This window comes from Lepus europaeus, chromosome 22 (assembly GCF_033115175.1).
Source record: "Lepus europaeus isolate LE1 chromosome 22, mLepTim1.pri, whole genome shotgun sequence".
Lineage (NCBI taxonomy): Eukaryota > Metazoa > Chordata > Mammalia > Lagomorpha > Leporidae > Lepus > Lepus europaeus.
The window spans coordinates 18,559,436-18,631,524 of record NC_084848.1 but is presented as its reverse complement, the minus strand read 5'-3'; the positions used below and the strand labels follow the sequence as shown (position 1 = coordinate 18,631,524).

Genomic DNA, 72,089 nt, shown 5'->3' with positions numbered 1-72,089 from the left:
CTGCTTAAAGTCTGCTTTCGCTTTCATCCAGGACCACATTATTTGTATAATAGTAATACTGCTCCTTTGTATAAGAAGAATGTAATTGAACACTCTAAGACCTCCAAAATATTTTTCATAATATATGTGTAGTCTATAAAATTGCATGGAGTCCCTCCTATATTTTTCTCAGTACACTGATTCTTAATAAGCAGTGTTAAAACAAAGGTCAGACAAGCTTCTATATAATTATTTTAAAGGTCTGAGTATGAAAGTCCAGCTAACAATATTTATTACAGTTAAGGAAGCAAATTAGAAGGATTAAAAAGTCTACATTTTAGGTTTCAAAGAGATTCACAGCTAATCACAAAATAACATTGTTACTAATGAGATGGTTTCCACCCGAAGTAAAATAGGTAAGCATTACCTTTCTGGGAAAGAATAATTTGTCAAGTTTTAGTAAAAAGTAACAAGTCTATGGTTCTTTTGTCTCAGTGAAATAGACTGAGATTTTAGAAACTAAGACACACATTCATGTCAAAATCACTGCCCCTTAGTTTACAACAAAAATAGGAATTCTGATTATATAGGTACAGATAATTTGCATAATATTTATATTTATGAAAAATTAAATGTATTCCATTATATACAATCCAAGAATCAATTACCAAGTTAAAAAAATCTGCCGTGACTTTATCATAATTCTAGTCAATTGAGGAGAAAAGTAAAGTGTAATTCCTGACTGTCAATAAACACTTACAAATTTAGAAACTGTTTTGGAGAACAAGGTATGCTGGCTGAACTACAGGTTAGAATTAAGGTAGAATGATCCAGTTAAGAATACAAGAGTTGGGGAGGAAACAGAAGATGGCGGATAGTGAGGACGTGTGCCTTAGTTTGGGAAAATAAACTTTCATAAAAGTGGAATTACTGCAGCCTCAGGAAAAGACTCAAGAAAAAAACTGCAGAGGAAACGCTTCCGGATCTCGTGGATGAGACACAGAGGACTTACAGGGAACCCACCGCGTGGAAAACCAACCGAGACGAGCCGAGTGGCAGCGGCGGGAGAGGAGCCAGAGCCTCAGAATCTCGCCAGCGCGGGAACGGAGGAGGAGGGTAAGACAAAGACCTGAGAAGTCCGAGACATTGGGGGGAGGGGGAACAGAGGCCTCTCCCTTCACTCACCAAGCAAAACAAAGAGCACCGCGATTTTACATATGTAAAGCTCAGCCAAACTCAGTATCTTTAGCGAAACTGGAGAACATATTGAGCGCTGCATAATCTCTGTGTATGGTCCCAGGGGTAGATCAAACGAATACTCACAAAGGCCAGATTTCAACTACACTCAACTCCACTCCCAACTGAGTCAAAAAAAAAAAAAAAAAAGAGAGAGAGAGAGAGAGCGAGCGAGCCAGCAAGGAGCAAGTGAGTGAGAAATCTGGGAGAGTTGCTCTTTACACAGCCTTAAACCTGAAGAAACAAGCATAGCTCTCTGGCCACACCCATCACAGCCCCTAAGGCTCCAACAAAGCAGACAGCTCACTTAGAGGCATAGTATAACGAGAGAAAAAAACAAAAACAAAAACACCACAAATTATCTCTAACATGCCAAGAAAGAAACATAGAAGCGGAGGTTCCAAGAACAGGGAAGGCACTATGACGCCCCCAAGTGAACAAGACACGCCAATGCAAGATTATGAAGATTATGAGATAGAAGAAATGAAAGATACAGATTTCAAAAAATTTATGATAAGAACATTAAGAAGTTCTCAAAAACAAATTCTTGAACTACAGAAATCCTTAATGGACAAGATAGAAAATCTCTCCCGTGAAAATGAAATATTAAGGAGGAATCAAAATGAAATGAAAAAACTAGTGGAACATAAATCTGAGATAGTGACAAAAAACCTCAATGAAATGAAGAACTCAATAGATCAAATGGCAAACACATTAGAGAGCCTTAAAAACAGAATGGGTGAAGCAGAAGAGAGAATATCAGAATTAGAAGACAGAGAACAGGAAAGGAAACAGTCAAATCAAAGAAAAGAAGAAGAAATCAGAAATCTAAAAAATACTGTCAGGAACCTACAGGATACTATTAAAAAACCTAACATTCGGGTTCTAGGAGTTCCTGAAGGCATGGAAAGGGAGAAAGGATTAGAAGGCCTTTTTAGTGAGATACTAGCAGAAAATTTCCCAAGTTTGGAGAAGGACAGAGACATCCTAGTACAGGAAGCTCAGAGAACCCCTAATAAACACGATCAAAAGAGATCCTCACCACGACACGTCGTAATCAAACTCACCACAGTGAAACACAAAGAAAGGATCCTAAAATGTGCAAGAGAGAAACGCCAGATTACTCTCAGAGGATCTCCAATTAGACTCACAGCAGACTTCTCATCAGAAACCCTACAAGCCAGGAGAGAATGGCGAGATATAGCCCAGGTACTAAGAGAGAAAAACTGCCAGCCCAGAATATTATATCCTGCAAAGCTCTCATTTGTGAATGAAGGTGAAATTAAGACCTTTCACAGCAAACAGAAATTGAAAGAATTTGTCGCCACTCGTCCAGCCCTGCAAAAGATGCTTAAAGATGTGTTACATACAGAAACACAGAAACACGGTCACCAATATGAAAGAAGTTAAAGGAAGGAAACCTCACAGCAAAAGATCACAGGAATCTCAAACCAGATATTAGAAAACATCTTTGGCAAATGGCAGGGCAAAGTCACTCCTTCTCAATAGTCACATTGAATGTTAATGGCTTGAACTGTCCAGTTAAAAGACACCGATTGGCTGACTGGGTTAAGGAACAAAACCCATCCTTTTGCTGCTTACAAGAAACCCATCTATCCAACAATGATCCATACAAGCTGAGAGTGAAAGGCTGGAAAAAGATATACCACGCCAACAGAAATGAAAAGAGAGCGGGCGTAGCCATCTTAATATCGGACAACATAAACTTTACCACAAAAACTGTTAGGAGAGACAAAGAGGGGCACTATATAATGATTAAGGGATCCATTCAACAGGAAGATATAACGATTATCAACATATATGCACCTAATCATAGGGCACCAGCTTATTTAAAAGACTTGTTAAGGGACTTAAAGGGAGACTTAGACCCCAATACAATAGTACTGGGGGACTTCAATACTCCACTCTCAGAGATAGACAGATCAACAGGACAGAAGATCAACAAGGAGACAGTAGATTTAAATGACACTATAGCCCAAATGGATCTAACAGATATCTACAGAACATTTCATCCGACATCTAAGGACTTTACATTCTTCTCAGCAGTACATGGAACCCTCTCTAGGATTGACCACATACTAGGCCATAAAGCAAGTCTAAGCAAATTCAAAAGAATTAGAATCATACCATGCAGCTTCTCAGACCACAAAGGAATGAAATTGGAAATTGGCAACTCAGGAATCCCTAGAGCACGTGCAAACACATGGAGATTGAACAACATGCTCCTGAATGAACAATGGGTCATAGAAGAAATTAAAAGAGAAATCAAAAATTTTCTGGAAGTAAATGAGGATAACAGCACAACATACCAAAACCTATGGGATACAACAAAAGCAGTGTTAAGAGGAAAGTTTATATCAATAGGTGCCTACATCAAGAAATTGGAAAGGCACCAAATAGATGAGCTTTCAAGTCATCTCAAGGATCTAGAAAATCTGCAGCAAGCCAAACCCAAACCCAGTAGGAGAAGAGAAATAATTAAAATCAGAGAAGAAATCAACAGGATTGAATCCAAAAAAACATTACAAAAAATCAGCCAAACGAGGAGCTGGTTTTTTGAAAAAATAAACAAAATTGACACCCCATTGGCCCAACTAACTAAAAAAAAAAGAGAAAAGACCCAAATCAATAGGATCAGAGATGAAATGGGAAACGTAACAACAGACGCCACAGAAATAAAAAGAATCATCAGAAATTACTACAAGGACTTGTATGCCAGCAAACAGGGAAATCTATCAGAAATGGACAGATTCTTGGACACATACAACCTCCCTAAATTGAGCCAGGAAGACATAGAAAACCTAAACAGACCAATAACTGACACAGAAATTGAAACAGTAATAAAGGCCCTCCCAACAAAGAAAAGCCCAGGGCCAGATGGATTCACTGCTGAGTTCTACCAGATATTTAGAGAAGAACTAACTCCAATTCTTCTCAAACTATTCAGAGCAATCGAAAAAGAGGGAATCCTCCCAAATTCTTTCTATGAAGCCACCATCACCTTAATTCCTAAGCCAGAAAGAGACGCAACATTGAAAGAGAATTACAGACCAATATCCCTGATGAACATAGATGCAAAGATCCTCAATAAAATTCTGGCCAATAGAATGCAACAACACATCAGAAAGATCATCCACCCAGACCAAGTGGGATTCATCCCCGGTATGCAGGGATGGTTCAACATTCGCAAAACAATCAACGTAATACACTACATTAACAGACTGCAGAAGAAAAACCATATGATTCTCTCAATAGATGCAGAGAAAGCATTTGATAAAATACAACACCCTTTCATGATGAAAACTCTAAGCAAACTGGGTATGGAAGGAACATTCCTTAATACAATCAAAGCAATATATGAAAAACCCACGGCCAACATCCTATTGAATGGGGAAAAGTTGGAAGCATTTCCACTGAAATCTGGTACCAGACAGGGATGCCCTCTCTCACCACTGCTATTCAATATAGTTCTGGAAGTTTTGGCCAGAGCTATTAGGCAAGAAAAAGAAATTAAAGGGATACAAATCGGGAAGGACGAACTCAAACTATCCCTCTTTGCAGATGATATGATTCTTTATTTAGGGGACCCAAAGAACTCTACTAAGAGACTGCTGGAACTCATCGAAGAGTTTGGCAAAGTAGCAGGATATAAAATCAATGCACAAAAATCAACAGCCTTTGTATACACAGGCAATGCTTCGGCTGAGGAAGAACTTCTAAAATCAATCCCATTCACAATAGCTACAAAAACAATCAAATACCTTGGAATAAACTTAACCAAAGACGTTAAGGATCTCTACGATGAAAACTACAAAAACTTAAAGAAAGAAATAGAAGAGGATACCAAAAAATGGAGAAATCTTCCATGCTCATGGATTGGAAGAATCAATATCATCAAAATGTCTATCCTCCCAAAAGCAATTTATACATTCAATGCAATACCCATTAAGATCCCGAAGACCTTCTTCTCAGATCTAGAAAAAACGATGCTGAAATTCATATGGAGACACAGAAGACCTCGAATAGCCAAAGCAATCCTGTACAACAAAAACAAAGCCGGAGGCATCACAATACCTGATTTTAGGACATACTACAGGGCAGTTGTTATCAAAACAGCATGGTACTGGTACAGAAACAGATGGATAGACCAATGGAACAGAATAGAAACACCAGAAATCAATCCAAACATCTACAGCCAACTTATATTTGACCAAAGATCCAAATCTAATCCCTGGAATAAGGACAGTCTATTCAATAAATGGTGCTGGGAAAATTGGATTTCCACGTGCAGAACCTTGAAGCAAGACCCATACCTATCACCTTACACAAAAATCCACTCAACATGGATTAAAGACTTAAATCTACGACCCGAAACCATCAAATTATTAGAGAGCATTGGAGAAACCCTGCAAGATATAGGCACAGGCAAAGACTTCCTGGAAAATACTCCAACAGCACAGGCAGTCAAAACCAAAATTAACATTTGGGATTGCATCAAATTGAGAAGTTTCTGTACTTCAAAAGAAACAGTCAGGAAAGTGAAGAGGCAACCAACAGAATGGGAAAAAATATTTGCAAACTATACTACAGATAAAGGATTGATAACCAGAATCTACAAAGAAATCAAGAAAATCCACAACAACAAAACAAACAACCCACTAAAGAGATGGGCCAAAGACCTCAATAGACATTTTTCGAAAGAGGAAATACAAATGGCCAACAGACACATGAAAAAATGTTCAAGATCACTAGCAATCAGAGAAATGCAAATCAAAACCACAATGAGGTTCCATCTCACCCCGGTGAGAATGGCTCACATTCAGAAATCTACCAACAACAGATGCTGGAGAGGATGTGGGGAAAAAGGGACACTAACCCACTGTTGGTGGGAATGCAAACTGGTTAAGCCACTATGGAAGTCTGTCTGGAGATTCCTCAGAAACCTGAACATAACCCTACCATACAACCCAGCCATCCCACTCCTTGGAATTTACCCAAAGGAAATTAATTTGGCTAATAAAAAAGCCATCTGCACGTTAATGTTTATTGCAGCTCAATTCACAATAGCTAAGACCTGGAACCAACCCAAATGCCCATCAACAGTAGACTGGATAAAGAAATTATGGGACATGTACTCCATAGAATACTATACAGCAGTAAGAAACAACGAAACCCAGTCATTTGCAACAAGATGGAGCAATCTGGAAAACATCATGCTGAGTGAATTAAGCCAGACCCAAAGAGAAAAATATCATTTGTTTTCCCTGATCGGTGACAACTGAGCACCAAAGGGGAAACCTGTTAAGTGAAACGGACACTATAAGCAACAATGAACTGATCAGCTCCTGTCCTGACTTTAGATGTACAATGTAATACTTTATCCATTTTAGTATTTGTTGTTATTGTTGTTGTTCTAGTACTATTGGTTGAACTCAGTAATTAACACACAATTATTCTTAGGTGTTTAAATTTTAACTGAAAAGTGATCCCTGTTAAATCTAAGAGTGGAAAAAGAGAGGGAGGAGATGAACAATTTGGAACATGCTCAATCGGTCTGGCCGCAAATGGTGGAGTTAGAAACGTGCCAGGGGATTCCAACACAATTCCATCAAGATGGCATGTACCAATGCCATCGCACTGGTCCAGGTGACCAATTTCAGCTCACAATTGATAGCTCTGACAGGTCTAAGACTCAAAGAGATCACACAAACAAGACAAGTATCTGCTGATACTGACTGATAGAATCAAACAGGGAGAGAAAGATCCAACATGGGAAGTGGGATACACAGCAGACTCATAGGATGGCAGATGTCCTAAACAACACTCTGGCCTCAGAATCAGCCCTCAGGGCATTCGGATCTGGCTGAAGAGCCCATGGGAGTATAGCAGGCATGGAAAGCCAAGATATCATGGGAAAAAAAAAAAAAAAAGACCTAAATGAATGATCTCTGTGAGTGAGATCCCAGTGGAAAGAACGGGGCCATCAAAGAAGGAGGTACCCTTCTCCGAAGGGAGGAGAGAACCTCCACTTTGACTATGACCCTATCGGAATAAGATCAAAGTCAGCGAACTCTAAAGGCTTCCATAGCCCTGGCAACTCATGACTAGAGCCTAGGGAGATTACTGACGCCATGAACAGGAGTGTCAAATTGTTAAGTCAGCAACAGGAGTCACTGTGTACTTACACCCCATGTGGGATCTGTCCCTAATGTGTCGTCTAAAGCCAAGTGATGCTACGACTGGTACTGAAACGGTATTTTTATACTTTGCGTTTCTGTGTGGGCGCAGACTGATGAGGTCTTTGCTAATTAAATACTGAAGTGATCTTCTGTATATAAAGAGAATTGGAAATGAAAAAAAAAATAACCTGGTGTTAAAATGGAAATGGCATAGAAAATTAATTAATTTGAAAAAAAAAATTCTGTAGGATCTCTGTCTTTAATGTGCTGTACATTGCTATTTAATGCTATAATTAGTAATCCAATGGTAGTTTTTTCACTTGATGTTGCTATATGGGCAAAAAGTTGAAATCTTTACCTAATATATACTAAACTGATCTTCTGTATACAAAGAGAATTGAAAATGAATCTTTACATGAATGGAAGGGGAAAGGGGAGGGTGGCGGGCGGGAGGGAAGTTATGGGAGGGGGGAAGCCATTGTAACCCATAAGCTATACTTTGGAAATCTATATTCATTAAATAAAAGTTTAATAAAAAAAAAAAAAAAAAAAAAGAAAAAAAAAAAAAAAAAAAAAAAAGAATACAAGAGTTTAAGGGCATAAAATGATTTAATAATAAAGAACTGATATCTAGAGCACTTAGCAAGAGAACACATTACATACAATATCTATAGAAACCCCAGAACTCTATGGGAAGCACCTGAGGAGAAGCAGGTAGGAATCTCACAAAACTTTCATCTCCACGGAGTTTCAAGCCTCGTTCCCTCTAGCCTCCTCTTTCTGCTTGCCCGCTGGTGTCTCAGGCTATTGAGGCTCGGCTCACCTCACGTTCCAGCGCTGGTGCGTTGAGTCTGCCGCTGGTGTCCCGAACCTGGGCTCCCACGCTCTCCACGCAGGTACACTGTGAATCACTAGTTCCGGAAGAGTTTCCTCTGCTGTTTCTTCCCCTACTCTTCCTTGACCCTGCAGTATCTCCACTCATATTACACTCTCTCCCCCACCCCCTGGACTAATAGTGTGCTCCCTGCCTATTCCGCCATCTTGCCGGCTAACTAGAAGAGAGAGAGGAAAAAAATTTAAAAAAGTGACCGACACAGACACAAGTTTCTCTCTCTCCGCTCACCTCTCAAAGGCGAGCAAGACAGAGCAGGCGCCATTTTGGACATACGTCATAAGCAGGGCGACCTCAGGTATGCACCGGCCCTGAGCCTAGCAGAAACACCTGACTCTGGGGGGAGGGGTGAAATAACAGGAGATTAGGATCTAAATTGGCAACCCAGTGGGAGACTGCAGGAGAATTGGAGCCCACACTGAGGGCAGCAGAGATTCCCTGTGTGGTCCTTGGGAAAGAGCTTCGGATCTCTGGCTCCTGTGGGTATATCATTTGCCTGCTAACTACCTCCAATTACGTTCAGCTGTGCGGAATTACTTCCCTTTTGAATCAAAAAAAAGAAAGAGAGATTTACCACACCTAACCTGGGAGTGTCATCTTTGACACACTCTCAACCCTGAGGAACCAAACACAGCTATCAGTCCACACTCATCTCAAGCCTCTAAGGCTCCACTGAAAGCAGACAGTCCACTTAATATAGAGCCATAGTGTAACAAGAAAAAACACCACAGTGAAGAAACCAAATATCTCCAACATGCCAAACAACAAACGCAAAAACCAAGCTAACAAGAACAAGGAATACACTATGATGCCCCCAAATGAAAAAGACACCCCAATTCAAGATTATGAAGATGATGAGATTGAAGAAATGCAAGAAGCGGATCTCAAAAAATTGATAAGAACATTAAGAAGTTCTCAAAAACAAATTCTTGAACTACAGAAATCCTTCATGGACAAGATAGAAAATCTCTCTCATGAAAATGAAATATTAAGGAGGAATCAAACTGTCAAGATGTGATGTGGTACCAAACTTTAAGTTTCTATAATGGAAAATGCTATTAATACAAATGTTTGAGAATTAAAAAGTCTAATGATCTTGTGTTACTAGACATGATAGTTATCTTAATGAGAAAGCCCCAGAGGCCTAAAGGGTTAAATACTTGTAAAATCCTACAGGTGCCTTCAAAAATACTGTGAAGTAAGCAAATGCCTCTTGTTGGTTGATGAGTTTTTAATTTTAAACATGGCGACTTAGTCTTTTGTCATCCATAGTTATATATGATGTGCTGCTCATAAAACTAAAGAGTTGTTGGTTCTGTGTTTAGCTGTCCTCCTATAGATTCCTATGGACTTTTTCCAGCCACTTCTATTGTATTCAGTACTTCGGGATGGCTCTGTAAACAGATGAAGCCAATAATGTATTAACAGTACCAACTGAGAGAAAGTATGGTTAACTGAGGTTACTAAAAACAAAAAGCAATTCAAATCAATTGGCAATCTACAAAAAAGTGTTAAAGATTTTAAAAGCTATTATTAAAATTGCTATATTGGTCTATTATGCTATGTTATATGTGTGTACATATTGTATGTCCACATGGGGAAATTTTATTAAGAGTTTTATTTTAAATGGCTTATAGATAAGATTGTCCATAAATTTAAGCTGCTAAAATCAATCAAAGATACATTTTAATTTGTGTGACCTGAATCTGTGTATCATATGTTTTAAACGTGTTGGTAGAAAGAAACTAAAAACATTTTAGATGGTTGTCCTTAAGTTTACTGGTTAAACAAACTACACCATGTTAGATATTTAAGAGGTGTCTTCAAATACATGATTCTTAAAATTTATAGAAGGCATTGGACCTTCTGGTAAATGTTTTCTTAAGTTGTTATCTAATGGTTGAAACGGTTTGCTAAGTATTCATGTAATATTGCTATTGTCAGCAAGCGATCTAGGACTTGCTCCCATATTCCTCTATTCTAAGCCCAACTTGTTCTTTTATTTCTCTATTCTCTTCAAGGTAGGAAACTAATTCTATTATGAAGGAATCTGTAGGACGCACAATTTAATCTTTAGACCTTATAAAAGAGATGGCTAACATTTTTCTGTAATAGCATAGCCAAAATAAGAACTTAAATAATAATCTCATAGCTAGAGTCACTTCGCCATCAGCGAAGTATACAGTAAGTAGAAAAAACCTCCCTTTCAGACCAAAGGGAAAGAAAGTTTTAAAGTGAGAATATAATTTTCCTCATGGGCATTGTCTACCTTAGAAAAACTACTACAGAACATGCCTGTGACTATAGACTTGTAGTTCAGGCCACCGAAGATTAGAGATGGGACTTGAGCACCCCCTTGACTTGCATCCTCTGGTCTGCTTTAACACAAACCAGGAGGAAAAGAAAGCTCAGCATCAGAAGCAATGGGTGGCAGGCCTATTAATGGCTGATCTGTACAGTGATCTGCCCTCAAGGAGACCCAACAGGCCAGTCCACTGCAGTGGCTTTCAATGTGGTAAGCCTGGGCTTCAGCAGAAATCAGCTTGTGAAGAGCCCTGGCAGCTCTGCCAAGAGTTGGATCACTGGAAATGGACCTGCCCTGGAGTCGAAGGATGCCCAGGTCAGAGCCACAGATCTTATTGGCTCTAAGCTGAAAAGCCCTTCACTCAGCCCAGCTTCCAAAGTGACCACTGCAGCTGAGAGGATGGTCAAGTAGGGTCAGCAACATTGCAGGCAGAACTGTAAATTTCTTGTTAGAGATGCCCCCTGCCTTTACCTGGCCAGCTCTCCTTCCAGGCCAGCCAAGTAATGAAAGTCAACAGAGTGCCTTCCCCTAGGAGGTTCACACCTCCCTTAGGTATATCCTAGGATATACCCCATGTGAAGAGATAGATAAGCCTGGGCCTCTGAATTTACAAGGCCTAAAGCCCACCAGATTATTATCAAGCCCCTTCTATCAGGTTCTATTTGCCTCTCAATCAGAAAAATTACTTGTAGCTTAGACAGCACCTTTCTTAGCTCCTCTAATAATGACTCTGTCCTTTGTTCTAGACCCTGTCTAGTGCACTTGGGCCTCATTCCTTTGTAATCATAACCTCTACTCTACCACCAATGGCTCTACTCCCAACCTGTGTGTACTGATGGTCCTCTTCCCCACTTAATGCTGTATAATTGTTCAAACCTGGTAAATGCCACTCTTAGGATCATTGGTTACTATCCTCACTCTGTCTTTTATGACCTTGTCTAAATATGATCAGAGTCGGCAAACTTGGAAGGCTTCCATCGCCTTGGCAACTCATGACGACAGCCTAGGGTGGTTACTGGCACCATAAACTAGAGTGTCAATTTGTTGGGTCAACAACAGGAGCCACTGTGCACTTGCTCCTCATGTGGGATCTCTGTCCTTAATGTGCTGTCCATTTTGATTTAATGCTATAACTAGTACTCAAACAGTATGTTTCACTTTGTGTTTCTATGTGGGTGCAAACTGTTGAAATCTTTATACTAAATTGATCTTCTGTATATAAAGAGAATTGAAAATGAATCTTGATGCAAATGGAAGGGGAGAGGGAGCGGGAGAGGGGAGGGTTGTGGGTGGGAGGGAAGTTATGGGAGGGGGAAGCCATTGTAATCTATAAGCTGTACACTGGAAATTTATATTCATTAAATAAAAGTTAAAAAAAAAAGAAAAAAAAAACTTTCATCTCAGGAATGCAGGCTTGGTGTCAGAGATTGTAAATGTAGGAAAATGACTCAGTAAATATTTCTGAGTCTAGCAGAAAACACAGAGTAAAAAGATGCAACAATACATTCACATCGGAGGTTTGGAGTTCATGGTGTTTTCGCAATAGTTACAGACCATCAAACCCATTCAGTTATGTTCAGAAAGTTGCTGTAGGAGAGTTTAAAGCTGCACAAAATTTTAAAGGACAAATAATCACTTGCCTAAAGAGTTGGGATGTGGAGGCTGTTCTATGCAGAAGGAATGGAACGTGCAAAACTTTAGGCAAACCATGGTTTGTTGTAAATAATTCCTTATTGAAACAGTGTGCATCTTTATGTAGATATGGTGGTATGTTCTAAATACTACAGGGACAACATTAAGATAGTCCATCATCACTCTATGCCATTCAGGAATCCTGTAGTCTGTCCTTTCCAACTGCTTTTTTTCATGGTAACTCCTAGGAAAATGTTTGCAGAGAGCAAACACCTTTCTCATAATGCCAATTTTCCTTTAAATTTTTGAAGTACATACATATAGGAAGAAAGAAAAAAACATCAGAGACAAAATATGACATTTCATTTTGTTTAATCTCCATCTTGCAAAAGCAAGAACATATCTCCTAAAGGATGTAAAACCAGTGAGGTATTTGGTGATGCCACAGCAGTACATCTTTAAAAGGAGAGAAATGGAGGACCAGGAGGGAAGATGTAGAAGACATAAAAGATATACTGGGATGATCACATCCCATATCAGAAATTCAATTTGAGTCCAGGTTATTCCATTTCCCATCCAGCTGGATATATTCCACAAGACGGACCTGAAGTGTATTTGGTTATACAGTACTTGCTTTTGTCTTTAGAATCTCCATCTATAAAATCTCAACCAAACATACTGTGTATGTGTGCACACAAACACACATACACACACAAGGGTACTTCAAAAAGTTGGTGGAAAGTGGAATAAAAGATGTTAGTGTAAAAAGTTTTGAAATTCATAGCTATTTGCGCAGTAATAATTCCCAAGAACATTTTGAAAGACTCCCATTTAAAAAAAAGATTTTATTTATTTATTTGAGAGGTAGAGTTACAGACAGTCAGAGGGAGAGACAGAGAGAAAGGTCTTCCTTCCATTGATTCACTCTCCAAATGGCTGAAACAGCCAGAGCTGTGCTGATCCAAAGCAAGGAGCCAGGTGCTTCCTCCTGGTCTCCCATGCGGATGCAGGGGCCCAAGCACTTGGGCCATCTTCTACTGCTTTCCCAGGCCACAACAAAGCGCCGGATTGGAAGAGGAGCAGCCAGGACCCGAACCAGCCCCCATATGGGATGCCGGTGCTGCAGGCCGAGGATTAACCTACTGTGCCACGGCACCGACCCACCTCTCATCTATAATTCCAATAATTTTCTGCCATGAAACCTTACCTTTTAATTCCACTTTCCGTGAACTTTTTGAAGCACCTCAATGTATATGTACATAGTATATATATATATGTGTGTGTGTGTGTGCATATAAATTTTCTAGTATATGGATTTAAGTTGAAAACATTTTCTCCACATCTGCCTTGACAGATACTATAATCCTATATATCATTGTCTTATTCTTTGAGTAGGGAGAATGCTTTCTCATAAGAGTTCCACGTGAACATTTGTCAAGCAGAAGATATTGGCGCATTTAAGATATAGAATTTCAATGAAAAGTTTAAAATACTCCTCAAATATTTTACATATTGGCAGTAATACATTTAGTTAAGAAATTAAACAAAAACCTTTTAAAAATTACAAATTCTCCATTCCAAACCATGCAGGTTGAAGTGGAAGTACTAAATTAAATTATATGAGCACGGCGACCACTGATCCAAAGTACTTAACAATTAGGCTCACCAGCAATTATGGTGAGATTAGCCTTAAGGATTGATTACACATTTATCTAACCTGTAAATAGCTTTAGTTTCCTTATTTTATGAGGTCATATCATTTATTTCTCACAAAATCAAACACATAAACAAGAGATGACTTAAGTAAAAGATAAATTACTAAATGAAAATTGAGGGATTCAGAACTGAAGCCATGGAGATATAGGTTACTTCATCAGTTCTGCCTTTTTCTGCTGTGTTCTCTGGGTCTATGTGGTGCCCTGACCACCACATCTTGTCTGTTTATGCAATAGATATATTGTAATATGTTTGCAACAGCATTAGCCTCAGATGCTCTCGCCTTCATTACCGTAAGCAAAAATCACACCAACTTTCAAGGTTCCTATGAATAATAGGAGATTACTCTATGTCTACCCTGCTTGTCCTAAAACTGGCCCAGGAGCAATAGCAGGAGAGGCCTGGTAAATGTGACTAAATCAGAGGAAGACTTCTTAGGAACTTGTGAGGAAAACTCCCCTTCTAGAGAATACCAGCAAATAAGTTGCTTTGGGTATATTTGCTTAATCAAACTATTAATTCCCCCAATTTAGGAATAATAGACCAAACTTTTGGAATTATTGGAAAATATTCTCAATTACAAAGAAGAAAACAGCAGAAAAATCTCCCAGATGAGAGAAAAACTGGTTAATAATTGAAATGTGTTTCCATCCAGGCTTTTCTTTACATACACACTGACACTGTAACAAATGTATAAATCAGTGTTCAACTTTATTACTTGGAAGTATTGTCTATGTATTTCCCTATCATTAAACAATGAGTGTATATCATTTTAAAAGATGCATTTTGTTATGTCTTGTCAAAATTAACCATCCTGTTGCTGTTGCATATATATTGTTGCATATATTTATGGTTCAAAATAATATATACATGATTCATTTTGAAAATCTGTTTAGAATATCTTTGAATTTGTAATAAAAATGTGAAATGAAGAAGTAAATAAATTCAATTTTGTTGAGCCTGTACTCTAGGAATTGTTCTAATTCTTTGTGATTGTCATAGGACTCCCAACTTATACCCAATTTGTGTCTATCACTGAGATTCAGATGAATCTGTGTATCAGTGTTCTGGCAGCCAGGCTTCACCTGTGAGCCAGTTTGCAAGGATTGAGAAAGCTGAAGCAGAAAATTCATTCTTAGGAACCTCTGGAGAGCAGGAATTATTCTGAATAAAACTTGGTGTTTATTACTGAAATGGGAATCTTGGCCCAGCCACAGAGACTGTGAAAAGGAGAAGAAAGTAAATAAAAGCGAAGTACTATGTATCTAAAACTGTCCAAGTATATGGGAAACAGTTTTAACATAGAAGAGAAAAATTTGCTGAGCTTTTGGGTAATTCCCAGCACTGGCTCTTCATCTCTTCAGCACAGAAGTGTGGAGCAAGAGATAGCAGAAGCAACAGAGGGCAATTTCCCAATGGAAGTCTCAGCATTTCCCTATTGGAACAGAGCCTTACAGTCCAATGTTTATGAGTGTAGCTGCCATTTCCAAAGCAGATATAGAAACCATACCTGTTAAATGGGTGTTTTCCAGTGAGTGCAAGTGATACCCTGTACATGTGGTAGTATTCCCTGAGTCTAACTGAACGGTGGAATTAGTAGCCAGACATTTAAAGCACCTGAGAGACACCTGACTACTTACAGGAATTCTTAGAAGGGAAGAGGGACAGGAATTTGTGAGAGGTTGTTGGGTTTCTGTACTAGCAGTGGTGAGAGGGTAAAACATAAAGGGGAAGTATGTTACATATGAATGCATTGAAGCTTATTGGATACATTGGCAGGTAACCAGAAAAAGGTAAAGAATTGTTTAAAATAAACAGAGAGGGCTGTGGGAATTCATAGCAACTGGGATGCACATAGATTATCTGGGGAGCTGCCCTTGGAAAGAATTAGGATAGGTCTCCCATGCCCCCTGAGCCTTTGCAAGAAGGAGTTAAGGAGCTGACCCAGTCTCTGAATCACTCTCTGGCTTCTTGTTTGGTAATGTGATCTCTCAGTCCCACATACACTCCTGTCACCATACTGTTTCGATTTTTCAGTTTCCCAAACTGTAAAATAAATAAAACCCTGTACTCTATAAATTACCCTGCTTCAGGTATTTCATTACAGTAACCAGAAAAAATGGAGTAATACTGACACCTTCACTGATGGATTTTGATAGGTCTCCCAGATACCACAGTGTCTCTGAGCTGGTGAATTGTTCATGGAGGCAGGGAATGAAAGAGGAAGCTCTTAAATCAGTACTCTGCCACAATGAGCTATAGTCATAAATCAATATTTTGTTAATTTTCACAACAATTCTTCTAGTGCCTTCTCAGATTCCCTAATATATTTTATTGATTATCTACATATTTAATCTTTCATAAAACTATTACTTAAAAGTTTACATACAGATTGTAACGTAATTTTGAAGTACGGATCATTCATGTCAGAATTATGTTCTGTATTCTAAATAAGAAAAAAGAACAACTGGGCCATTTATGCAGAATTTCTTATGCAATCAGTATGCTAAGATCACATAGACATTGTTAACAATAATAAATGTGATTCCAATGTGCAGCCAGCATTCAGAAGTACTATTTTACTTATATAAATTCTAGAAGAGAGAGAAGAAAAAGACCTAACATCACAAGTTATATTATTAGTAAGAAGTCTCTAAGTCATCATATGTCTCCAACATTTTATTTTTCTGTTTGCCAAAGCAGTTTGAAAATATAGATTAAGTAATCATTTCCAAGAATCACTTGGAAATGGGATTAACCCAGTATATGTATTGAGATAACTAAAAATTACTTCTTCAAGCTTCCAAGATTATTTTAAAATATATCAGAAATCCTATTTCCTAAAGTTTCAAAGGAAGGGCTAGGAAATAAAGTAACATAGCATGAATCTCAAGAAGCGGATGTACTTTTATTGAACTATAGTGTTAAGTTTACAGGAAGCAAAGTTTTCAAATAACTAAGGGTAGATAAGAAAATGAAGATTCTAGATCTTTCTACATATCCACAATTTAGGAAGTATTGAGGCAAATTTTTGGCTGCTGCTCCTTAAATTCCTTGGGGAGAAGACTGAAATATAGACTAACCCATGCTCCTGAAGCAACTTGATTTTTACTAAAGTGAATTTTTCTAAATGTGAATTAACATGAATGAAACAGTAATATGTATTTTTCAGTGAATATACTAATTATTCTTACTGGGAAAAGTTAAAAATATCAAAAGGAAGGTAGGTACTTTACAAAATAGTCTACCTCCTTTAGAAAGAAAATCAGTTTGGAGGTAAAAGGCTTAAGGGATACTGAAGGTCAAGTGTCAATTACATAGAAAAATATGCAAAAGAATAAAAACTCTAGCACTATATCCCTTTCTTTTTGTGTTATAGTGTTGGTGTGTGTGTTTGCCATTGTTCCAAATTAGTTTAGTCTACGTAACAAGTGTTTAGATTTAGAAAATTCCCTAAAATATAGAATAGTGATTATGACCTATGAATTCGATCAAAATAAGTGTCTCAGAGAGGAGGACAAAATGAAAATGGAGTTAGTATTTTTCTAAATTAACCTGACATGGATTAGAAACACCAGAAAATTAAAATATTATATTTTGTGTATAAATGCTATTCTATTTTGAGGTAAAAATTTTAAAACGGCTGTTTTGAGTTTAGGAAACATTAAAACTATTAAGTTTTATTCCAATTATTTGCCCTATAACCCAGATAAAATATGAGATGTTTACATCATAAATGGTTTAACTGGACTTCTACACTTTGTTTTCAATCAAGCAGCACTGAATTATGTTCCATTCAGATACTCCTTAAGAAATATATTAAATACAGCCGGTGCCGTGGCGCCAGCACACCGGGTTCTAGTCCCGGTCGGGGCACTAGATTCTGTCCCGGTTGCCCCTCTTCCAGGCCAGCTCTCTGCTATGGCCTGGGAGTGCAGTGGAGGATGGCCCAAGTGCTTGGGCCCTGCACCCCATGGGAGACCAGGATAAGCACCTGGCTCCTGCCTTCGGATGAGCGTGGTGCGCCGGCCGCAGCACACCGGCCGCAGCGGCCATTGGAGGGTAAACCAACGGCAAAAGGAAGACCTTTCTCTCTGTCTCTCTCTCTCTCTCACTGTCGACTCTGCCTGTCAAAAAAAAAAAAAAAAAGAAAGAAAAGAAATATATTAAATAAATATGTACTTAGTTCTGTAAACATATCTATCAAACTCCATTGATGTCTTCTCACACTGATTGATTTAAACCAGTTAAGTATCGACAAACTGGAAGAACCAATCAAAAATGTTTTTAGCCTGCCTTAAAATGCATTTTCAAGCATCAATAATAGTATGACAAATGGCTTTAAAACCTTGCTCAATTTCAGAAAGCCACAGAATTATAATTTTGAATTATATGAAAAAAGTTTTACAAAAACAAAACACCAAAATGATCCATTCCACCAGAATATTAAAAATTCAAAATTTTGTCCAAACTTGTGCTTTTAATGTATTTGGGCAAAATGTAACTCAGATTCCTACTATATATTTCTTTAGCATTGGCAAATGGCCATAAATATCACATCCACTTTGATTTTTTGTTCAATAGACATTGACTGGGTATTGTACTAGATGATGGGATATATAAAAATTAAATATGATGCCTGTATTTCATTAACTTGTATGATAGAGAAATATAAGATTTTCAAGATTGTACACTGAATGTAGTCCCGTCCATTTGAATGTAGACTTGACCTGTAAATCAAACAGGGTGTCACTCCCACAGCTACATCATGTTAACTAAGAAAGATCTTGAAGATATAATGAAGGTCTTTAATCAGCTGGCTTTAAGTTAATCAAAAAGTGTTAAGTTGATATAAGATGGACCCTATCTATTTCATTGAGCCCTTAAAAGAGACAAGATGCAGCAGCTAGCACTTACCCGAGGGCCTTGAAAGAGTACGTTGCCATGTTGTGAGAAGTGGGTACTTTGTTAGAAGAACCTGGGAGTAAATCTGCAGATGGGAAGGTTAGAGTAGGCAGACAACCAGGTATCAGCAGAGCCCAGGTGTCCCAGAAAGTCCCAAAGACTTTCCATATCAGAACAACTCAAAATCTACAGGACAAATGTCTCAGAAAAGGTAGCTACATTGTCAGGCATGTATTTACCTTAATTAAACCTAGGCTTATTATAATATCACTTACTTCACTAATGTGAAAGGACTTTATCAGGAAAAAAAATAGGGGGCACCTCTATTCCAGGAATGTCTCATTTTATTCCTAGAACTCTTATCTATGGATATTCTTGCCCCATCATTACAAAATAAAAGATAAACTTCTTAAGACTTGGTGGGGATGGCGGAGTAGGAAGGAAGCTTGCTGTTTGAGTCTAGGAAAAGATAATTTTAAAAAAGTGGGAAGAGTGCACTCTCACGGAAGAGTTAGAGAGAAAACAGCAGAGGAAACTCTATGCAAATTGGAGGAGCCCAGTGGACCTACATGGAGGTTGAAGATGGGCACAACTTAGGTACCCACGAGCTGAGAGCCTCCACAACAGCATTGGAGGGCAAAGTGAGACCAGACAGCAGCAGCCAAAGCCACTGGTGAAACAGCTGCAAGAAAAGCCACAATGCAATCCAGTTTGGAACTTGCTGGGAGATAGGGTGCCTGCCAAACTAGAGAAGAAACAAAGCAGGGGCATGTTTTCTCTCTCCACAATCATCCTGAAAAGGTAGCCTGTAACAAGCTGACAGAGATCAGGCGCCATTTTGGACATATGTAACCACTGCATCAGCTTGTGTCTGCACCCAACAACCAGCCAAAGACTCCTGAGTCTGGTGGGGAGAATAGACTGGGGGCTGGGGGCTTGTGACTGTGAGAAGCTTGTGTGCCAGGGCTGTGAAAGCACTGAGGCTGCATGGGAGGACTCAGGGTGTGGTTGGGACACAGGGTTCCCTGGTGAGAGACATTGCTCAGGAATCTGATCTTATGCTGAGAACTGCACAGATCCTTTGTGTGGTTCTTGTGGCAGAGAGAACAAATAATATATTCATTGGGGCTAGCACCCAGGCACTGGTTTCCTTCAACAGAAACAAAAAACTACAAATCCAGTTTCTGAGTAGCTAAAACATGATGCTGTGTCACTCTGGGCATGCATGCAGCAGAGGTTCCCAGAACAAATGGAGCCTAATAGTAGCAAAGACATATTAAGAGATTATTCTATAACAATCACTATTCACAGTGTTTCACATGTATTAACTTATTTATCCCTGAAAATAGCATAATGACATAATCACTATATCTATTTTAGAAATAAAAAAAACTGTGATATAAGATATGTTTTCTAATGTCATCCAGCCATGAATTGGCATAGTTGGGATTGACCACAGCTGGTACCACTGATCATAACAGTAATAAGAATATAGAATGACAAAATGTAGCATATCATATTTTGCAAAATAACCTTTCTTTGGATTGTTTGTTGTCAAATAGAGTATTGACTATTTCTACTCCCCCCTGGTTAATGTAATGTTGACCTATTTGCCTTAAACAACCAAGTGATTATAAAAAATATGTGGGACCAACAAATGCAAGTGAAAAATGTAAAAGGAGTTATTGAATGAGAAGGAACTGTGGAGTGAAAAAGGTTGCCAAGGAAGTTTAATTCAAGGCCAAGTATTTTGAAAATATTTCAGATGATAAATCTAAATATATTGTAAACAAGTATAACTTAATCTAAGGCTGAAATCTAGAGTTCCAAACTTCTCATTGTAAAAGTAATTTGGACTTTCAAAGATGGTCTTCAATGGAACAGAGCAATACAGGCTTAAAATGCAATTTCATTCATCTCATTCTGAGTTGTAAAGCTGATTTTATCTGAAAAATATTATTCAAAGGAAGTTGCACTCTTAAGTTGTGACCCTATCATTGGCATTCAACCTTAGATGTGTATTTGTCTTGAGTGTGGAGTTGCACTCCAATGGGAGATAGGGAAAAGCTCATCATGTTCAAAGGTCAGTGGGAATTAGTGCTGGTGTGTGCATATATATATTTTTTGAAATTATTTAATACACTCTCAGCCCAAATGCATCTTCTTAATAAAGAAAAAAACAACTGCATCAGATATTTAAGATCCTTTTTTTCTCATTTCTTTGGTAGTCTCTATGAGCATTCTCCTAATAAGTTGATGGAAAATTTCCTTCTGATTCACAGATTCAACTTATGTTCTTCATGCTTGTTTATCAAGATATATTTTATAGTATTTGTAGTTCTTTTCCATTTAGTTCAAAATTATAGTGCTAGTATTTGTCATTTTGTTTTATTTCATGAAGAAAAAGAAATTTTGCTTCTACACTAGAACTTAAACAGATAATTTAATTGCCCTCTTCTGGGGTTTTTCTCAAAGTTCAGTTTCTATTTGTAATCTCTCAGTTGTAATTAAGTTCTTCTGGAAACTTTTTTTATGTTTTGCAATATTATAAAGAAGAGAATAACAAATCTGTAAGCAGTGAATGTATAGTCTTGATTTAAAGAAGAAAAAAGCTGCTGTATTAAAAACCTTAGGTTTTATTATTGGTGAATTACAGTACATATTTTTGAAGGAGTAAAATATTTTCTTAGGATTTAATACGCATTTGTGCACATAAACATAATATTGATCAAAATATCCCTTCAGATTTTAGCCACATATAATTTATTCATTTAGAAATACTTACACAATTATTTCTAGGAAATAATCTGAATATAATTTATTTCTACATTTTATGCTACCATAAGACACTGATAACAGACATAGACATACAAAGTGCTCCATTTCCTTTGCTTATTTCCCTCCTTTAGGACTATAAACTGTGATTATATTTTTTGAAACTATGAAAATATCAGTATTTCATTTCATAGCGCTACATATTTCTTGATAGAAAAATGAATATAGCTTAATTTTATGTGGCAGAGTCAACAGAATGAATTATAACTGCCTGATATTATTGAAATATGATCACTATAAGAATCTGAATTATGTATTCATCCAACATTTAACTTATTCAGTCACACACTTTGTAACAACAAGTATATGTTCTGGGAATCGTATTGGTAAGAAATTCCCTGGTTGTGTGGACATCAAACTCAACCTGAGTGGATTTACACAAACCAGATGTATAAGTCAATCATTCAGTGATCCTGTGGGGGAAGCAGGACACACAGCAGACTCATAGAATGACAAACGCCCCAAACAGCACTCCAGCCTCAGAATCAACCCTTGGGGCATTCAGATCTGGTTAAAGGCCCATGAGAGTCTCACGGGCATGGAAAGCCATGACACGGTGGTAAAAACAACCTAAATGAAAGATCCTGGTGAACAAGACCCCAGCAGAAGGAACAGGCCATCAAGGAGGGAGGCACCTTTCTCCAGAGGAAGGACCCTCCACTGTGATACGGCCTTGACTAAACAAGTTCAGAGTTGGTGAATTCAAGGGGCTTCCATAGCCTAGACAGCTCAAGACAAGAGCCTCGGGTGATTGCTGACGTCATAAAAAAGAGTGCCAGTTGTTAAATCAACAACGGGAGTCACTGGGCACATGCTCCCCATGTAGGATCTCTGCCCTTAATGTGTTTTAGTATGAAACTTAAAGACAACACTACTAGTCGAACAATACCCTATACCTTGTGCGGTTGTGTGAGTGCAGCCTGTTGAAAAATCCTTGCTTAGTATATACTAAGTTGATCTTCTGTATATGAAGGTAATTGAAAATGAAACCCAATGAAGGGTGGGATGGGAGAGGGAGTGGGAGAGGGGAGGGTCGCGGGAGGGAGGGAGGTTGGGGGGGGAGCCACAACAATACAAAAGTTGCACTTTGTGAATTCACATTTATTAAATAAAAATAATAAGTCAATCATTCAACATAACCTGTTGATGCAATCAAGAAATTATGGAAAACACAGGATGTATGAGGCTGTTGCAGTCATAATGTGTCATCCCACTTTATAGTAACATTCTGTAGTACAGTAGGTTAATCTGCGGCTTGCCACGGCTACCATTGTTTATAGCTCCCGGCTGAATCTCCACTGCTGTACTTCCAACACAGCTCCCTACTCATGCACCTTGCAAAGCAGCAGATGATCACCCAAGTAACTAGGCCCTTGCCACCTATATAGGAAAACAGGATGGAGTTCCTGATAATTAGCTTCAGCCTAGTGTAGTCCCAATCACTGCAGCCAATTTGAGAGTGAACCAGAAAATCTCCACCTCTCTTTCACACTTTCAAATAAATAAATAAATGTCTTTAAAAATATAGTAAGCTTTTTTATGAATAGAAATGTGCACTCTAAAGTATGCAAATGTACTTAATAACAAATTTATTGTCATCAAGTGTTATGTATTCTACATAATTCTATGTGCTAAATTTTCACCTGCATCAGCACAAACATGGGAGTAATACATTATGTTACAATGTTGAAAAGGCTACAGCATGACCATGTTATAAAAATTTTCAGTTCGATTATACTAATATAGAACCAACTTTGTATATACAGTCTGTTGTTGACTGAAATACAAATACTTTGGACATATTTGTATTCATATCTTATTGACTAGGTGTCACAAAGAAAAATATAGTATAGAACATGCTGGCAAAGAACATAGTCCAAGAAATGAGTTTCAGAAACACTGAAAATAAATGCTGATTTCAAAATATATATTTTATGATAACTTAAATATATGACACAGTAAGATGATATTGAATAAATGAAAACCAACAAGTCTTTTAAATAAGGGAAATACTGTTCTTATCAATGAATGGTAATGTGATGTTTCGGTGAAGGCTCTTAGAATTCTGGAGATGAGAAGATGGGTTGAAATTTATTTTAAACAATACATCTATGTGTACCAACAAAGGTTATAGCAGAAGTAAATTATAATCTATAGGATAATTACTTTTATTTTTTAGGATAATTTTTGTCTTAGAAGCCAGAAAAATTTTTGTCTTAGAAGCCAGAAAGTCTGGCGTATGAAAGTATTCAAGCATATTTCAAAAATGGATTAAAAAATAAACCAGTATTTTAGTAGAAATGGACATGGTGATTTAACTTAGACAATTTTACTAACCCACAAATGTATTTTTTGATGAATTCCTCAGCTATATATGTGCTTTAGAAAGTGAAAGAAAAGAAAGAAAAAGAGTAAAGTAATTATGTACAACTAGACCTTTTTGTAGACCTAATTAGCAAAGAAAATAGATTGCCTTTGTTAAATGGGATCCAAAGCAAAATTATAAGAATACACAACACGTTTTGGCAGCTTGGGAAGAGGAAAGTTTAAGTGGCATGTTTGAATTACTAGGATGATTATGAAATCCTTGAAGCTCAATAACTGAACTTTTTCGAGCACCTGTGTGTGTTAGAAATTGTGTTGGATAAATATCCTTTCCAGTGTTCTGTTTCTCTCTCTCCCTCTCTAGCTATCCCTCTTTCTCTCCCTCCTTACCACCTTCCCCTAATTAGATTTGTTTTTGTTTTAAAAGCAAGCATCATGAAGAGAGTTCAATGTACAACCGTTTGAACAAAGTCCAAATTAAGTAAAATAAAATGAATTTAATGCATAACATTCTGCTGCCTTGAAAATAAGGCACAGTCAAGTTGCCAACACCAATTAATTTAAAATCTTCTATTTTTAACTAGGATGGCGTAAGATGGAGGAAGATTACCCTCTCACTTATATCCTAAAGACTACCATACAAATATTCAAAACACTGAACATCAGGCAACAAATAATGAGAGTTCCTAAAAGATAGGAAACAAATAATCTGAGTCCCAACATGCTCCAGTTCACTGCCTTGTGTTTTCAAGCTGAGGGGCAGGACATCTCAGACAGAGATCTATGAAACTGAGAAAACTCCAAACAGTTTATGGAAAGCATAAACTTAAAAAGTATGTATACACCGGGCCGGTGCCATGGCTCACTTGGCTAATCCTCTGCCTGCAGTGCCAGCACCCTGGGTTCTAGTCCTAGTTGGGGCACAGGACTCCTCTTCCAGTCTAGTTCTCTGCTGTGGCCCGGGAAGGCAGTGGAGGATGGCCCAAGTGCTTGGGTCCCTGTACCTGCATGGAAGACCAGGAGGAAGTACCCGGCTCCTGGCTTTGGATAGGCGCAGCGCCTGCCATGGCAGCCATTAGGGGAGTGAACCAATGGAAGGAAGACCTTTCTCTCTGTCTTTCTCTCACTGTCTATAACTCTCTGTCTCTCTCACTGTCTAACTACCTGGCAAAAAATAAATAAAATAAAATAAGTATACATCTGTGCCAAATATTTGAAATCTATGCAAAGTTTTTTTTTATTTGCAATATTTGTGATTTAAACAAAGATAACAAGGAATGCAAAGAGAAAAACTAAATTGATACTGAGAATAAATCAATTTAAAATGACACAGAATTAACATGTCTGTTAGAATTAGAAAATACAAAATTAATATAGTCTTTGTGATACAATTAAGTTATTATAGAATGGAAATAGATAAACTGGTAGTATAATAAAGATACAAATAAAATCCTAGAGAAATGAATGAGGAAATATGAAATAAGACTACAAGAATGAGAATACGGATTAGTCACTAAATAGTAGTGGACTTATAAATCACAAAAATAACTACTCAAAAGTAATATAAGATAAATATTCAATACAATTAGAAGACAATCAAATGTTTAACCAGTGGGAGTTTCAATTTATTTAATACTCATGTAATTACAGTCAACAAAGTAGAGGAGATAGAATAGGGTCACAACAGAAATACTTGAAAAAAAATTGAACCATTGAGAGAGAGAAAGAGAGAGAGAGGATATTTACAAGGGAATCTATCAATAAAGACACTCACCTGTAACTTATGGAGTTTATTTGCATCTGAATGAAATAAAAAGTGAATATTTGCTATTTCTAAGAAAATTTTGTCAAAATGGTGTTTTGCTTAAAATAACTTATTATAACATGAAATAGTATAAGTCATATTTCAATATTCTCAGATGAAATGATTTGTTATTTTACTAAAAATAAGTTAAAAACAGAGAAGCGGTTTGACTATAGATTACATTAGACTGACCATGAGCTGATGTTTTAAGTTTGTGATAGATACATGGAAATTTGTTTTACACTAGTTTTACATCAATTTTAAATTTTAAAATAAAAAGTTGAAACAAAGCTGCTAAGCTACTGGGACTTTTGCAGAAAGGTGCTTAAGAGGCGATCCACAACAGAAGGAGCAAGCCTGTATTCTGTGACAGCAAATGGTATGGGCTCGAGTCTCCTTCACGTCTCTATTTCCAATTTTAATAATATTAAAGGATGGCAGTAATTTTAGTGCCAACTTCCAAAGGACTGTGGAGTAAGTGATATTTTTAATAAATATTTTAATTTCTGGTTTACAATAATTTCCCAATAAATTATCCCTTAGATGCAGAATAACCTAATTATAAAAATTAAAGAAAAGCTTTAGAGAAAGGAAAGTGGAATGCTTTCTTATGAATTCTAAGGTTTGTACTATGATAGCTCCTCCTGGTTTTGGTTAAACTATTCTGAAATCCAAACTGATAGAATTTGGAAATAAACCAGTGTTGATGGATGATATAAAGTAGGAATCAGAGACAACTCCAAGACTTTAACTGGGAAAAGCACATAATTGAGAGAACATGCTGTGCTTCATTACATTGGTGTTAAGTTAAACTATATTTAAGTGACATTCTTAGACTCCTGGTGCAGAAAATTGTGATATTTATAGAGACTGTGTTAATATTGCTTTTAAAATTAATAGGTTAAATACTTGATCCTTGCCAAACACTGGATGAGTGTAAAGCTTGGATAGCAATGTACTTTTAATTTCTCCTTGGGATTCAGTTCTCATGAATGTGCTTTTTTTTAATGTTTTCAAACAATTGTCTTGGAAATATTTGATTTTTGTCCCTTAACTATAAATCATTAGAGAATTTATGTAATTGCTAATTTTATATGTTAATAGAGATATAAAATTTATATGCTTCGAAAGTAATTCCTGTAAAATCAGAGCATCAGATATGATTATATATTATTGCTACCTCTACCACCTGTGTTTGACATGTTAATTTATGTAGTAGTTGAATATTTAGCTTTTATTGGTGAGAAACTGTGCAAACATAAGCTTGTTGCTTACAATCGGTTATTAAGATAGCGCTTCACTTGATAGAAAGTCAGTAGTGTGATTAATCTGCCAATGGCAGGTTTGTATTCTTTGCCAACAGCAGGTGTGGGTGAGAGTAAATGGAGGGCTTTATGAAAGCCCCTTATACTTGGGTACTTCTTGATTTACTACCTTGCCTATCAGTGTCTTTCCCTATTTTTAAACATATGTGTGGGAAGTCAGAGCCTCTTTATTCATGAATAAATCAGTGGTCATTTTTGTTCCTTTCTCCCTTTAACTGCATGTAAAAAGTAGATGGCAGGGTTCTGAGACACCTGTTCCAGATGTAGACATGCCAGAGTAACTGAGAAGGGGCACATGCTATTCAAAATTGTGTGACATTATCTTGTGAAAAGTGAAACTATTTACTTGATAGATTCTTTCCTTTCAACTGTGTAAGCTTAGTCTCATTTTTGTAAGATCAGTATACTCTTTTCCTGGAACAAAAAAACTTGATGCAAACCCTTGACAGTGCATCTAGGATCTGCAAGTAGAAAACAAGCTATCAGGCAAAACAGTAAGACAGCCAAACAAACAAATAAATGAGCGAATGAATAAGGAAGGAGAAAGGGATGGAGGAGGAGAAGGAAGGAGGAAGGGATGGAGGAGGAGACATGCTGATCTTGTAGGTCTGGTGTTCTATGTATACAGCTGTTCTGATAGGAATCAAGAAATTTGTGAAGCCAATCCTCCTGGTTTTGGTTAAATTAGTCTAGTGTGCCTGAATGTGCAATGTGGACAAAAGACATTTTTGTCACTCATCCCCAACAAATAATGATTTGATCACCGTTGGAGCCTTTCAAGCTCTCTGGGATTGGGATTAGAGGTGAGTCTGTTCTTACCTTTCCACTCAGTTACGGCAGGCATGAGTGCTAAATCAAGGAAAAAGGCAATCACACAACTGAGTCCATAAATGATACACTTTCTAGTCATTTTTCTACATAGCTATTTCTTAGCTGCTGACCTTCAAAGTGTGGTATATATTTTTCTCTATATGCTTCAAGTATCGGTGTCTCCATACAGACATGCTTCTTACAGTTTAAATGGTATTTACACCCTCATTTTGAATGAAGACTTCAAAACAGAGAGGCCTAGAGATACAGAATGCTTAATATGTTTTCTTCCCTCTTATTTGAAGTACAATACATAAATAAAAATGCACGAATAATAAATTTAAGGATCACATAATCAATATGTCTACTTGTTATGGCTTAGATATAGATTGTGTCTCCCAGATGTTCCTTTGTGAAAGTATATCCCATCTTCGCTCTTTGTCACCAAGAATATATGAAACCTTAGCCACTTCCACATAATTTTAAAAAATCTTCTCAATTCTCACCAAAGAGAAAGGAGAAAGATCATGGGGGTTTTAAAATTCAGACTGCAAAAAATTCACAAGATGATTTGGAGAGGAGCATGTCTATCAATATTGACTTTCTAATGTGAGAACATGGTATATATGTCAATTTATTTAGGTCTTATAACTTTTGTTTTCAATAATAGCTTATCTATATGGGAGTATTTATTAAAAATATTTCAATAATAGCCGGCGCCGCGGCTCACTAGGCTAATCCTCCGCCTTGTGGCGCCGGCACACCAGGTTCTAGTCCCGGTCGGGGCACCGATCCTGTCCCGGTTGCCCCTCTTCCAGGCCAGCTCTCTGCTGTGGCCAGGGAGTGCAGTGGAGGATGGCCCAAGTACTTGGGCCCTGCACCCCATAGGAGACCAGGAGAAGCACCTGGCTCCTGCCATCGGATCAGCGCGGTGCGCCGGCCACAGTGCGCTACCGCGGCGGCCATTGGAGGGTGAACCAATGGCAAAAAGGAAGACCTTTCTCTCTGTCTCTCTCTCTCACTGTCCACTCTGCCTGTCAAAATATATATATATATATATATATATATATATATATATATTTCAATAAAAAATTCTCCTACATCATCCTGTTATTTTGGTGAATCTTAAAATAAATTACTTGAGAGATATTGATTTTTGACTCAATTTTGCATTCTTTTTCAGAACATATGTATGTGCCCTATTGATCCCTCAATTTGGTTTGCTACAATTATGTGTAGGCTTGCTTTGCTTCTATATTCATAGAAGCAGTTGATCTGTAATTGTATTTTGTTGCTTTTTGAAAGGTTATTTTCATTTTGTTAAATCAAAGATACACAGTTCTCATAAAATATTGAGTTGTATTATGTCTTAACGAGAAAATTGTGAGAAAAATGAAATTACTTTGTCATTAAATGTTCAGTTCAGTGAGGAAATCATCAAGATGTTGAAATTTATGCAAATAATTTAGTTTGTTATAATTTCTTTACCAGAAATATTCAGAATTTGTTTTATTTTAGTTTTTATTAAGTGTATCTCTGCTAGGACATGGTCCATGTTATCTAAACCTTCAAACAAAAATACTGTAAAGTATGTTCTTTACTGCATTATACATTTCCTTGTTAAAGAGAAACACAAAAGAAATGTACAGCTTAATGAATTACTAATTTTTTTTAAAAAAACTCAACTACCACTATATCAAGATATAGGACTTTGCCAGTTATCAGACACCCCTACAAAGCACTGCTAAGCACAAACCATCCTTGTTATCCAGAGAAATCACTACCCTGACCTGTACAACAATCATTCTCACAACATTCTCTATCCCTTGTCACTCAAGTATATCTCAACCTTACAGCTCAGTATTACTTTCTTCCAGTTTTATGTGAACAAATCTTTTCATACATTAGTATCACCCTCTTTCTCTTACCTCTTGAAGAAACCAGGACATGGGTCCCATTGGATTTCCCAATATCTGTTCTGCTGACCACACCTTGTGGAAGCCTGGGGACAAAAACCAAAGATTACAGATCTACCAGGACCGCTTATTCATCTCTCATTTCCATTTCTTTTTCTACTTATCTTTCTAATCTTACAATTCCAGACTTGTTTTCTGAGATTCATTTGGAGAATCCATGAAAAAAAAGCCATAAAACTTCTCTTTACTTTCCATTTTCATTTTAGTTTTTAATAGATTCAAGGTGATTTGTAGATACAATCCCAATAACATAATGATATTCCCTCCCTCCCACCCTCTTTCCTTCTTTTTCAGTTTTTCAGATAACATATTTTAAAATTACATTACAGTAAAAAAAGGCTTAATACTGTACATAATAAGAAGTTCAACAACTAAAAAGCAAAAAGACCCTAGTTTAGTGGGAATATAGGCAAAGACTATAAACAATAATTGAATGGAAAAATAACCATTTCACCCATACACAGTAAATTTTAAAGTGCTCACAGATCGTTAAAACTATAGTAGTATAACGTTCTTAACCATTGGTTTGACAAAGGTATAAAACAAAGCTTTACAAAGCTATATTTGCAGCAATGCTGTTATAGACATTCCTTTCTTCTTTGCTTGTGGTTTTTTATTAATTTTAGCTCCCACATGTAAGAGAGAACATGCAGTATTTGTCTTTGAGTCAACTTTATTTCACTCAACATGATGTCCTCCAGTTGCATTCATTTTGCTGAAAATGGTGGAATTTCATTTTTATAGCTGTATAATACATAATGCATACCGCATTAATTTACTCTGTAACTACATGGAGAATCCAATATGTATTGTCTCCTAGACCTAATTCTTGGACTATGTGTAAGAGTGACACTGTGTGAGTCAGCGATTCACACCTGAAACAAGTAAGGCAAGGACCAGTGTTGACAGAAAGAAAATACGTTTGCCTGTGCTCCATTCCCATGGACAGAGATGGGATAAGACGGGGATGAAGCCAAGATTAGATTGAAGAAAAAGGACTTAGCAAATTTGTGAACATAGCCCTAAACATGCTTACTTCAGTCTACAGTGATTATAAACTCAAGAGAAAAAGAGCAGTGTTTTACCTTGTGGCACAGCATGCATTAATTTTGTCCTTTTTAAAGTCTTCTCATTTGTTTAGTACGAAAGATACTTTTAAAGTTTTATTTAATCTAATTAAGAGAAAATTTACAAAGCAACCCCTCCCCTTCTCTGAGTCTTACTGGAAAGAGATTAAGAGAGTCAAATAATAGATTTATCAAACTACTTTTCATCACTTCACAATCTTCAGAACACTTTAACAGTATAACATTTCCCCAGAATTCTGTTATGAAAGCTATTTTAAATCATTTAAAAATTCTCAAGTGGAAATTTTATGAATCATAAATAACGTGTGCAGTTGGTTGAGAAAAAGATAAGGGCATATTAGCAAGGCAGAGATGATAATCAAAATCTCCATAGTGATAAATCTTGAAGTGAGATGGGTAGGAAGAAACTAAGAAAGCCCTTTATGATTCCACTTTGATTAGAAATTGGGCCTCCACTATTTTCACTATTTCCACAGCACTTGAGTTATGGATATGGTATTTGATTGGGTTTTTCTTTATTACCTACATTAAAAAAAGTATTCCATACCACTTAAAGGTATTCACTTACAAACAATCCAAAAGCATTTTAAAGTGTCTACTGGAGAGGCTTTGGAAAATACATAAAAATCTGAGAGCAAGCCCTTTACTGATTTGTAAGAATAAATAGTAACATAAGGCATGGGCCAGTACCGTGGTGTAGTGGGTAAACACTGCCTGCAGTACCGGCATCCAAAATGGGTGCCCGTTTGAGATTCGGCTGCTCTACTTCTGATCTAGCTCGCTTTCATGGCCTAGGAAAGCAGTAAAGAGTGACCCTAGTCTTTGGCCCTTGCATCCATGTGGGAGACTTGAAAGAAGCTCCTGGCTTCAAATTGGCCCAGTTCTGGCCGTTGTGGCCATTTGGGGAGTGAACCAGTGGATGGAAGAATTCTGTCTGCCTCTGCCTCTCTGCAACTCTGCCTTTCAGTTAATAAATAAATCTTAAAAAAAGAAGAAGAAGAAATAAAAGGCATGTGAAAACGAAAGGGAAAAATCCTCAAGAAAGTAAATATAACACTTCAACAAAATGGTAAATGACTTCAGAATGCTATCAAATTGGAATGTGTACTATAAAGTCCAACATAAGTAGTGACTATATCAAATGTGAATAAAATTCTGCCAAATGAGCTTATAAACCTTATATTCTACTACAATTGAGTGATCATGTGAACATCTCACAATTCACCAAATGTACTATCTAGTGATTCTGGGGATCTTAGATATGTGTAATTTGTGCATTTCAACTCCAAATTGGTTGAATCAGTCTTTAATGCCAATCGTCATTTATACAACAAAGCAAAAAATAGTTTGCACTATAGTTTTCTAAAGTTTCCACTGCAACTTTTACTATAACTTTTTAAAGCTTTATTACAAACAATACAGAAAAACAGCCCTGATACACATGCGCAGCATGTTTTACAATCTTATTGGATATAATGATATTTCATTGCAGTTTCAAACTGCATTCCTGTAAGTATTAAGGGAAATGAAATAGTTGTATTTTTGTGTATAAATTTGCTTCCTTCTGTTTGGATTTTCATTTACATATAATTCCTGCTATTTTTACTCTGTATTTTTAATTGTTTTTCTTTTTCTAATTAACTCATAGAAGCTTATGCAAGTAGACCATAAAAGTAATGTTCTTTTTCTATACAAATTCACAATTACTCTTACCACCTTGCAATATCTCCCTTCCCTCTTATTTATGTTACCATTTCTCACAACAGTATTTAAAACAAGTTTCCATTTTTCCTTTATTCACTTTGTGTAAAAATCCCTAACTACCATAAGACTGCTAACATAATTTCTTGTTTCCACTCAAAGTACCAAGTTTTCATTTCAGATTTTTATGCCTTCATTTCATCTGGAAATAACTTATTTCTGCTGACTTGAGAATATTTTTTGGTTGTTTCTTTGTATATTTGTCATATTGAAAAATAGTTTTCTCCTCACCATGTTTTCTTTTCCTATCAATTTAAATTTCCCATTTATCACATATCAAGGTTTTTTTTTTTCTTTTGTCTAGCTTTATTCTAAAACAGAATGCATGAGCCAGAACCACTATAGCTCAATAGGCTAATCCTTCGCCTGCGGCGCCGGCACACCGGGTTCTAGTCCCGGTCGGGGTGCCGGATTCTGTCCCGGTTGCTCCTCTTCCAGTCCAGCTCTCTGCTATGACCCGGCAGTGCAGTGGAGGATGGCCCAAGTCCTTGGGCCCTGCACCCACATGGGAGACCAGGAGAAGCACCTGGCTCCTGGCTTCAGAGCAGCACGGTGTGCCAGCCACAGCAGTCATTGGGGGGTGAACCAACGGAAAAAAAAGAAGACCTTTGTCTCTGTCTCTCTCTTTCACTGTCCACTCTACCAGTCAAAAGTAAAAATAAATAAATTAATTAAAAAAACCAGAATGCATAATATAAGACTTTAAGATATGTCTTAATATATTATCACTTTAAAGTATGTATATGTTACACATATTTGTATATACATATATGCAATCTTTGATAATTCTTGCATTATTATTAATTTCATACTGGGTTGAATTTGTTGCAGAGAATATATATAATCTTTTTTATACCTATTGATATTTTCAGTATGCTATGATACTGATTTTTTTTTAAGTACTTACTTGAAAACCAGTGTTACAGAGAGGGAGAGCCAGAAAGAGAGACCTTCTATCAGCCGGTTCACTCTCCAAAGGGCTGCAATGGCCAGCTCCTGGCTTCATCCAAGTCTCCCATGTTTATTCAGGGAACCAAGGACTTGGACCACCTTCCTCTTTTCCCAGGTACAGCAGCATGGAGCTGGATTGGAAGTGGAGCAGTTGAGACTCAAACTAGTGCCTATATGGCATCTCTGTATTGCAAGCAGCAGCTTTACCCACTGCACCACAATGCACTACACCGCCCTTGTTCAATTTTTGGAAAGATATCAAAGTTTAGCTTAATAAAACATAACCCATATTTCTCAAGGCTAAAGTCTACAATTGTTAAAATTCTTAATTATTTTGTTCAAATATTCTGTAGCTTTATTAAATTTTTTCTATTAGTTCTATGAGTAACAAAGTTGATAAAATTGCTAATATTTGAAAATGTTAATTTTCCTTGGTAACTGAAAAATGTTTAAGCTTTTTATTTGAGATTATTTACATGCATAATATACATTGGAGATTTTATATCTACCTAATGGATTGAACGTTTTACAATCTTATCATAATCATCTTTTGACAAATAAGACTTCTGATTTAAAGTCAATTTATTTCTTATATCATCACTATTTGCCCAGCTTTATATTGCTTAATGTGTACTTATTCTATCTCTTCCATCATTTCTTCTCTGGCCTTTGGTTCTAGTTGCAACAATAAAAACAGATTGCCCATTTCATGACACATTATTGTTCTTTAAAGATTTATTTATTTGGAAGTCAGGGTTACACAGAGACAGAATGAAAGGGGGGGAGGGTCTTAAATCCACTGGTTCACTCCCCAGGTGGCCACAATGGCCGGAGCTGCACTGATCTGAAGCCAGGAACTTCTTCCCAGTCTCCCACGGGGGTGCAGGGGCCCAAGGTGTTGGGGCCATCTTCTACTGCTTTCCCAGGCCATAGCAGAGAGCAGGATTGGAAGTGAAGCAGCCCGTACCTGAACTGGTGCCCATATGGGATGCCAGCAGTGTAGGAGGCAACTTTACCCACTATGCCACTGCTAGAGCCCTAGACACATTTTTTTCAATCTGTAGTTTTAGTCAATTCGCATTGATTAGCATAATTACATATTAATATTTGTTTCCTCAATCTTATGTATTTTCTAACCACAATAATTAAGTATGGTTTTGTTTATGTTGCCTTCGTTTTCAATAAACAGGAATACTACTTCTTTTTACTTCTACCAGAAATAGGGAACCTGTTTACATCAAGGGCCATTTGGATATTTATATCATGTTTGCAGGCCATAAAAAATATTATCAACTTAAAAATTAGCCTGGAGCTGGTGCTGTGGCGTAGTGATTTAAGCCTCCAGGCCTGTGGCGCCTGCATCCCAGTGGGCAGAGTTTCCAGTCCTTGCTGCTTTTCCCATCCAGCTCTCTGCTGTGGCCTGGGAAAGTAGTGGCACATGGCCCAAGTCTTGTGCCCCTGCACCTGCGTAGGAGACCCAGAAAAAGCCCCTGGCTTCTAGCTTCAGATCAGCCAGCTCTGGCCATTGTAGACAATTGGGGAGTGGATCAGTGAATGGAAGACCTTTCTCTCCGTCTCTCCCCCTCCCTGTCTGTAATTCTACCTATCAAATAAATAAAATCTTTAAAAATAAAGAAATTAGCCTGAAACAAATTTGTTGAATTTTGAGTCCCACCTGCAGTTAGTTGGCAGTGTCAGACTCAATGATTTTGTGAGACTGGTATGGTCTGTAGGTTAGACCTTCCTAACCCAGTTATTCTGTTTGAACTAACTCACTAAGCTAGTTATGTCAAAAATGTTCAAAATCATTAGTTATTTACAAATTATGCTAGCACCTTAGAAAGTCTTACTTTGAGCCCTCCCTCTATTCTTTGCTCTTGTTTTTATATTTTATTTTCCTTTATTTTGACCTGCATCAGGTTAATAACCATGTTTACTTTGAACATTCAGTGAGCATCCAGATATAACTATGTATTTATTTTCTGTTTGCCATCCTTAAAAATATTTGAATGACAGAAAATATGGAGAGTCAGAAACGGAGATCTCCCATCCATTTGTTTACTCCCCAAATTGCCAGGGCTGGATCCGACAAAAGTCCCAGCTACTACACTGGGGTCTCCCACATGAGATTCAGAGGCCCAAGTACATGGACCATCCTCTGTGATCCATTAGCAGGAAGCTACATTGGAAGCGTAGCATCCTGGACTCAAACCTGCACTCACATATGTGATGCCTTTGTCACAAGTGGTGGCTTAATCTGTCATTGGACCACAACACGGATCCCAAATTTTATTTCTGTGAGAGATTCTTTCTTATGAATTTAGGATGATAAATGAAGAGTAAAATCAGGAAAAAGATAGCGTAAGTTAAACTATGGTAAAAGAAATGATATGGAATTATTTAATTTGGATGATATCCAGAGGAAAACCTGGGAAACGTACATATGCCTTCAACATCTAAAGTCTACCATGTAGACACTCTTTACAAGGAATCTGGGTCAATGAGAAGACCAATTTAGATTTATAGTTGATACATTTTATTATCCCAAATATTTAAGATAAATATTTAAAATAAGCCAGGGCATTTTGTCTGTGATTTGTAGGGGTCTGAATAGAATCTACTCAAGTTGTGGAGGGGACATTACTTGAGACATTTAGTTCTGTGCTTTTAGTTCTTCACTTTCCATCGGGTTCAGACCCTTTCCAGCAGCTCTAACAGAATACTATAGTCTCTATAAAGTATAAACAATATGTGCATTATGAAAAAAGTAAACATCAATTTCAAAAATTGCTTGTGCCCAAATTTTTAATTCCACTTTACATAAACTTCTTGAAGCGTCTGATAGAAAGTTATTTGGTCCATGGTTCTGGAGGCAAGGAAGTCCAATTGCGTGGGGCTGACATCTGCTGAGGGACTTTGTCATGTGTTATAACATGGAACAAGTGAGCACATGCAACAAAGAAAAGTTTGTTAAACTCATTTTCTATCAGAAACTTAGTCCTGCTTAGCAGCCATCAGCCATTCAGCTCTCCCACAACCTGCTTGCACATTAAAGCTTCCACCTCTGAATGTTGCTGCAGTGGGGATCACATTGCCAACACATGAACTGGGGGGAAACACTGACATCCCAGCAACATTTCCTCTTTCTCACCACAATGTGCGGTTGGTTTTCACCTTTATTCAGGCCAGTAACGGCTACTAGAGCACTGTAAAGAGGTCATTGCTTAGACAATTATGTCTGCGTTGTTCTCTGCTGGAGTGAATCAAGTGGTTTAGTTTGTATAATATTTCTGGAGACCAGTTTTTTTCTTTATTAGTTTCATATTTGTATACTTATATTTACTCACGCATTTATTTATTCAACAAGTACGTGTTGAACCCACATCCTAAGAATTTATTTTGGATTGGTGGGGCAACTAACTCTGCCTTGTTGAGCTATTATTCAAGTAAATTTTCAAAAATAATTGCATGTATTTTCTAACATAAGAAAGAAAATTATGACAGGCATTTGACCGAGTAATTAAGGTGTTGCTTGGGATAACAGAATTCTATTTCAGAGTAATTGGGTTTCAGTCCCAGCTCCACCTCAATTCCAGTTTCCTGACAATGCACACTCTGGGAGGCAGCACTGATAACCTTGGTGGTGGAATCTCGGCCAACCAATGTAAACACTTGGACTGAATTCCTGACTGCTGGCTTAAGCCTGTTCCAGGTCTGAATGCTGCATGCATTTGGGGAATAAACCAGTGGATGAGATATTCTTTCTCTCTCCCTCTCTCCCCACCCACCCCCCGTTCCCATTCCCTCTCCTTCTGTGTGTGCCTGTGTATCTCTGCCTTTCAAATAAATACAAAAAAGAGTGTGTTGTTTAATAAAAAAAGAGATCATGGAAAGAAATTACAAAATGCAAACAAAATATGGTGATTATTCTATCACTACTACTTTAAATAACTCTGGGTAGTATATATGTCAAACTTATCCTCCAAATTACAATATGCTCTTTCTGTAAAGTCAAAATTGTGATATGTGAATTTAATTATACATAGGAATAATATCAGCTGAAACTTTGTTAATGGGATTTTAAATCATTGCAACCATGCTGGAGGACATTTTGGCAATGACTTTCAAAATGCAAAATGCTTTTGTTTGCTCAGGAATTCCATTTCCAGAAATTTAACTAAAAGTATGTACTCATATACATGAATAATGATGAATGTACATAGCTGTTTCTAGTGACATTATTGGTAATGACAAAAAGAAAAAAAAGTAAATATCTCTCAATATAGTATGCACAAATAGTATATACATGTAATGTAGTGTTATTCACTACTTAAACACAGTGTATCTATGAAAGACTCTACAATATGGAATTGGGGACACGTTTTTCTGGTACATCTACCCATGCTCACGTCCCCACCCCATAGTTCCTATTTCCTGTGCCCTACACAAATTCTATCTTAAAGGATACCTGGGAAAGGAGAACACACAGAACCAAGAAGTCAATTAAAATGCTGAGACCTCTTCCCAAGAGCAATATGCATAATGAAATATGCAAATTAATTAGCGTTATAAAGACTCCACTATTCCTCCAATCTACTGGACTCTGTTTCAGTCATGGGACAACAAAACCCTGAGATGACTGGTTCTCAACAAGAAAAGACCCAAGTGTCAGTTCCCAAGTAAAACCTGGAAACAGCAGTCTAATGCTGTCCACCCCACCTGCATTTGCTCAACCACGATGACCAAGCAGCAGTAGGAGAGCAGACACAGGTTTCTGAGGCAAACCTCTGGGAGTCTCCAGCAGCATATAGAATGAATGAGATTTTTTTTTTTTTTAAATTTGAGAAGCAGAATGAGAGAGAGAGAGAGAAAACACCTTCCATCCACTGGTTCCCTGCAACAGAGAGGGGGTAGGCCAGGCCAAATCCAAGAGCTTCATCTGGGTCTCCCAGTGGGTGGCTGTGACCCAAGCCTATGGGCCATGATCTGCTGCTTTCCCAGGTGCATTAGCAGGGAGCTGGATCAGAAATAGAATAGGCAGGACCTGAACCAGCGCCCAGATGGGATGCCAGCAGTACAGGCAGCAGCTTAACCAGTTATGCCACAACGCTTGACCCTAGATAATTCCTTGTGTGTTCAAGAGTAGCCCAGGGCAGGAAGAAAAATTGGACAGCACTAGGGAGCATAAGACAAACCCAAGGTAGGAGGTCAAGCAGACCAATGATTCCAATGTGCTGGGAGGTATATAGAGAACGAGTGACGGAGACCTGGCAGACAGCCATGGGAGACAGCTGGTCTCAGGTGTTCAGAGCTCAGATCACAGTACACACAGGATGAAAAGTGTCAAGAGGCTGCCCATCCCCACCTCTCAGGCTGAACCCTAAAATGCCTATTCATGGGAAAGGAGAGAAATCCTTAGTTTACTGAGATTTTCTTCACTGCCGCAACAAAGAATGAATGTCCTAAAAATAAGGCTTAAGTAGAAATGTAGAAAATAAAGCTACATTTTGTGAGAACCTAAACTTGTGAAATGAGATTTGAGGAGAGAATATTTTGATCAATAGGAAAAGAAGAGTACTTAGGGGGCATTATAGTGCAGCTGGTTATGCCACCTTGTGGGATATCCACATTCCATATCAGAGTGCCACTTTGAGCCCTTGCTACTTCATGCTTCTGATCAGTTTTTTGCTGATGTACCTGGTAAGCAACACAGACGGTCTATGATTTGTGTCCTGCCACTCACAATGGAGACCCGAATGGAGTTCCAGCTACCTGATTTCAGTTTAGCTTAGCACTGGCTGCTGAAAGTATTTGGAGAGTGAACTAGCAGATGGGCAAAGATGGATCTCTCTCTCTCTCTCACCATTACCAAACATTTCAAGTGGATGAAAATAAATATTTATGTTAAAATAAAAAAAGGAATAACGCTGATTTCTCCCATGTAATGTCTTAGTATTCAACAAACATAAGAAAACCTTAACAGTGGACGTTAGTTTTTTTAAAAATAAGAATTAAACACATTGACTAAGGACACTTACAGCATTTAAAATAAGAATCACTGAAGAATGGTGTTAGATACATATTCGCTGTCAACTTGTCTCTTCCACCTTGCCACAGCCAGAGTTATAACAATCAGCTGAGTGGAAAAACACAACTCATTTTCTCCTTGAAAATGTGACACTTCTCTTGATTTATTCTCTGCAGGGTAACTGCCATTGTTTCTATCTTCAGAGAATATCCTGAATTTAGGTCAACAGATCCTGACCTGACTGAGCTATGTTCAAATAGCTTTAGAAATGAGAAATAGACTGCTTTTTAAGTTTTTTTTTTTTGTAAGAGCATCTTCAGTAATTGGCAATTAACCTTAGAAAGTTCTCTAGTATTTAACTTCTCTTCCAAAGGCTCTGCCTTTGAAAACTTCAGGGTTAATTATAGGAAGGAAAATATTGGTCACTTAAAATGTTGCTGGGTGAACACTTAAGAAGTGATATCTGAAGACAAAAAGAAATGATGAAAGAGGCATCACCAGGATTTTGATTCCTTTTTTGCAAACCACTAGTTCTCACTAAATGGTTAATAAAGCACTGCATATATTTATAGAAAGGAATTGAAGCCTGTGGTATGGTATCCAGCGCTAGCTAAGTATGCCCATTCTTTCTTCCCTATCCCACCTGCCAACCCTGATACCCTTTTTTCTTGTCCACATTTCTGTGTGTAGGCCTATTTTCTGTATTCTTGAACAATTGAGAAGCGTCTTATCTTTAGATAATATGTAAAATACAAAGACAGCAGTTTTTTCAATGTTCACAATAAACCTGTAGATGTTCAAGAGAAAACTTTTCCTATTCAGATATAGAAACGAGTATCCTCCTTCATGACCACACAAATACTCAGTACCAGATTAGGTAAGAAACCCTGCTCTGAATTCGGTTTTACATCTCTCCATATCACTAAGCTACTTTATGTGTATCCTTGAAGTTGAAGCAGAATCACAGAGACCAACTTATTCACTGTCAGAATCAAGCCCTTTAGTTGGACTTGGGATGCTGTGTCCTAAAGATGAATGCTCCCTGCTTTCAACACTGACAGCATTCCCAGGACATCTGGCCTATCATCAGTGCACTTCGTAACACTCAGCACCTGTGAGAGTGGAGCCAAGCGTCATTACCATGGTCTGAAACTTTGTTCGCTCCAGCCCTTCTGGTTGCCTACCTTCCCCCAAGAAAGCAAGGTACCTGTTTATTCTAATCAAGGTAAATTCATCCAGACCCTCTAGGCCACCAAGTATGTTATAGATACACAATGCCAGATTATATATATATATATATATATATATATATATATATATATATATTGCAGAGATAAAGGGAGATATGGATATGTATGTACTATACTGTAAAGAAAAAAAAAAAAACACTGGGGGTTGGTGCCATGGCTCACTTGACTAATCGTCCGCCTGAGGCACCGGCATCCCATATGGGCTCCGGGTTCTAGCCCATATGGGCTCCGGCTGCTCCTCTTCCAGTCCGGCTCTCTGCTGTGGCATGGGAAGGCAGTGGAGGATGGCCCAAGTGCTTGGGCTCCTGCACCCACATGGGAGACCAGGAGAAGCACCTGGCTCCTGGCTTTGGATTGGCGTAGCTCCAGCAGTAGCGGCCATTTGGGGGTGAAACAACGGAAGGAAGACCTTTCTCTCTTGTTTCTCTCTCTCATTGTCTGTAACTCTACCTCTTAAATAAATAAATAAAATCTTTAAAATAAAAAAAAAAACACTAAAACCCATCAAGGGCTATGAATACAAACTAAGCTCCTCTAATTAAATGACTCATTCAAGTCAATAAATAGTACCCTGTAACCCTAAAAAATTAACATAGCTTCCAAAATTACCAACCTTTTGTTAAGGGGCTAGTTTATCTTTTGAGAGGAGGTGATTATATATTCAATAGTAACATTAAACCATTAACCCCAATGAATTCATAATTAAAATTGCTGACACTATATGAGAAATAAATTTCTTAGCAAATGTATTTTGAACATATACTACATCTGTGGCACTGGAATACGTGCTGGAACTAGTGATGAATAAGAAGAAATATGGTGCCTGCTCTCATGGTACTTACAGTGCTGTAAAAGGAGGAAAATGTAACTAAATCATACAGCAGCTTAGTCATATGGGAACAAGTCTCTGGTTTCTTGTTTTTTGATATTCCATACAATGAAAATAATTTTTTAAAAGATTTATTTATTTGAATATCAGAGTTACACAGAAAGAGGAGAGGCAGAGAGACAGAGAGAGACAGAGAGAGAGAGAGAGCAAGAGAGAGAGAGATCTTCATCTGTTGGTTCAGTCCCCAATTGGCTGCAATGGCCAGAGCTGTGCCAATCCGAAGCCAGGAGCTCCTTCCAGGTCTCCCACACAGTGCAGGGGCCCAGGGACTAGGGCCATCTTCTACTGCTTTCCCAGGCCATAGCAGAGAGCTAGATCAGAAGTGGAGCAGCCAGGTCTCCAACCAGTGCGCATATGGGATGCCGATGCTTCAGGCCAGGGCTTTAACCCACTACACCACAGCACCGGCCCCTGAAGATGATAATTTTACCTAACTCACAGCTCATCTTAAATGAAGAAACACATAAAAACGTATATGCCAGTGTCTGCTGCATGAAATATACAGAGCTATCCAGTTTATCTATGTCAGTCCAATCACATCCATATGGTAACTAGTATGAACTCAAATGAAAATATCTACTTATTTAAACTTAAATACTTAACGGCATCATGCAGCTTTACTCAAATTATCTTCAACCCTCATTAAAGTACTGTAGTGCAGACATTATCACTCCTATGCTGGGTACCTGAGGTTGATTTACACCGGTAATCGGTCCAATAGTTAGGTCTACAACTGCCAATGACACAGTCAGGAGGCCAGTTAGGCTGGCCTCTCCTTCTCTCTCCCTCATCTTCTAGTATGAGAGTTTACACTGCACCCACAACATACAGTCTTTGCCAGATAGAGCATCTAAAGAGCAAAGAGTAACACCTTAACAGGGAAATTAAACTATCCTTCCATCCCCCTGAACATACAATCATGTTGTATAAACCTTAGGATAGCCTGAGAAAGACATAGCAGGTACAGTCGTTATTTTTAAAGCAGAAAACCTCACATATTGACAACATGAGGATCAGGACTAGACAGGTACAAAAAATTTCATTGTTGCCTTCTTCATTTAGTGAGATACTTTATTAAGATTTATTTAGACTTTTTTTTGGCAAATGTTCACTGTCTGCTGTGTCTAGCTTCCTTGATGCAAAGATATCTTGACTCAGAATATTAAGAATTCTATCACTTAGTCTCAGGCAAATATCTCCTGATGTCAGGGCTCCTCAATAACCACTAGCCTCATGTATGTTCAGAGATTTAACAATAATATAATATCATGATTAAAATTTCCATAGACACAAATGATTTATAACTAGGAAAAGCTGTAATTATCGTGGGCTCACCAGAAATTTAAAAACGTGTGGAGGGTGGCTCCCAGGTTTACTTGAGGAGCAAGCCCTGCACTACTGCTGTCTGCTAATTGAGCTGGTGGAAAGTTCAGAGTAATGATTGTGCATGCCAGGATTCATCTGCCAAGTAACAATTATGAATCCCAGCAGGGAACAGAAAGCCATGTGTTACCCGAAATAGCAAACAGACCCAAAGTCGAGGTGGAGGGAGGATAATTAGTGTGAGAAGCAAGAAAGAGAGACTAATTTTTTAAAGGAAAATAATAGGCCACAAATCATTTTAAAGATGAAATAATAAAGTAAACCTTGTAGTTTCAGCAACTGAGAAATTCAGCGAGAGACATAGTAACACAAACTAGGTTAGTTACAAAGTCACTTGTTACCAGAGAACTTGTTCCAAAAAGAAAGTAGCAGAGTCTACTGCAGATGCTTGACCACACATGAAATGAGTAATTTAAGACAGATTTTATAGTACTTCAGCTATCACAGAGTCAGGGATATGGACCAGGATAAAAGCAGCAAAGTGGAGGGGAGACACATCTATGCGCTTTGTCAGTCTAACAGTTTTGTCTTGTCTGGTGTCACATATCTATAAAGTGAATTACTATGGTAAACAGTCATGATTTGAGGAAAGGCATTTGGTTTGACGTTTTGATTCAGAGAATAATAATCCAAGACAGAACCTGAGGAGAATGTTCTCTATTTTATTTGTACATCTTTCCTGTATGTATTTTTTTTTCCTGTCTCCTATCTCTAGAATATATGATTGATTTAGCTGGAACCCTGCCTGTCTTATTCACTACTCTATCATCACAGGCTAGAAAAACCCCTGGAGTTTAGTAGTGATTCCATAAACATTTTCTTAAGTCTAAGACTACGTTGTTTTCTATACGAAAACACCTGCTTTGCGACCATCCTTGACTGATCATCTAGCATACTGTAGAAATATGGATCCAAAATGACATAGCCTCAAAATTTTAAAGACCCTGTTTTTCTCCAATTTTCTTTCTTTCTTTCTTTATTTATTTTTTTATTTTTGACAGGCAGAGTGGATAGTGAGAGAGAGAGAGACAGAGAGAAAGGTCTTCCTTTTTGCCGTTGGTTCACCCTCCAATGGCCGCCGCGGTAGCGCGCTGCGGCCGGCACACCGCGCTGATCCGATGGCAGGAGCCAGGTGCTTATCCTGGTCTCCCATGGGGTGCAGTGCCCAAGGACTTGGGCCATCCTCCACTGCACTCCCTGGCCACAGCAGAGAGCTGGCCTGGAAAAGGGGCAACCGGGACAGGATCGGTGCCCCGACCGGGACTAGAACCTGGTGTGCCGGCGCCGCAAGGCGGAGGATTAGCCTAGTGAGCCGCGGCGCCGGCTCAATTTTCATTTTTAATGATAACAAAACTGAAGCTTCTCTCATTTTCTTCAAATTGTTTCTTTCTCATGGCTTAAATAAAATAAATAAATCTTAATTAAGAGTTACGAAGGGGCCGGTGCCGTGGCTCAACAGGCTAATCTTCCGCCTAGCGGCACCGGCACACCAGGTTCTAGTCCCGGTTGCCCCTCTTCCAGGCCAGCTCTCTGCTGTGGCCCAGGAGTGCAGTGGAGGATGGCCCAAGTGCTTGGGCCCTGCACCCCATGGGAGACCAGGAAAAGCACCTGGCTCCTGCCTTCGGATCAGCGCAGTGTGCCACAGCGCGCCAGCCACGGCGGCCATTGGAGGGTGAACCAATGGCAAAGGAAGACCTTTCTCTCTCTCTCTCTCTCTCTCTCTCTCTCTCTCTCTCACTGTGCACTCTGTCAAAAAAAAAAAAAAAAGAGTTACGAAGAACAAGAGTGAGAGAGAGCAAAAGCAAGAGTCATCCATCTAGGGCAGGTGTGGTGGCACAGCGGGTTATTTCCCTGGCCTGCAGTGCCAGCATCCCTTATAGGCACTGGTTCTAGTCCCGGCTGCTCCTCTTCCCATCCAGCTCTCTGCTATTGCCTGGGATAGCAGTAGATAACGACCTAAGTTCTTGGGCCTCTGCACCTGCGTGGGAGACCTAGAAAAAGCTCCTGGCTCCAGATCAGCGCAGCTCCAGCCTTTGCAGCCATCTGAGGAGTGAACCAGAGGATAGAATCTCTCTGTGTCTCTACCTCTCTCTGTATCTGTCTTTCAAATAAATAAATAAATAAATCTTTTTCCATCCACTTGTTTACTCCCCAGGACTGTGCCAGGTGGAAGCCAGGAGCTTAGAGCTTCTCCACGGTCTCCCATGTGGATGCAGGGGCCCAAGTACTTGGGTCATCTTTTGCTGCTTTCCCAGGCCACTAGCAGGGAGCTGGATGGATGCGGGGTAGCTGCGTCTCAAACTGGTGTCCTATAGGATGCCAGCATCTCAGATGGCGGCTTAACTCACTGTGGCACAACACAGACCCCTTGTAGCTTTTTAGACTCTGCTTTACCTTTTTCTATTCTGAAGTTGTAATCTTTCTCCAGTTATCTTATTTGGCATCTGATCGATGCTTCCAATATAAAACTCCTGCCTGTCATTATCTATGGAAATACCTCCCAGTATTACTTTGATTACTTATTTATTTTTGCTCTAGTTGAAGGTTATAGAAAGAGATCTTTACTCTCCAAATGCCAGCTACTTTCAGGAGCTGGGCCAGACCAAATCCAGGAACCCAAAACTCAGTCTGTGTCTTCCACATGAGTGGCAGAGACCAAAATTCTTGAGCCGTCACCTGCTGTTTCTCAGAGTGCCCATCAGCAGTAAGTTGGATCAGAAGCAGGGGAGCTGGAACGTAAAGGAGGTTCTTGGATACGGGATGCAGGTTTCCTAAGTAACAACTTAACTGCTGTACCTCGTGCACACCCATATGGCTTTTTATTATTATCTCACTTGTTTATTTTCTGTTTGTAAAATTCCTGCAAAACATAGCCTTGATTAGTCATGTCTCCTATCTTGTTTCATTGCACTTAACTTCTCTTTATCTTTTTAATCTACTGCAACTAGACACTCCAGCACTTTCCTAGGAAGCACCAGTCTCAATCTTTGCAGTCCCACATCTTCTGTGATTAGGAAAAAAAAAAAAAAAACCTTAAATAACACTTTATTCAGTTACTTAACTACAGATATTGAGCATTTAGCTTCAGACATTATTTATTTTAAACCTGGAAGATTTGATTAAATTACATGCTGTGAAGAAGTGTGGTAAGGTTTAATAACACATGTAACTAACACCAAGAACCTAGGCTATAGCAGGTGCTCATGACTGTAGTAAGTCTAAAAAGGCATAGGTATCTGTTAACAAAAAAAAGGTGGCCACTTAAATGACTATGAAGGGGAATGAATTTTATTGTTCTACACTGTCAGCAATGTGATTTTAATCTTGAACTCTTTGCCATAATCCCTATTATCAAATATTTCCATTAAATGGTTTATAAATTTAATGGGAATAAATGAAAAATGTGTGTGTATGTGTGTGTGTCTGTGTGTGTGGAGAGAGATATTAAAGAAAAATACTGTAATTTAATTCAAAAGTACCTTTGAATTAGGGATTTTATTTTTGCCATGATTTAGTGATTTGATAGACTGTAGGAAAAAAATGTTCATTGATAACATTTGGTAAAGTTAGCTATATCTCACGGGGAGCCAAAATATCTATTTTAAAACTTCCCCTTGGGGCCAGCCCTGTGGTGCAGTGGGTTAAGGCCCCAGCCTGCAGTGCCAGCATCATATATGGGTGCTGGTTGGAGTCCCAGCTGCTCCACTTTTGATCCAGCTCTCTGCTGTGGCCTAGGAAAGCAGTAGAATATGGCCCAAGTCCTTGGGACCCTGCATTCATGTGGGAGACCCAGAAGAAGCTCCTGGCTTCGGATCAGCACAGCTCTGGCCATTGAGGCCATATGGGGAGTGAACCAGTGGCAGGAAGACCTCTCTCCCTCTTCCTCTCAGTAACTCTGCCTTTCAAATAAATAAATAAATAAATCTTTGAAAAAAAAAAAAAAAGGCTTCCCCTTTTGCAGCAGGTGCCATAGTGCAACAGATTAAGCTGCCGCCTAGACTGCATTGATGGCATCCCGTGCAGACACTGATTCAGGTCCTGGCTGCTCCACTTCCAATCCGGCTCCCTGGTAATGCATCTGGAAGAGCAGCAGAGGATGGCCCAAGAGCTTGAGTCCCAGCACCCACGTTGAAGATCCTGAAGAAGCTCCTGGTTCTGGGCTCCGAATGAGTCCAGGTCTGCGCGTTGCAGCCATTTGGGAAGTGAACCAGTGAATGGATGGGAGATTCATTCTTTCTCCCTCTCCCTCTCTCATACACACATACACACACACACACAGAGCCTTTTTTTAAAATTTTCTTTTATTTGACAGATAGAGTTAGACAGTGAGAGAGAGTTAAAGGTCTTCCTTCCGTTGGTTCACCCCCCAAATGGCCGCTACTACCGGAGCTACGCCAATCCGAAGCCAGGAGCCAGGTGCTTCTTCCTGGTCTCCCATGAGGGTACAGGGGCCCAGCACCTGGGCCATCCTCCACTGCCCTCCTGGACCACAGCAGAGAGCTGGACTTGAAGAGGAGCAGCCGGGACTAGAACCTGGCACCCATATGGGGTGCCGGCGCCACAGGCGGACGATTAACCTAGTGAGCCACGCTGCTGGCCCCAGCCTTTCAAATATATAAAAAAATCTTTTAAATAAATGAGTGAACACTGGGAACCAACATTAAAAAAAAAGTATTAGCTTTGCGCAGTGGCAGTATCGTAGCCAATGAGGTTTATCCGAGGCGCGATTATTGCTAATTGAAAAAAAAGTATTACTTACCAAGTCATTGATTGGCTTAAAGAAGTGCTAATAAAGATGTTTCTTAATTGTAGAAAAAAAAAGATTTAATAAAATACTAAAGCTTTTTTAAATTTGCTTTCTTATAAGAATTTTTAACTAAACCACAGAACTCAGATCCTGCTTCCTATAAAATGTATCCTTCGAATGAGGTTAAAATAAAAAGTAGTGTCAGGACCAACGTTGTGGCATAGCGGGTTAAACCATTGCCTGCCATACTGTCATCCCATATGGGTGCTGGTTCAAGTCCTGGCTGCTCCACTTCCAATCCAGCTCCCCACTACTCTTCCTGGGAAAGCAATGGAAGATGGTCCAAGTCTCTGAGCCCTTTTATCCATGTGGAAGTCCCAGCCAAAGCTCCCGGCCACTGGGGCTTTTGAGGAGTGAACCATTGGATGAAACATATCCCTAGCTCTCTCTCCTCCTTTCTCCTCCCGTAGCTCTTTCAGAGAAATAAAGAAGAATTTGGTAGTGTTACATAGGCTGTTCAAGGGGAACAATTCCATTAGATTTTTGTAGATATTTTATTGTATATTTATGCCAAGTTTCATATTTTGATATGTTGCCCTCCATTGAGATTTTCAAGTGTACTGAGAAACACATTCAGAGTTAGGCATTGAGTTTCTCATTTTGCATTATAAAATGACATTTCTTTACTCATGTTTTCAAATGTGGATTTATTATTACTGCGAACAATTTGAGCCATCATTTTAATTTTCAAATGTACTTGGCTTAACCATCTTACTGGGAAAAGTTGGAAAATACCTGGCTTTCATCTAAACTGTCTTTCCACAACCCCTCAATAACTCATTCTTAGAAATTTTCTCTTAAGATTTGGGTGACTCATCTCAGCTTTCTCATTCTGGCAATCAAAACATTTGATACATATCTTAGTTTTTTTTTTTTCCTATACTTCTACCCTCTTTAAATTGCCATGGTGATGAGAGTGCTGCTCCTCTCTGATCAGGAAAGATGACATTGAACAATGTTTTACTATATTACTTCATAAATATGTGCCCTACAGTCATTCTGTTGGTCCTCAATGAGAATTCACCAGTATATGGATTCTACTGCCTGTTTATTACATCTTTAATCAAAATGTCTAATCAAAATCTTTTTTGACTAAGGGCATGTTTGTATTTGTTCTCTGTCCCTGTTTTTTTCTGTTTCCATTTTTTCTAACAACATTTGCAGAAAAATGAACATGAAACTAAGTCTCATTACAGATTAATTTAGACAATATATCTGTGGATATTATCAGAGGCCTTCTTGCCCTTGGTAAGACAAATCCCATGACAAAGCTGACTTCTACCTTCTGGTCATTCTTATAGAGACTCGTGCAACATATTGACAACAATATAGTGTCGCAAGCTTCATTGAGGCAGTTCCAGTACTGAGCTTGACCCTCAAAAGTGTGTCAATAGAGATTCCATTCTGAATGTAGAAGATTTGTTATCCTCTACTCCTGGCTCCTGTTGTTGTCCTATGGCTTAACTTCTTCCCTAATGCCTATGATTCCCTCTAAACATGGTCCATGGACTTGTTTTTACATTATACAAATATTTAAAAAGTGTCATTCATATTCTCCATCACACCAACCAGCTCTTTCCACTGAAACAATTCTGATCCAAGAAAATAGAAGCTGAAATAAGTGGTTTCCCCAATGATACCTGAAAATCACTCACTGGAATTATCTGCTTTTTGAAGGAAAAAGAAAATGACATGTCTTTGTCTCAACATTTTTTTACCTCTCACTATGATTATGAGAAAAAATCATGTTGGCTCTTAGAAGATAGACAGAAAAAAAGGGAAAGGGGAAGTAGAGGAATCAATGAAGATGCATTAAGGAAAAATATTGTTACAACTCCAGAAAAACATCCTTTATATTTCTTAACCTTCTGTATCTTCAATCATGATCATTATCACACTCACTACCCCTACACACACAGGTGTACACAAGCTCATATTCATACAGGCATACACATGGAATTGAAGCAAAATAAAGAGAAGAGAGAAGATACAGAAGATGAGGTTACAAATAGTAGTGTCACTGTGTGATGTGAAGGACATCTGTCAGAATGGCTTATGTTAGTTCCGTATCCCAACCCTGACTTCTAACTTTACGCCTTCCAGTGTCAATATAGTTATTCCTGGTTCTTCCCTCCCAGGAAAAAAAAAATCACCTAAACAGTTGGGTATCAAAGCAGGCTGCAGCCCAGCATGCTGAAATCCATGAATACTGCTAATTTCACACCTGCCTCTGGCTCTCAAGTGCTGAAAAAGCTACTCTAATGCAAGGAGCACAACCCCTGGGCACATATTTGCTCTCAGTCTGCTGCCTCTGCCACTTAGGAAAGCCCTTTGCTTCCTTTCTGTTTTTTGCTGCTTTATTCAGGTCTAACCCAGGAAATGTGCTTCAAGGCATGGCTGTTGAGAGGCTGTCCGGAGGAAAGAGGTGCATGGCATCTCTGTCCCACAGGGTGGACATTGATGAGGGTTTCAGTGGATCACATTTCAATCCAGGATATAATATGGAGTGTGTGCAGTGCCCTGAAATACCCTTTCAGGTGTGGAGAAAACAAACTAAGATGAATCAGTTACAGCTTTTTGACTTTCACAATATGTTTATAAAGATAGGCAAGATTCTTAGATTTAGGGAAATAAATGGGATGGGTTCTCCAAAGGAATCTGTTGGTTTCAGACTCCAGCAAAAGAGTACAAACTAGTTCTTAGGGTGAGAGTGGTTAAAAGTTTATATGGAAAGCGAGCTTTGAATTTGACTTAGAATTCAGAACAGAAGGAAGGAAATGTTTCAGATTAGATCACACAATTGATAAGGGCATGATTGGTAATTTTTGGGAGAATGGGAAATAATCCTTTGATATGCAAAGATAGAATGCAAACTGGTGAATATCTAGTAACTGGGAAGGTTGCCATATGTGAAGTCTAACTGAATAGTTGAGTTTAATGGAAGAAGATATTAAATTCCAGGCAGAAGACATGTGATTCTTGATTTGTATTTATATTCATAATCTTTTCAGACTTTTAGGTCCATCATCTGATAAGTGTTTTGAGAAGGGTCCCTGGAGCATTGTGTGGTAAGAGGTGATGAGAAACAGCTTAACTAGTAATAGAGAAACAGGACATACACTCTATGTAAAATAAGGAGAAAATGAAGAGGTAAAGATAAGATGTATGAAAAAGGAAAAAATTAATATAAGGAATCTGAAATAAACAATTTAAAAAACTGAATAATTGAGTGAATGTCTGTTATTAACTAACTTGGCAAGCTTGGGACGAGTTAGTAAAGCTTGGTGGGGATGTCAGAATTTAAAGGCTTGCAAGACATACTTAGGTATTTAATAGCGTGTAACAGTTATAGGTGACGATTCAGATGGGTAAGAGGCTTAGAGCTCTACGTTTTGGATACCTAGTTTAGAAATGATGCCATGGACTTACTTACATTAAGTAGGCAATGCTCAAACATTAAAAAGAAAATGTGATAGAGGAAATTATTGTAGAAATAATTCTCATGAGACTAGAAGCTAGTGAGAAAGAATGACATGAAGACCAAGAAGCAGAATAAGCAGGCGTAACAAGGCTCAGAAATCAAAGGAAGACAGTTTGAAAGACAAAAAACAAGCTCTCTAATGCTCTAGAGAAATCTAAAAAGACGGTAACTGCAAATGTAAAATGGGAGCATTATCCATAAGGTTCAGTCCAAAGAAAATTACATGAATTCCTGGAGTACCACAGAGCCTAAGAACATTGCAGATACCTGTCATACTTTGAAAGATGGCAAAAGCTGGAGTGATTTAAGTGGATACCAGAGTTTCTACAGGCCAACTGGCCATAGCATGGATGTGGGTGAATCTCAAGAGGTTGTTCAACCTGAAGCAAGAGCACAAATTCTCATTCTAGCTTCCACAGATGCTGCAGGAAATCATGTTTTGTCTTTATCTCTACAATCCCAGGCTCATGATATTGTCTCTGCTTTATAGAACTGAGCAAGAATCCTACTGGTAAAGGAATCTGAAAGTCTACTCAACAGATCTTTAGCCCCTGAGTTGCACAATTACTTAAGAGTAGGGAAGGCACTTAGTATTTAATAACCAATATCCGCAGTAATGTCAGTGGATTTGGTGACTGTTGAGTAACTGGTAAGCCTTGAGAGCTGATTTTCAAGACAGTAGAGTACATAGAGATAATTCACATTGCAAGGGAAAGATAAATGGATGAGAAAAGATAAAGTGAACACCACTTGAGACAATCATTCACTTAAGAAATGTGCTGGTGAATGGAAGAAAAGATAATATTATTTTGAGGGGATGATAGAGTTCAGGGAGGCTTAGTTGTTACTATGTTTTATTTTGTTGTGTTTGGAACATAGCCACATTAGAGCACATTCACCACAGAGAAAGGATCGTCTGAAGACACTGACCAGTAGGAGTGATTTACAATGTCATGCAGAAGATGGAAGGATTAACCTTAACAGGGTGGAGAAAATGTAGTTGACATCCTGAGGAAGAAACGGGATTGAGGAAGATGGACAATACAACAGGGTAAATCAATTTAAAGCGAAAGGGAGAAAATACTAAGTGGTCTGATTTTTACAGTACAGTAGTAGCAAGTAAAGTTGTGCCTGTAGGCTCTGAGAGCCAGAAAAGGGTTGAAGAAGCTCCTGTGGTAAATTATACAGGGGAAAAAAAAAAAAAAAAAAACAGAAAAAAGAAGTAGTGCATTGTTTGGTGGCCCTGACGGTACACACATAATTTGTTCATATGTTCATCCAATAAGTATTGTATATAATATGGAAGACTTTGTTTTTTAGTCTTGGTACTGTGGTTGTGATTTTTCAAAAAAAGAGAAAAAGGTGTGGTTTCCTTTTTTGTATATTCTACTGCAAAGACAAGCAAATACCAAGTATCAAAATAAGAATGGGTTTGATATAGCAGTTAAACCACTTGGGGTGATACACATCCTGTATCCCTGTATCCGAGAGCTTGATTTGAGTCTCTACTCTCCTGCTGCCTGTTTGGCTTCCTGCTAATATGCACATTGGGAGGCAGCAGTGATAGCTCAAATACTTGAGTCCCCATCACCCATGGAGTCCCAGACTCCTGGCTTTGGCGTGGCCTAGCCCCGGCTGTTTTATATTTCAGGAGCAAGCCAGCTGGTGGAAGATATGTCTTTCTGTTTGCTTTTCATTTAAATTGAAAATCATTTTTTAAAATTTTTTATTTTATTCCGACAGGGTCATAATCAAAGTGGAAGTTCTCTCCTCCCTTCAGAGAAAGGTACCTCCTTCTTTGATGGCCCCGTTCTTTCCACTGGGATCTCACTCACAGAGATCTTTCATTTAGGTCTTCTTAAAAACACTTTGACTATGACCCTGTCCGAATAAGATCGAAGTCGGCGAACCCTAAAGGCTTCCATAGCCTTGACAACTCATGACTAGAGCCTAGGGAGATTACGGACGCCATAAAAAAGAGTGTCAAATTATTAAGTCAGCAACAGGAGTCACTGTGTACTTACGTCTCATGTGGGATCTATCCTTAATGTGTTGTCCAATGTGAAGTAATGCTATAACTAGTACTGAAACAGTATTTTACACTTTGTGTTTCTGTGTGGGTGCAAACTGATGAAATCTTTACTTAGTATATACTGAATCGATCTTCTGTATATGAAGATAATTGAAGATGAAAAAAAAAACTTGGTTTTAAATTGGAAATTGCATAGAAAATTAATCAATTTTTTAAAAATATCATGTAGGATCTCTGTCCTTAATGTGCTGTACATTGTGATTTAATGCTATAACTAGTACTCCAACAGTATTTTTCACTTTATGTTGCTATGTGTGTGCAAACTATTGAAATCTTTACTTAATATATACTAAACTGATCTTCTGTATATAAAGAGAATTGAAAATAAATCTTGATGTGAATGGAAGGGGAGAGGGAGTGGGAAAGGGGAGGGTTGCGAGTGGGAGGGAAGTTATGGGGGGGGGCATTGTAATCCATAAACTGTACTTTGGAAATTTATATTCATTAAATAAAAGTTTAAAAAATTATTTTAAAGATTTATATATGTATTTGAAAGGCAGAGCAGCAATGAGAGAGCGAGAGCGAGAGCGAGATTCTATCCACTGGTTTATTCCCCAAATGGCTGCAACAGCCATGTCTGGGCCATGTCAAATAAAGAAGTCCAGAACTCCATCTAGGTCTCCCACATGAGATCCAGGGACTCAAAGAATTAGGCTACCTTCTGCTGTCTTCCCAGACACATTAGCAGGAAGATGGATCATAAGCAGAGTAGCCAGAATGCAAACCAACACTCCAATATGGGATGGTAGTTCTGCCAGTTGCAGCTTAACCTGCTGGGGCTCAATGCTGGCACCAAATTTAAAAAACAAAAACAAAAACAATGTTTGGGTAATAGTAAAGACCATAAGGATAATAGAAGATGGTGGTAGTGGGGAAAAAAAAGATTCCTCAAGTGGTTAGGAGGTGACTTTTAATGGAACAAATTGACAAATCTTTCATATGAAGACCTAGCAGAGGAATATAATAAGCAAAGTAAGCGATAAGTACAAAGTTCATTGGAAAAAAAATTCACCTTTTCAATCCAGAGAAGGGAAAAATTTACCTGGCATTTAGTGAAAGCAGGAAGAACAGAATTAAGTCAGATAAGCCAGATCCTGTAGTACTCAGTGGGTCATGGAAAGTTTGGATTTCATTCTAGGAAATAGAAGTAACTTTGACATTCGGGTCCTGGCTGCTCCACTTCCAATACAGCTCTCTGCCATGGCCTGGGAAAGTAGTAGAAGATGGCCCAAATGTGTGGGCCCTTGCACCCACATGGAAGACCCTGAAGAAGCTCCTGACTCCTGGCTTTGGATTGGTCCAGTTCCAGCTGTTGCGGCCATTTGGGGAGTGAACCACTGCATGGAGGAGCTCCCTTTTTGTCTCTCCCTCTGTAACTATGCATCTAAAGAAAATAAATCTGAAAAAAAAAATCATTGCAGGTACTGGGGGAAATACGCCTCCTAGAAGACAGTGGAGTAAGTGAATATAGGAAGACCAGTTGAAAATAGTTTTATTCACCAAGAAAGCTCATGAGACCAAGAAAGGATCAGTGGATTGGCAAGTTGGGAAGACACTCAGTATGGAAGTAAAAAGCAGAGAAATCATTTAGACAGAATGAGAGGTTGAGGGAAGAATGGTAGGAAATGAGGGTTAGGCATAGGAAGGGAGCTTTGAGGAATGTCTGGCAGGAAAGTAGCCCTGAGAAAAATTAAGTCACAACAAGTGAAAGAGTTCATAATTGACTCCTCCCCAAAGAATATTGAAGAGTGGAAAAGATGTATGAAGTGTGTTTAGATGAACAGAGAAAAGATATCAGGGACTCAAACACTGATACATCTGTTAATGTAACAGGACTTGTCAACAAGCTATGCAAAATAAATATTTCAAACATATAGAATAAGTGGTTATGCTAAGCAATACTTGTACTCATTTTATCTTATCAAATCTGAATATTTTGCTGTATTTTACTTCCATTGTGTTTAAAGTTTTAAAACTGTAAAGATGGAGTTCTGCTCCTCTTTGTATCCCTACTTAATTTTATTCTCTTCCCTCTCACTGAAACTACTCCAACTTATTTTATTCATCTCATGCTATTTTTGTTAATCTATGTGACAGGTAGAGTTATAGACAGTGAGAGACAGAAAGGTCTTCCTTCTGTTGGCTCACTCCCCAAATGGCTGCAAAGGCCTGTGCTGCCCCCATCTGAAGTCAGGAGCCAGGCGTCTCTTCCTGGTCTCCCTTGTGGGTGTAGGGGCCCAAGGACTTGGGCAATCTTCCACTGCCCTCCTGGGCCACAGCAGAGAGTTGAACTGGAAGAGGAGCAACCAGGGCTAGAAGCCTGAACCCATATGGGATGCTGGCGCCGCAGGAAGAGGATTAACCAAATGAGCCACGGCGCCGGTCCCCATTTCAAGCTATTTTAAAAAATTAATATTTATATCAATGACAATGTATAATTGTAAAAGTATCTGTTATCTATCACCTATACCAATAATCAACTATCAGATTACACAAATTTATTGTTACATAGTGCTCCAAGTTTAGAATTGTACACATACATGAACACATTAACTTATTTTCTCTTGAATGTGAAATTTTAGTTCTGTGCTGGAAATTCTTGTCCATGTCCTTGTGTAAACAATTAATCTCTTCAGGAAAGATATTTAAGAAAGAGATTACTGAATCAAATAATTTGTGTGTGCTCATCTTTTCAGTTACTGACAAAGAAATCTAAAGTGGTATATTTCTTTACCGTCTGTGCTTCTATTTTCCAGTTGTGCGTGGGAATTCAGGTTGCTCCGCATCTATGTCAACACTTGTTAGCGCTGCAAAATAATTGCAAAATACTTGCTAGGTTAAATGTGGTGGTCATAGTCCTGAAGTTAGGCTGATAGAACATATAATTATCCTTCAAAAAATAAATCTACCTACAGGATAGTAGGAAGTTTATTTTTTTAAGTCTTAACCATATTTGTTTGTGTTGAATAATGTCTCAGGTATTGATACCAAATGAGGTAAAAACTTGATTCATGTGTGATTGCATGTATATTGTATGTTTCCCTGTGTTTTTATGAAATGCTTCCTGGAGTCTCTCAAAATCCAACACAATGCATTAATTTGTGAAATCATCTACTCATCAACTATCTTTGGTGAAATTTTTTGGCATATTAACATAGAAAAGTATGTATAACTGGATGAAATCTTAGCAAATATTTCATGCAGGTGGAAGTATAAACTAGTGAAAATTGTTTGGAATGAAATTTGGTTCTCTGCATCTAAACTCATAAAGGATTATAAATATTTACCCTACACACTCACTTCAAAACACTGACCCAATAATTATTAGAGATGTCCGTATGGATGTGCTTCTGTTGACATTCATCAAGCTATTACTTCCAGGAAAAAGTAAGCATGAAAAAAAACTCATAAAATATGGAGATGATTTACTCAATTATAACATGGCAATAGCATGACACTTTAGGTCATTATTGAAATAATCTTTCAACTTTTAATGGATCAAAATGCTTATGATATAGTGCTAATATTAAATATTACATCCTATTGAAATATGTAACTTATCAGAATGTTATGTTTAGAAAAAGGATGAAATATTATCTGTTAGATATATGTATTCATAAATTGTGAATACCTATAATTTTCATTTTCTTCCTCATTTGAACAATTTTCAGATGGACATGTATTTTTAACAGATACTATTACTTAGTAGTAACTACATCACATATCAATTAATGACATGGGTATGCTCTGAGAAATGAATTGTTAGGCATTGTGTCCTTGTGTGAACATTATGACGATCACTTATACAAACCTAAATGATAGATTCGATTACACATCTAGGTTATTTGGGATGTATCACTGAATAAACAATGCATCATTGACCAAAACGTTAGATGTTACATTACTATAAATGGTCAACGACCTTTAGAGATTTTGACTATTCCTTATTAACACAAATGATCTAGACTTTTTTATAAAGACCATTTGTTTTCATAGCATATATGTATAGTCTTACCACAGTGATTGGTTAGAGAAATATATGTCCAGATATGTAAATGAGGCATCAATGGCTGAAATAAGTTGTCCTGGATAGGACATATACATTCTGTGAGAGAAGTAGGGCTAGAAATCAAGGTTGAAAAATCCTATTTTTACCTCCCCATCTGCCAATCTATTGGCCAAAAACACTTTCCAAGATGGTGTTGCAGTGGTGTTAAGGAAGTGAGACCAGTATACAACTTTGAGACCACTATGGAGTTTGACAGACTATAGCACTGAACAAGCCCCCAAGAGGGTGTTGTAGGCAGTCTCTCAAGCTAGAAAATTCTGAGTCCTTTCCCCTTTTCAAATGAGATGAATTAATCATATACAGAGGATGAACCCACAAGTTTATGAAAAAATCCACTTTAACAAATACAAGGGGCTTCACAAAGTTCATGGAAAACAGAAATAAAAGATACCTTTATATTGGTGCAAAAAAAAATAAATCCCAACATATGAGAGTTCTTCAAAAAGCTAATGGAAAATGTGTATAATGAAAAAACTGCATGAATTTCAAAATTTTCGCACCAAAATAAACTTTTTAATTTCATTTGGATATTTTCACTGATGATATCCAGAGGCTTACTGCAATTTTCTACTTAATATAAAGTTAATAATTCCTTGACTTTTGCAAAGTTCACATCCTAAAACTGTATATAAGCTAAATTGAAGTTTGAGTATTTAAATGAGTCAGTGATTATAGGTATACCCAATTCCTTCAAAGGCAGGCCTCCCCCACCGAAAGAAAAATTATTTTCATTACATTTCTTTTATTTGAGTCACCCAGAAAATTAATGTTTTATATTTCACTTTATATGTAATGGGAGTAACCCAAATGAACCACAATTTTATAAAGTGTTTTATTACATTATTTTTAAAAGTTGTTCACCAAATGAAGCAAAGGGCAAGAAGACTTTCTCTCCAAGACTCTGGTAAGCTCTGTCCTCTGAACTTCAATAATTTTTTTTTAGCCACTATTGTTCTTTATAAGCCTTTTGTAAGCTTCTAAGATGATTTACCCTAGGATACATTATTAATTAAAATGGAGGAAATCCTCTGAAGCTATCTCTTAAATATATCTGGAAATGGTGTTTCAGGATGCCAACCAAGGCAGATCACAGGTATGCCACGTCTCTGAGATAAGACAAGCAGGACAGACGTGAGCCTTTTCATGTCCCTGTGTTTTATTTAAACACCTATTTGTTTCTTCATCTTTGGTCTCCTGGTGTATTTTATTTGATACTGGCTTCTGCACAGTCAGTATCTGCCTTGCGCAATGGTCTTGGTGTCATCAAAAGAGTATGATTTTTTTCCCAAGGATGAATTCTTAGGACAATTGTGCCAGTGAATTAGACTGTCTTGCATCAGGGCTCAGTGGGTCTTCCAATTTCAACTGGCTGTTAGTGCAAGATTTTCTAGACTCTACTCATGATACTTTTCACTGGGAATATTTCATTTCACAGGCTTCCTGCTGTACTGTAGGGAGAAACTAGTCAGTTTTAAATGTCACACTTGTTGATTTTGTCTAAGAAATGACATTTTGAAAAGAAGCTAAATGAATTCTTAACATTTTGTTATCTTTTCTTCAAAATTTAAAATGCATGTTGTAGAATAGAGAAATACAGGACCTAAAAATCTGCACAGGACAAACCAAGAAACCCTTAGGCTGGAGAATTGTGTTGATCTGCTGTTTTCCCCTAATGTGCTATTTATTCTCCAATTGCTTTACCCCCTCATCATCCCAAATCCATTTCTCGCCATTCTTTAGACTGGCTTTTGTCCTGGACTTCATCCCTGAGCTACCTAGTCAGATTTCTGTTTGTGTTTGCCAAACATGTGGCATCAGGTTTTCAGAGGCTGGGAAATGAGGCAGTTGACCCATCCCAATGAAGTGCCAAGTTGATGGCAGTGGCTGTATCCCTCCAATTGTATTCTCCAAAGGCAGTACTTCCATATTTCCATTTTCTCTTTTCATGCCTTCGGCCCAGAAATGGTAATGACAATTGCTCATCATAAAGTGCCTTGCCTCAATCTCTCATTAGATACCTCAACCCCGTCATATCTCTGTAATAAGATCCTCTGTTAGTCTTAGGTATCAACTGAGTATGAATCATCTTACTAGAGGAACCTTGAATGACACATCTGCTGTAGGTCACCTGGCCGGCTTTCAGTGACAAGGAGGCAGGCAGCATTTCAAGTAGAGCTGTTAGACTGTACTTGTTGGCATATTTGGTTTTGATCATTTCTTGATAAGTTCTTTTGTCTACATATCCAAAGAAAAGGTCACTTAATAGTATGCATTTCAGGTATGTGTATCTAAGTGAAGAGAAAGTAAATATTAACTACTTTCATTAAGTGATGAAGGCTTAGAACTTCATATGTGTTCATATAGCTTTCAGGATAGAGCAGCATCTGGTACTGCTTACACTTCCAATTTACATGTCTTTCTTTACACCTACTCTAGAACATATCAATCATGAATGCTGAATAACAACAGACACCTAATTGACGACATTAGAAAAATTCCCCTTATTTTTCCCCACGGAGTGTCAAGCCTCGTTCCCTCTAGCCTCCTCTTTCCGCTTGCCCGCCGGTGTCTCGGGCTATGGAGGTTCGGCTCACCTCGCGTTCCAGCGCTGGTGTGTTGAGTCTGCCGCTGGTGTCCCGAACTTGGGCTCCCACGCTCTCCACGCAGGTCCACTGTGAATCACTAGTTCCGGAAGAGTTTCTGCTGCTGTTTCTTCCCCTACTCTTCCTTGACCCTGCAGTATCTCCACTTTTATTAACCTGTGTGTCTTGCTGAACTATCAATGTGCTCCCTTCCTATTCCGCCATCTTGCCGCTCCTCCTGAAATATTTTCACCAGGCTAACTAGAAGAGAGAGAGGAAAAAAAAAAAAAAGTGACCGATACGGACACAAGTTTCTCTCTCTCCGCTCACCCCTCAAAGGCGAGCAAGACAAAGAGCAGGCGCCATTTTGGACATACGTCATAAGCAGGGCGACCTCAGGTCTGCACCGGCCCTGAGCCTAGCAGAAAAACCTGACTCTGGGGGGAGGGGTGAAATAACAGGAGATTAGCATCTAACTTGGCAACCCTGTGGGAGACTGCAGGAGAATTGGAGCCCACACTGAGGGCAGCAGAGATTCCCTGTGTGGTCCTTGGGAAAGAGCTTCCAATCTCTGGCTCCTGTGGGTATATCATTCGCCTGCTAACTACCTCCAATTACGTTCAGCTGTGCGGAATTACTTCCCCTTTGAATCAAAAAAAAAAAAAAAAAAAAGAGAGACAGAGAGATTTACCACACCTAACCTGGGAGTGTCATCTTTGACACACCCTCAACCCTGAGGAACCAAACACAGCTCTCAGTCCACACTTATCTCAAGCCTCTAAGGCTCCACTGAAAGCAGACAGTCCACTTAATATAGAGCCATAGTGTAACAAGAAAAAACCCCACAGTGAAGAAACCAATTATCTCCAACATGCCATACAACAAACGCAAAAACCAAGCTAACAAGAACAAGGAAGACACTATGACGCCCCCAAATGAAAAAGACACCCCAATTCAAGATTATGAAGATGATGAGATTGAAGAAATGCAAGAAGCGGATCTCAAAAAATTGATAAGAACATTAAGAAGTTCTCAAAAACAAATTCTTGAACTACAGAAATCCTTAATGGACAAGATAGAAAATCTCTCTCATGAAAATGAAATATTAAGGAGGAATCAAAATGAAATGAAACAACTGGTGGAACAAGAAACTGTGATAGTGACGAGAAATCATAATGAAATGAAGAATTCAATAGATCAAATGACAAACACATTAGAGAGCCTTAAAAACAGAATGGGCGAAGCAGAAGAGAGAATATCAGACTTAGAAGACAGAGAACAGGAAAGGAAGCAGGCAAACCAAAGAAAAGAAGAAGAAATTAGAAATCTAAAAAATATTGTCGGGAATCTACAGGATACTATTAAAAAACCCAACATTCGGTTTCTAGGAGTTCCTGAAGGCATGGAGAGGGAGAAAGGATTAGAAGGCATTTTCAGTGAGATACTAGCAGAAAATGTCCCAGGTTTGGAGAAGGACAGAGGCATCTTAGTACAGGAAGCTTATAGAACCCCTAATAAACATGACCAAAAGAGATCCTCACCACGACATGTTGTAATCAAACTCACCACAGTGAAACATAAAGAAAAGATTCTAAAAGGTGCAAGAGAGAAACGTCAGATTACTCTTAGAGGATCTCCAATTAGACTCACAGCAGACTTCTCATCAGAAACCCTACAAGCTAGAAGGGAATGGCAAGATATAGCCCAGGTACTAAGAGAGAAAAACTGCCAGCCCAGAATATTATATCCTGCAAAGCTCTCATTTGTGAATGAAGGTGAAATTAAGACTTTTCATAGCAAACAGAAATTGAAAGAATTTGTTGCCACTCATCCTGCCCTGCAAAAGATGCTTAAAGATGTGTTACACACAGAAACACAGAAACATGGTCACCAATATGAAAGAAGGTAAAGGAAGGAAACCTCACAGCAAAAGATCACAGGAAGCTCAATTTCTCTTTGACATAGAATTAAACTCTGATGCTCTGTTAAAGCAATGTGTTAAAGTAATCTAAAAACAAAAAAGCAATTCAAATCAATTGGCAATCTACAAAAAGAGTTAAAGATTTTAAAAGCTATTATTAAAATTGCTATATTGGTCTATTATGCTATGTTATATGTGTGTACATATTGTATGTCCACATAGGAAATTTTATTGAGTTTTATTTTAAATGGCTTATAGATAAGATTGTCCATAAATTTAAGCTGCTAAAATCAATCAAAGATACATTTTAATTTGTGTGACCTGAATCTGTGTATCATGTTTTAAACTTGTTGGTAGAAAGAAACTAAAAACATTTTATATGGTTGTGCTTAAGTTTACTGGTTAAACAAACTACACCATGTTAGATATTTAAGAGGTGTTTTCAAATACATGATTCTTAAAATTTATAGAAGGCATTGGACCTTCTGGTAAATGTTTTCTTAAGTTGTTATCTAATGGTTGAAACGGTTTGCTAAGTATTCATGTGATATTGCTATTGTCAGCAAGCGATCTAGGGATCTAGGACTTGCTCCCTCATTTCTCTATTCTAAGCCCAACGTCTTCTTACATTTCTCTATTCTCTTCAAGGTAGGAAACTAATTCTATTATGAAGGAATCTGTAGGACGCACAATTTAATCTTTAGACCTTATAAAAGAGATGGCTAACATTTTTCTGTAATAGCATAGCCAAAATAAGAACTTAAATAATAATCTCATAGCTAGATTCACTTCGCCATCAGCGAAGTATACAGTAAGTAGAAAAAACCTCCCTTTCAGACCAAAGGGAAAGAAAGTTTTAAAGTGAGAATATAATTTTCCTCATGAGCATTGTCTATCTTAGAAAAACTGCTACAGAACATGCCTGTGACTATAGACTTGTAGTTCAGGCCACCGAAGATTAGAGATGGGACACGGGCACTCCCTTGACTTGCATCCTCTGGTCTGCTTTAACACAAACAAGGAGGAAAAGAAAGCTAGGCATCAGAAGCAATGGGTGGCAGGCCTATTAATGGCTGATCTGTACAGTGATCTGCCCTCAAGGAGACCCAACAGGCCAGTCTACTGCAGTGGCTTTCAATGTGGTAAGCCTGGGCTTCAGCAGAAGTCAGCTTGTGAAAAGCCCTGGCAGCTCTGCCAAGAGTTGGATCACTGGAAATGGACCTGCCCTGGAGTCGAAGGATGCCCAGGTCAGAGCCACAGATCTTATTGGCTCCAAGCTGAAAAGCCCTTCACTCAGCCCAACTTCCAAAGTGACCACTGCAGCTGAGGGGATGGTCAAGTAGGGTCAGCAACATTGCAGGCAGAACTGTAAATTTCTTGTTAGAGATGCCCCCTGCCTTTACCTGGCCAGCTCTCCTCCCAGCCCAGCCAAGTAATGAAAGTCAACAGAGTGCCTTCCCCTAGGAGGTTCACACCTCCCTTAGGATATACCCCATTTGAAGAGATAATTAGGTCTGGGCCTCTTAACTTACAAGGCCTAAAGCCCACCAGATTATTATCAAGCCCCTTCTATCAGGTTCTATTTGCCTCTCAATCAGAAAACTTAATTGTAGCTTAGACAGCACCTTTCTTAGCTCCTCTAATAATGACTCTGTCCTTTGTTCTAGACCCTGTCTAGCACACTTGGGCCTCATTCCTTTGTAATCATAACCTCTACTCTACCACCAATGGCTCTACTCCCAACCTGTGTGTACTGATGGTCCTCTTCCCCACTTAATGCTGTATAATTGTTCAAACCTGGTAAATGCCACTCTTAGGATCATTGGTTACTATCCTCACTCTGTCTTTTATGACCTTGTCTAAATATGATCAGAGTCGGCAAACTTGGAAGGCTTCCATCGCCTTGGCAACTCATGACGACAGCCTAGGTTGGTTACTGGCACCATAAACTAGAGTGTCAATTTGTTGGGTCAACAACAGGAGCCACTGTGCACTTGCTCCTCATGTGGGATCTCTGTCCTTAATGTGCTGTCCATTTTGATTTAATGCTATAACTAGTACTCAAACAGTATGTTTCACTTTGTGTTTCTATGTGGGTGCAAACTGTTGAAATCTTTATACTAAATTGATCTTCTGTATATAAAGAGAATTGAAAATGAATCTTGATGCAAATGGAAGGGGAGAGGGAGCGGGAGAGGGGAGGGTTGCGGGTGGGAGGGAAGTTATGGGAGGGGGAAGCCATTGTAATCCATAAGCTGTACACTGGAAATTTATATTCATTAAATAAAAGTTAAAAAAAAAGAAAGAAAAATTCCCCTTATTGACAAGTATGGTATAAACTATCTTGAGAAATCTAAAAGTTATTCATTAAATTTCATTTTTTTGCAACTTTCTTCCATAGGATAAAGCTGCTTTGGTGAACTACTTTGTAAGTGATCGGATTGTGTTGGGAAAAAGTAGCCAGTTTTCTTGTCAGTATAGAGCTACAGACTAAGCAAAACACCAGAGATTAGAAATTTTCTATATCATAAAAAACATTCTAATGCTAGCCCATTCTGCCAGTACTATAAAAATGCCAACCATAGACTCAAATACTGTTATTTCATGAAACTTTCTGGGTGGTATTAAAAACAAGCTTGCATGCAGAAGTCATCCAGAAACAAATTTATTTCACAAATGTTGAGTTGATACACCCAATTAAGTAAGGAACAGTTGATTCGGGGCCACAGGTTATATAAAACCAATGAACATGAATTACATTATACTGTTATGCAAATGGCACCCTAGAGTTCAGTGTACAAACTAAACCATGTTGTCTCATAAGTTAAGACCAACCGACAGAAAACCAAGTACAAAGTAGCTGAATATACATTTCTAAAATTGCATTAAATTAGATAAAATCATCCAGCAAATCAACTATTCAACTTTAGATCCTTATTTCTTATACTGAATTATACAAAATAACCCAGTTTCTTTACCACATAAATATAGTAAGTCTTTTATGGAGAGCATAATCTAATCAAAGTCAAAAAATGTTTCTTCATAGCCAAACAGTAAATATTTTAGGCTTTTGGCCATATGGTCTCTGTCTCAACTTTTTGAATCTGGTACTGCAGCATGAAGTCAGGGCATAGCCAATACTTAAACCAACAAATTTAGCTGCATTAAAAAAAAAAAAATCACCACCAAGCCTATTAGCAGGAGCTTGCCCATTGGTGACTTAAGTACTACCTTTAAACATAAGTATTCAAATAAGCCTCCAGGGCTGAGAATTCAGCACAGCAGTTGAAGCACCATTTGTGATGCAGGCATCCCATATCAGAGTGCCTGGGTTTGAGCTTCAGCTCTACTTCTGACTCCAGATTCCTGCTAATGCACACCCTTAAGAAGCAGCAGATGCTGGCTCCAGTACAGCTCCAGCTGTTGTAGGCATTTAGGGAATGAACCGATGATTGGGAAATTTCTCTTTGTCTCTTTACCTCTCCCTCTAGTCTCTCTGCCTTTGAAGACAAAGGCCAAGCAAGGCAAGGCATGGCATGAATTTTTTAAGTATTCAAAATAAAATACAATATTCAATGTTTTCTCTAGTCAATCTAGATGTTTAATTAAATATGTATACATACACACACACATACTCACATACTATACCTCAGATATACTGAATTTGATTCTCCGAAAATGGAGCCAAAATTTACATTGATATAGTCCCCTCTCCCCCTGCTCACTTGTCCAGTCAGGTTTGGCAGAAATGACCGCAATCATTGCCAACTTCAAATGTTAATTTTGGCCCAAAATATCTTAATTATCATATACTCAGATTAAGCTTTTCAGAGCAATAATTCTGTTCTCAAATTGCTCAGTTGAAAACATTTATTCCTTCATGACCTGCAAATACTATTTTCAATTCCCATCAGTGAACACAAACAACATATATCAAAAATGTGTCAGGACTGGTGCTGTGGCACAGAAGGCTAAAGCCCCCACCTACAGTACCGGCATCCCATATGGGCACTGGTTCAAGTCCTGGTTGTTCCACTTCTGATCCAGCTCTCTGCTATGGCTTGGGAAAGCAGAAGATGGCCCAAGTCCTTGTGCCCCTGCACCCACGTGGGAGACCGGGAAAAAGCTCCTGGCACCAGACTGGCTGGCTTGCAGGCTCTCTCGCTCTGTTAACTCTGCCTTTCAAATAATCTTTAAAAAAAAAAACAAAACAAACGAACAAAAAAACAAACAAACAAAAAAAACACACCTAAATTCTTAGAATAACAATAAAGGGTAATATTTTCACACAGTAAAAAAAAAAAAAAAAAAAACAAAAAAACAAAAAAAAAAAAAAACAAAAAAAAAAAAACTATGGGGACTGGCATTGTGGCACAGCAGGTTAAAGCCCTGGCATCCCATTATGGGCACTGGTTTGAGTTCCAGATGCTCCACTTCGGATCCACTGCTAATGTGCCTGGGAAAGCAGTGGAGGATGGCCCAAATCCTTGGGCCCTGCACCCAGGTGTGAAGAAGCTCCAGGCACCCGGCTTCAGATTTGCCCAGCTCTGGCTGTTTCAGCCATTTGGGGAGTGAACCAGCTAATAGAAGACTGACTCTTCCTCCACCTCTCTCTGTAACTGTCTTTCAAACAAATAAAGTAAATCATTAAAAAATAATTATACTAATTGTGCTTCTGGTGTGTCAAAAAAAAAAAATAAAACTTTAGACAAAATAAAATTAACAGGGGCCAGCATTGTGGAGCACTGGTTAAGCCTGCACTTGCAACATCAGTACCCCATATCAGACCAGCAGTTTGAGAACCAGCTTGCTCTGCTTCTGACTCAGCTTCTTGCTAAACCACCTAATGCAAAGGCAGCAGTAAATGGCCCAAATGCTTGAGTCCCTGCTATCCATGTGAGAGACCAGGATGGAGTACCTGTGTCCTGGCTTCAGCACGGCTCAGACATGGCTGAGGAGTGAGCCAGCAGATACATGTCCCTCTCTCTCGCTCTCCTCTCTCTCCCTTTCTATCATTGCTCTGCATTTCAAATAGTTAAATAAATCTTAATAAAATTTTGACAATTTATTTTATCATAAATGATTCATGAATTGAGTCAGACTCCAAAGTTCAGATAGCTCCACTTTAGCCGACTGACAAGTAGCATTTTTAAAAGCTGAATGTTTTTAAAGGTAAAGATTGCTGGATTGGCTACACCTAGGCATCTCCCTTATTTGGGTGTGATCATGTGAGAAGTCCTTAGTCAGAGGTTAGTTGGTATTTCTGAGTGGTTAAACTTAAGTTTCATTTTACCATTTATTTTTTTCTTCAGTTTGCTAGTCTAGAAGCCCCTGGCACATGAGCCATCTCAGCCTGAAGATCTCCCAATTAACTGTTTTTAAAAATAGGTCAAACAGAATTGGAGTTCTTCTCTTAAGGTTTAGTGTTTACATTTACAGCTTCCGTAATTCAAACAGCCTGAAGACTCCTCTTCTCCTTTGGCCAGCAACAATCACCAGGCCTGAGTTAGTCTGGTGAAAGGAGCTCCCAACACCTTTCTTATGATGCCCTGACCTTGATCAAGGAGCTTGATCCACCTATACTCACTCTACAGTTCCTTGATGCATCCCTCGAAGCACAGACCAAGGACCCTCTTTATTAAAACCGTGGCCAATGCAAGAGCAGACTGCCTTTTCCCATCCTAAGACTCTCTGTGCCCGGTATTCTGTTCATCTAGTATGCGTGCTCTACTTTTTATGGTAATCTCTTATGTATAAATAATTGTAAGAATTATTATTTTGCTTAATTCTTTTAAGAACACTGTGGGACAGAGACTGGAAGGCACTAGCTCCATTTCACAGCCAAGAGTGTGAACACCGTTCTCATATTTAGTATAAGACAGATGGAGAAAATAAATCCTGGGCTTCCATACTGACAATTTTTTCCACGCCTTTCTGATACAACATTTTATGTAAGCAGATATCACAATGATTTACAGTGTAAGAAAAACATCTGTAACACCTATGCCTAACAAGTTAGCTCTGATGCCAATCAACCTAATTACCTCATAACCCAGCATATTCAAGGCACTGTTACAAAACTGCAGACATCTTGGTCGGAAACACGGATTAGCATACTGGCTAAGCACGTTTTCCTGTGTGAGCTGATCTGGCACGTTCTCAGCAACTGCTGGAGCAACTGAGCGGAAGGAGCAAGCAAAGGCCCATTCAGGAGGAGACACTGAAGGACTGAAAAACAGACAAAAAGCCCAGACGCAACTTCATACAGGCCTTTCCTGGATTAACATCCTCCGCAGCACGGTAGCTGGTCTGCTACATCATTGCCAGCGTGACAAAGGGCAGTATTTCTTGAGAGCAGCATATGCAAGGGAAAGGTGACGAACCTGCACAATGTGGGCCTAAAAAGCCAGCTAGTTGAGTGACTGTTCAGCTTAACAGTTAAGATGCCCACATCTGGGGCCGGCGCTGTGGTGGAGCAGGTGGAACACCGCCTGCAGTACTGGCATCCCATATGGGCTCTGGTTCGAGTCCCGGATGCTCCTCTTCCGATCCAGCTCTCTGCTATGGCCTGGGAAAGATGGTCCAACTCCTTGGGCCCCTAGGCCCATGTGGAAGACTCAGAGGAGACCTCTGGCTTTGGATTGACGCAGTTCCGGCCATTGAGGCCAATTGGGGAGTGAACCAGCGGATGGAAGCTCTCCCTCTCCCTCTCCCCCCTCCTCCCTCTGTATGTAACTCATTCAAATAAATAAATAATCTTAAAAAAAAAAAGATGCCCACATCCTATATTGGAGTACTGTGTTCAATTCCCAGTTCCTGACTCCGGTTTCCTAATAGAGACCCTCAGAGGGAGAATAAATAGCTCAAATGACTGTGTTCCTGCCCAGAACATAAGAGACCTGGCTGCCAACTTCAGCACCAACCTAGATTTGACCATGGTAGGTATTTGAAAAGCAAGCCAGCAAAGGGGAGCTGTCTTCATTTGGGTTTCTTAAAAAATAAAAAAAAGATGTCAAGTAGTACTAATATCATTCATACCCAACCGAGAAATTGGATAGGCCACTCCTTCCTGATCTGGGTTTTACAGAGACAGCATAACTTCAGGAAAATCGGAAATTCTATTCCAAAGCCCAGGATGAAACGGTGGACATTTCCAGAGTTACAGATGGTGCAAGAGGTGACATAATTTGCCACTATGTTCTTAAAAGGAAACACCCTTTTACTCTGAAGGGTAAAAGCTATATTTGCAAATGTTGGTCTTCCATAGGCTGTGGAAGCAGAAGACCAGCAAGATCAGGACCTAGGTGCCTACACCTGATCAGAATTGTACTTCCTCATAGGAGATGCAGAGGGCCCTGCGGAAAGGAAACGATGAACCCTACAATCCCAGAAGAATGGAACTTTGCCTTGGAACTGGGTTGTACTAAGGTGCCTGCCATGATCATAAGCTCCTATCTATTCCCTGATTCTTCCCTTCCAGTTAGGTAGAAAACAACTTTCTCTGAAAGCGCTTAATAGCAATCCCTGAAACAAAAACACATGCTTTCAATGCGCTGTGCTTCAGATACTTTAGGTCTTAATTAGCTGGTATACGATTTGATTGATACCCACAACATCCAGGTGAGTCCATCTCCTTGTAGCTGATTTTATTCTTGGTGGCATGATGAGAAAGGTGAAGAGAGAGCAAGAATCATGATATCTTGAAATACTTCCCTGGGAAGACAATTTCAAGAATGAGGTTTTCCAACAAACAAATAAATAAATAAATAAACCTCCCCAGGTGCTCCTCAATCATTGCGCTGTTAAAGTGATGGTCTTATTGTTGATCTCTGCTTGTCTGGTTCAAGATGAGTTCCCGGGCAGACATACTTCAGATATGGATGGACAAACTTTTGATTTGCAAATCTCTAGATCATGTAAGTTGCACTGCACACAGCATTTTTTAGGTCTGCAGGTTACCTTGACAAAGAAACCACTGAACCTTTTCTTCAGGTGAAGCCTTGTAATTGTCCTCTACACCAGTAAACGCCTCACATTAATCCTCTGCAGCTGTGAACCAATGGCCAAAAAATGTTCATCCGGCACTCCCCAGGCATGAGGTTTCATTTCTCATCGTCTGGACTGTGCTCCTTCGTATCCTTGGTCCTGGAATCATGTATGAATGATGCCAGCCACTTAAAGCTGAACCCTTTCCTTTCCTACCTTTACCAAAAGTGCCCACTTCGGCTTTGTGCCTTTCAGGGCCTGATGAGGCTTTCTGTTTTACAGGAGATAGTCTGGAACCAATAGGAGCTTTTATTCCCTTGCTTTTCTTCTGGTGTCATTTCAGTTATTGCTCATATGCACCTCCACCAAGTGAGGAAGAGAGGAACCACTGTGTGCTTACTTGACTGGAGAGATGTCTGTTCTGGCTCACGTTGGAGGACCCAGTCAGCTAATGCTCACTTAGTAACAGTGAACCTCTGAGATGGGACTTTGCTAATCCCAATTCACGATTTAAAAAAAAAAAGAAAAGGCACACAGCTATCTTTGTACTCTTTCCAATTTTTTTTAAGATTGATTTATTTATTTAAAAGGCAGAGTTACAGAGAGGCAGAGACACAGACAGAGAGAGGTCTTCTATCTGCTGGTTCACTTCCCAGATGGCTACAATGGCCAGAGCTGTGCTGATCCAAAGCCAGGAACCAGGCACTTCTTCCAGGTCTCCCACATGGTTGCAGGGGCCTAAGGACTTGGGCCATGTTCCACTGCTTTCCTGGTCCTAGCAGAGAGCTGGATAGGAAGCGGAGCAGCTAGGATTCCAATCAGCGCCCACTAGGATGCTGGCATGACAGGCAGTGGCTTTACCCACTACGTTACAGCACGGTCCCCTCCAAATATTTTATCCGGAACTCTTCATTTAAGCTATAGTATCAGGACACCAGCAGCTTGATTGTGAATGCAAAAAAACTACATATTGCCAGTTCTATGGTTAGAAGTGTTTTTTTCCTCCAAGAAACTCTTTTTTTCTCAGCATTTGACACAGTGGAATGTGACTCTATCACCCCTTGCTTAACACTTATAGTTAATATGCTTATGATGAACCATAAAGGAGATAGTAGCAGTACCTATTATTAAATTTCATTAGTTGTTTTATCAGTTATCTTACTGTGATGAACTCCAACTATCTGTGTTTAACTTTCCAAAAACAAGACCGAGTTAAAATTCCTTTTAAATGAAAAAATTCTCCTTTGCCTTTTGCCTCCTTCCATTTCACCTTTTCTTTCTATTCACCTTTCTATGTGTTGTACAGAATTATTTTAATTTCAGATGTAAAACTACAGAGTGCTATGTGCTGATATGTAACAGAATTAGACACATAGGGCTGAATTTTGCCCAACTTGAGCAAGGAGAAATTTCCCTGTGTTATTACTTTGTCCTTCACTGACAATGCGGGGCCTGAGATATATGTTTGCACTATGTTTTCTGTCGGCTTCGGATTGCTATAATGAGTTGAGCTGTCAGTGGTGAGTATGTACCAAAAGGACTATGAATATGTAGAATGCAGCAAGATAAGATGAACTTGAGTATATAACGTTGACTCCAAGGACGCTGTATTCCTGGGTTACACCATGTTATGAGCATTATTAAGCAACATTCATTTTTCAAAGGTTTTTCACTCATTTTCATGAAAACTTCCTAGCACATGCATAAAAAGGATGTTGATCTTCCTTGTTGCTGACTTCAATCAAAACTACAAAGTATAGGGAAGGGAATAGACATGTATGAAACACCTACCATTTATTCCCCACATCTTTTTCTACCGTCCTTGCTTTACTTTGTCCTCCACATCCTTTCAGCTGATTCT

At 38.6% G+C, this 72,089-nt stretch overlaps 1 pseudogene; it reads left to right on the top strand.

Moving 5' to 3' along the window:
• The first annotated feature begins 47,966 nt into the window (after positions 1–47,966).
• Positions 47,967–48,116, top strand: LOC133751739 (U4 spliceosomal RNA; annotated as a pseudogene).
• The last annotated feature ends 23,973 nt before the right edge of the window (positions 48,117–72,089 follow it).